The 72,089-nt window shown below is 42.1% G+C and overlaps 3 non-coding genes across 3 annotated transcripts; all 3 read right to left on the bottom strand.

Moving 5' to 3' along the window:
* Nucleotides 1–20,942: 20,942 nt before the first annotated feature.
* On the bottom strand, nt 20,943–21,049 carry LOC120275009. Its single transcript, XR_005541037.1, has one exon. It is a non-coding gene; the product is annotated as a small nucleolar RNA R71 (small nucleolar RNA).
* Nucleotides 21,050–37,850: 16,801 nt separating this feature from the next.
* Nucleotides 37,851–37,957, bottom strand: LOC120275013. The gene has a single exon (XR_005541041.1). It is a non-coding gene; the product is annotated as a small nucleolar RNA R71 (small nucleolar RNA).
* Nucleotides 37,958–58,237: 20,280 nt separating this feature from the next.
* Nucleotides 58,238–58,344, bottom strand: LOC120275003. Its single transcript, XR_005541032.1, has one exon. It is a non-coding gene; the product is annotated as a small nucleolar RNA R71 (small nucleolar RNA).
* Nucleotides 58,345–72,089: the final 13,745 nt, after the last annotated feature.

The raw sequence follows: 72,089 nt of genomic DNA, 5'->3' as shown, positions 1-72,089 counted from the left end.
TTTCGATTTCCACAACTTAACTTACTCTTCATAGAAATACTTTGCTTATCCGGTACCTAATACCTGAATCCTAGGTGGAGCATTGCCCGAATACCCCACTTTTACTGATTGAGATCTCCATCCATTTCACCCTTGCATATTCGTCTCCGGTATTTATTTCTTTGCACTATAGATCACCATACCTTTCCATTTATCATTAGGCTAGAAAGCAGAGAAGATGTTAGTACTAGTAGCCCTGTTCTCTGTGGATTCGACTACCTGACTCACCGGGTATTTTATTACTTCGACACCCGTGCACTTGCGGTTCACACGCATATTCGGACGCGTGTCAAGTTTTCGATGCTGTTGCCGGGGAACAAGATACTAGGAACGCTAGGACTTTGTTGCTCTAGCCATCTATCTTTTTCATTTTATTTTTCTATTCCACACTTTCTTTTTCTTCCATCTTTCTCATCGGTTTTTAGTTTGTTTTCATCATTTTCACTCTATCTTCTTCCACCATTTTATTTTGTTTTATTGTGTCTTATTTACTTTTTCTTGCATGGAACTTGAATGATGATTAATCCAGTTGTAGATTTATATTTTTTGGTTGATGCTCTCACTAGAAAAATTGATCAATTTGTCAATGTTCATCAACAACACAATCCATATCGCATCAACAATCATCCAAATCAAAGGAGCTACCCAAACCTCTTGTGGGATATTGATGGACAACAATGGGAAGCACCTTAAGAAGAATTTCAGATGGATGAGAAGCTTGAAGAAAATGTACTTTGGTTGGAAAGAGTGTTACCGAGATATCCATCAAAAACATTGAGCATCAATTAGGAAAGATCTTGGACATGCTTGCTAAAGAAAAAGAAGAATTTGAACAAGCAAGAGCAAGTATCTCCGGGACATGATGGGGGCCATGAACAACACGGAAGAAATTGGGCAAATTGAGTACATTGGGGAGAAAAATGAAAAGCAAGAAGTTGAAATATCATTTTGAGATTTTTGGATTGTGTGATGAAGATTGTGCTTGTGAGCGAGAAAAAAATTTTTCAAAGGGGATTTGCTAGTGTCATGCTCCTCTCAAGTTGATAATACATTCGAAGAAGCAAACCCTAAGGTTATGGAACAAGCATCTTTCTTTTGGATTGATCAACTCTTATAATGCAAGAGAGAGATTTTGGGAAGGGAAGAAGATGTGGGTCGGAGATCGAAGCCATCCAATGACCCACTTGTGCTAAGCTTGGACAATTCTGAACCCAAATTGTTTCCTTGGAGGCCAAAAGTAAAATGGTTGGACTCTCCAATTAATATTCCACCCCGACAACTAGATCCTTGGTTTAAAGGAAGTAGCTATGCAATATCTAGTCTGGAGGAACACACTCTTTTCAAGCCTCCATAAGGTAAGGTAGATGTACGTCAAGCTTAGTGACGTAAAACAAGCGCTTCTTGGGAGGCAAATCAAGTTTTTAATTGTTTTCTAGCTTAGATTTTTATTTCTACAGTAATAAAATCATGAGTGTCTGCTTTGTTATATTTTTATTGGTGTTGTGTTCTTCATGAAGATTTTTGGTGTTTTAGTTTAAATGTATGTGTGGCATGGTTTAGGATGATATTCATGTTTTTAGTTGGGAAATTGGACTTACCTTCATGTAAATATCTCTATGGATGTGTTTCTGTAGAAATTTTGCAGCCCACGTGGGTGCGTGGAATTTCCACACGCCAGTGTACAGTACCCACGCCCCCATGTGGAGTTTTCACAACCCCATGTGGGGTAAATTGATGAAGAGGACCACTATTCACAATTTTCATTTACACATCCCTTCATCTTTCCCACACACCCACACTCCGAAACATTTTTCCTTGGCCATTAAAAGGTTTAGAAGGGTTTTGCCTGCCATTTAATCATACTTTATTCTTCAATTCACACCGGTGAGCTCTCATTTTTCAAACCTTCTCCATGCCTCCATTTTTCAAAATATATGTGGATATCTTGGTTCTTAGGCATTGTTCTTCATGGAAATCAACTTAATATGCTTGAGAATGCTTTTATAAGAGTTTTGGAGCACCGTTGTGGGTCAACATGGCATTTTTGGCCATGGCCTGGCTCCACGCGGTCGCGTGGTATGCCCACGTGACCGTGTGGGCTGAAAATCATGCCCAGGAAGCACACACGGGCGCGTGGAAAATCCACCCAACCGCGTAGGCATTCCACGCGGGCACGTGGATTTTCCATGCACCCGCGTCGGCTGCTTGCAAGCCAAAAATTGGCCACTCCCCGTGTGGCTTCCTGCAGCTTGCCATTTCATGTAATTTTGCATTTCTTTGGCTGTTTTCTTGTAGGTATGCCACCAAGGACCGAAAAACTTTGATCGTATATGATTAACCTTGGATGGGAACATTCTTTTGACACACCGGCAACACCAAAAGATGATGTTGATGCTTAAGGCGTCCCACTCATGATTCTTTAGTTTTCTTTACTTTTGTTTTCATTTTAAGTTTTTCTTTATTTTATCTTTGAGACATTAGTTAACTTTGTATTTTGTTTTGTTTGTGCGAGTTTGCGCTTCATTTGTTTACTTATAAGAACTCATACATCTTTTCTATTTTGTTGAGCTTCACTGAACCCCTTATCTACATTCAGCTGGCCTTAAGAGTTATGTTGATGGTGTTTTAGTCATAGACATGATCATGTGATATTGTCACATGGTCGTGTGAGCTTCACAACCCATACAACAAACCCATGAGTTAGTCTTCACTAAACGATTAATGAGGAGTTCAAGGGAGTATTGTTTTAATTGCATTCCCACACACATTATGCTTCCATTGTTATTATTTTTATTGTGCTTGCATGCGTACATTGAGGACAATGTACATCTTAAGTGCGGGGGAGGGTTCACCTTAACTGTAACAAAGTACTGTAACCAAACAATGTATCAATTTTACTGTTCACGCGGGCGCGTGGAAAATCCACTTGGGCATGTGGGGGCACGTGAAAGATGCGGTCTAAGGCCTATAAATAGCCATTTTGTTGTATTCTTTCTCATCTTTTGTGCGGCCCTTGATGGTTGAGACGACTAGGGTTTGGAGAGGAGGTCTTTGCGGCTTTGGAGGCACTTCGTCACCAACCTTGATCGATTCCTACTCCGTCATAGCATCAAGGAAGCCACCGGTGAACCTAGCTTCGAAGTGGGTCCTTCAAGACGTCGAAGCTCTCCATCAAGGCCATCAGGTCATATATAAGGGGGTTTATTTCTATGGTTTTAATGTACTTTCATTCATTGATGGTGTGTTTTGTATGTTTCTCCATGGAGAGCTAAAGCCCTAGAGGGTATTTGGGATTGTGAACCCTAGGATTCTCATCTTTTGTGGATTTCCTTAGTGTTTCTATTTAATTCGAGTCTTATTAAGTTTTAATCTTGATTGTCTAATGCTTGCTTGCGTTATTGATCTTTTGGTTATTTCGTTTGCTTGATTTGTTACCTTGGAGACGGAAAGGTCTCCATTAGGGTTAGAATCTCAAGATTGAAGAGGGTTGAGAGGGCGAGTCATGAGATAGTGAGCATCCCCTTTCACCTCCGATTGGTGTATTCTATCTCCGTTCCCTAAGCTCTATGCAACCATTTTTGGTGTGAGGCATGAGATTGAGAGATTTCTCCACCGGGACCTTGTAAGGGGTTAGGATTCTTCACCGGGAATTAGGGTTAGATTAATCTTTAGGAATCGGATACACCTCTTGGAATCCCTAAAGTGCTTTACGGTCATATGTGGTGTGAGGTGTTGAGATTGAGCGATTTCTCCACCGGACCTCGTAGGGGACTAGTATCGGTGATTGGGAGGCAAGATCCAATTATATTTCGATTTCCACAACTTAACTTACTCTTCATAGAAACACTTTGCTTATCCGGTACCTAATACCCGAATCCTAGGAGGAGCATTGCCCGAATAACCCACTTTTACTGATTGAGATCTCCATCCATTTCACCCTTGCATATTCGTCTCTGGTATTCATTTCTTCGCACATTAGATCACCACACCTTTCCATTTATCATTAGGCTAGAAAGCAGAGAAGAAGTTAGTACTAGTAGCCCTGTTTTCCTGTGTATCCGACTACCCGACTCACTGGGTATTTTATTACTTCGACAATCGTGCACTTGTGGTTCACACGCATATTCAGACACGTGTCACAATGCAAGAAAGAGGTTTTTGTAAGGGAAGAAGATGTGGGTAGGAGTTGAAGCCACCTAATGACCCACCTGTGTTAAGCTTGGACAATTCCCAACCAAAATTGTTTCCTTAAAGGCCAAAGGTAAGATGGTTGGACTCTCCAACAAATACTCCACCCAGATAAATAGATTTTTGATTTAAAGGAAGTAGCTATGCAATATCTAGTTGTGAGAAACACACTTTTTTCAGGCCTCCATAAGGTAAGGAAGAGGTATCCCAAGCTTAGTGACGTAAAACAAGCACTTCATGGGTGGCAATGGAAGTTTTTAATTGTTTTTTAGCTTGGATTTTTATTTCTGCAGTAATAAATTCATGAGTGTTGATTGCTTCCCCACAAGTGTACGGGATCGCCAAGTAATACCCTGTGAGTGACACATGGGTCGTATTCCACGGGGCCAAGGAAGTATTATTACTCACTCTTCATCTATTATCTAGCCTATAATTGTTAATAGGAAGAACAAATAAAACAAAATAAACTAACCTAAGCTAATCCTACGGCCAGGGAACTAACACACATAAATAAATAAACAAGGGAGTGTCAAGCAAGAGAATGCAGTGTTTGGATGAAGAATCCCCCTAGGGTTGTCATTAACTCCCAAACTTGGAGTGGGACACGATCGTGGAAGGATTCTAAACACAATTGTGTCCAAAGACAATCATTATCCCTACGGGGAAGCGCACATGTCGACCAACCGAGTAAAACCTCGCAACAATCTTGAAGGAAACAACAAGCATTGATCATTGTGGTCCGGTCATCGATAAAACCAATGAATAGAAGATAAGATGACGAGACACTCAAAATGAACCCCAAAAAAATATAGTCGAGTGCTTATAGGAATGGAAGACTAAAACAATGATTGAACGCTAATCATGAGCGGCAAGAAAACAAGACAAAATTCACAGAAATGAAAAATCGAAGAGAAAGAGAAGGACAGCTGAAGAAATGGGATGAAACAACACGACCGGTGGCTAGGTTTGAAATTGAATTGGTGGAAGCCAAACGGTCCCGACCGAGCATGTGCGGAACATATGTGTATTTAGAGCACAAAGGAGTTAGGCTCTGAATTCGAAGCAAGCACGATCATGCAAAAGACGTGTCTCTCCTCCTAAAAATCTCAGGAAAACTTTTTAAACCCTCAAAGAATGAGACATGATCATGTCAAGCACATGATGATCGTGCTTACCCTCCTAGCACGTTCGTGCGCTTAGCACGAGGTTCCACCTAGAAGTCCCAGGGAAAAAAATGTGAACAATCAGGGAGGTAAATACGAGCATGCACAAATTATGCTTATTGTGCTAAAGCATAAGGCATGCTCGTGCTTGGCCTCTGTTTGCCCAAAAAATTTCTAAAAATTGAAACCAATAAGAATCAGTGTGGCAAGTAGGGGTGTGCTTTGCCTGTGCTTGCCTTGAAATAGTTCAAAACAAAAGTCCTCCTACTCAACACTGATCAAACAAATCTCACAAGATCAATCTGTAAAAGTCTCAATTCTGCAGCAATACAGAAATATAAACCGAGAGTCTAACAACAAGATAAACTGCAGCGGAGGTGGTGATAAAAGAAATCAAATAAAGGGAAAATGACAATAAAAGAAAACACGAACAACAAAAAAAAACACACAATAACTTGGGTTACCTCCCAAGGAGTGCTTGTTTAATGTCATTAGCTTGATGTACATGTTGAGCATTCAGGAAGGCTCGTGACATTGTGGCCTCAGATCACCACCTGGGGTACAAAAACAAGAATATGGCAGTAATGAATTGATTAAACTAGTCTCACCAAAAATCCACGAATTTGAATGATTAGGAGCGGGAAGTATGTTTGTTGGCTTCTTCTTTTTGTTGACCAATTTCTTCCACCAACGAGTTGCTCGGGAGACTTTCTTCGTTGGTGGATCAGGGAGTATGGTTGCTTCCACCCTCACCACATCTAGATGTTGTAAGTCCTCCACTCCTTCTACAATAGTCTCATCATCAGAAGGGTCATCATCAAGTAATTCTAATAACTCGTCGTTCATGAACATGTCCTGCACAACATCAAAAACCAAGTCATCAATAGCATCCACAAAATAACAAGTATCGTAAAAGTCCATCGTGTGGCACATAGAATCATGGAGCTTGAAAATCACTTCATCTTTTTCCACTCAAAGTGCCATGCGACCATTCTTGACATCAATAAGAGCCTTGGATGCAGCCAAAAATGGATTACCCAAATTAATGGCACCTCAACAATGTCATCGATATCCAAGATAATGAAGTCCACTGGAAAAATAAATTTGTCTATCTTCACTAAAGCATCTTCAATGATTCCATGGGGTTGTTTGATGGACCTATCGGCCAATTGTAGTGTCATCGGAGTGGGCTTCAGCTCCCTAAGCCTAAGCTTTTGAAATATTTTATAAGGCATGAGATTTATGCTTGCCCCCAAATTAGCGAGTACCTTTTCATCAATCAACCCACCAGTCGTGCAATGAATGATGAATCCTCTGGGTTCTTTTTCCTTCTAGGGGAGAGAGTTGGTGATCAATGCTGAACACTACTCACTAAATGTCACTGATAACACGTCTTCCAATTTTCTCTTATTTGTGAGAAATTCCTTCAAGAACTTGGCATATCTCGACATTCGAGCAAGAGCTTCAACAAATGGAACATTGATATGCAAGGTCTTGAACATGTCGAGGAATTTCTTGTATTGCTCATCTTGTTGATCTTTTCTCATCTTCGCATGGTAGGGGAGTTTATGTTGATACCCAGGTGGTGCACTCTTCTACTTACCCTGCTCCATTATCTTTTCCATTTGATCAATCTGGGCCTCAAGGTCAACAATATTGGATGGCTCAACTTATTTTTTGTGTTCCCTTTTAACAAAATTTGGGAGCTTCTTCCCACTTCTCAATGATACACCCTTAAGGGATTCCTTTGAATTGATCTCAATGTTATTAGGAAATGACCCCGTAAGCCTCTCTTTAATAAATCTAGACATTTGAGCCATATGGTGCTCCAAATTTCGTATTGTGGCATTAGTGTTCCTAATCATCTCTTCATGATTCGAAAGATGACTCTCTGTACCCTTCATGAATAGACTAAGCAACCCAGTGAGTTCAGCAATTGAATTTGAAGAGGACGAGGATTGTGATGATTGTGTGCTCGGTCGAGGAGTTATATTTTGTTGACCTTGCCATTATCCTGATTGGTTCCATGAAAAATTGGGATGGTTTTTCCACCCTGGATTGTAGGTGTTACTGTATTAAGAGAGCCACTAGTCTCACATGGGGGCGGCCAACTATCTCCAGATGGTCCACTGCCTAAAGAGATTGATAGCATTGCATCTAACCGCTTCGTGATGGCTTTTACCTATGCTGCCAATGTGGTAACCACATCAACTTGGTAAATCCCAACTGCCTTGACTAGTTTTCTTTGCTCGAAACCCCATTGGTAGCCATTGCATCCCATCTCTTCAATTAACATGTATGCCGCACTTGGTTGCTTGTTTCGTAACCATCCCCCAGAGGCTGCATTGAGCATTTGCTTGGTAGATATTGACACGTCCGGATATCCGTGTAAACCGCAAGTGAAAGGGTATCGAAGTAATAATCCCAGATGAGTGGGTATTGTATCCACAGAGAGTAGGGAATAAAGACACTTAATTTGTTTCTTAACTAATGTGGAAGATGAATAGAGATATGTGTTACAAGATTCAATTTTCAAAAGTAAAAACAACGAGAAGAAGAGCACAAGTAAAGGAGAAGGTAAGGCAATCGATAAAGATGGGGTACCTAGATATTGTTCCGCCTAGGACAATCATTTCAAGTGCAAGAAACCTTTATTATGCTTCCTAATTAATGCAATAGTGAGTCATGGAAATCCTTAATTGCATAGTCCCAAATTTAAGGTTAACCATGCCTAACTCTATACATGTCCGGAAGGAGAAATCGAACAATCTCAACACCTCACACTCGTATAAAATTGCAATAAGCTCTAGGGATCACAAATGATAAACCCTATTCCTATGTATAGACCTAATCCTTTGGTCCAATTTAAAGATCCCTAGCCACAGCTAAGCCCTAAATGCTAAAATCACTTCAACACTTCACTCTGTTGCACTCGTAACTAAGCACCAGCGGAAGGTCATCCCTTAGCCCGTTCACGCTACTATGGCCTCAAAGAACTCTTGGAATGTGGAGGTAGGATAGATCACACCGGAGGGGAAAGGGGACGCTCTTCTACCTCTCGACTCACCCTCTCAACCCTCTCCAATCTAGCTTTATTTAACTCTCATGGTGTGTCACTTACTCACAAGACTTACCAAGAAGAACTCTCAACCCTAGTGTCACTCTAGGGGAGTATTCATACAATCAAGCTCACAAGATTGGAACTCACAATAAACATCAATTAATTGAAAACATAACAAAAAAATTCAATGAAACGAATATATCCTAGTGTTTACAAATACCCAAGTACCCATTAGGGGTTTAGCTCTCCATGGAGCTAGATACAATCAATGAAATCGAATGTATAGACAAAGCATCCATAGAAAACCCCCTCGTTAGTCGTGAAGATAGTCTTGTGGTGAGTCCTCTACTGTTTGCAAGGGTCCCTTTGTCCGGCCCAGGATACACCATGCCGGATCGGTGCCGATGAAAGCTCTCCCACTAACCTTCCTCCAAACAGCACGTGATGTTAGAGCCGTAGAACCTCTCCAAAGTCCTAACCAATACCTCTCAGAACCCTAGCTGCAGCCCTCTCTCAAGTTTGGAAAAAGATGGAGAAATGAATGCTAAAATCGGGACTGAAATCGGCTTTTAAAAGGCTGGAATCGGAAATCCACATGCCCGTGTGAGCGCCCCTGTGGATTTTTCACATTGCCGTGTGAAATTTCCACACGCCCGTGTGGATTCTTAGTTTTCCTGTTTTCTCGGCCGGCTGTGAACAGTGTTGGTACAGTATTCTTGCTATAGTTTTCCTAAAGTACCCTACTACAGTATCGGCCCAAAATACTCCCGAATCCATGCTTTCATCGAGGTAATGCAAACGAGCACACGTTTACGCCGTGGATCGCTTTGCTTCTTCAATAACAGACATGTTGGTGGAGATATTGTTCTATATGCACAAGTTGGAATTCTTGATGTGACTGCCCTTGTGCCCCTTCAAATAGTTGTATTAGCTTGACTACGAGGAGGTTGGCACACATTCCCGCATCTCGAACCCGACCTATGTCTTCGCGTTTGAACCTTAGCAAGATTTCCTCCAAGTTGGTGCATTACGATCCACATTGGCTTCTTTCTTTTATATTCGGCCTCACAACCCTACCTGCATGAAAGTAACATTAATACACACATATTAGCTTTAAAACCCGAGAAAAGTAATGCTCAACACAAGGAAACAACACTTCGTATTCTTATCGCACAAGCACTTATTAGATATATTCAGTCCATTATTAAAAATCTGGATTTGCATCCATTCCACAATTCCATGAGATGTGCACTATCTCAGCATTTCAATGTACCATTCCCAAGAATCATACAAGAATTCAGACTCAAACTGTGTAAAGGAAGAAATATCGTTTCTCAACTTAGTGATATTTGCCGGAGGAAAATATTTTGCGATGAAAGTGTCGAGGTTTGCTTCCATGTTGTTATTAACCCTTTCGCAACGAGTTTAGCCACTATTTGGTCATTCCTCACAATGTAAATGTAAAGAGTTGAAGGTGGATGGCCTCCTCAGAGACATTGTTCACCTTAAACGAATTGCAAATATCAAGGAAATTCCTGATGTGCTCATATGGGTTCTCATATTTGGATCCATCGAACTGACACATTTGTTGTACCAATTGAATGCTATTTGGCTTCAATTTGAAATTATTTGTGGCAACTAGAGGTCAAATAATACTAGACCCTATTCCCTCCAAGTACGGTCGGGCATAATCTAAGATATTCTACTGCTCGTTCCTGGCCATATTCTCATCTTACCCTATTTCCGCATTTATCTCCACCACCCGCGTTTCACTCAAGTTGATCTGCCTGATCCTTCTTCAAAAATATCTCTCAATTTCTAGATTAGGATTCACCAATAGAGAAGAGGTACTTCCCCGGGTCATACACTTTTGCCAATGTCCTATAATATAAATCACAATGAGCTCAAAGAAAAGAAAAGAATGGAAGTGGAAAGAAAGCTAAAATACTAAAATGAAAACAAACAAGAAAGCAAACATTCACAAATAAAGACACTATAAACAAACTAAATCACCAGAATCCAAATTTTCCTTTAATTTGCCAGTTAACCGGTAACGCCGCCAAAAACTTGATGTGTTCTCCACAAGTGCACGGGTTGCACACAAGTAATACAGTGGTTCACCGTTAGGGGAAGGGTTGTCAAACCTCAGGGACTTGACATAAGGTACTAATCTATCTTCTGATGTCTAGTTAAGCAGAGATTGAAGTAAAATTGAATTAATGGTTATAATGGTTACCAGGTACATTCTAATGGTTACCAGGTACATTCTAAAATTCAAGTGTATGCCCTAAAGCAATATTGCAGCTATGGTTCTTAAACACACCAAGTTATGCCAAGATAACTAGATTACCAAGGAGGATGTGCACTTCAAGCCATCAAGATATCCAAACACAAGATTAAATAGTAGAAGCTCAAAGAACTCTGTAATTATTAACAATCAAGTTGTCAAAGCATACAAAACCACATAGTTCAACATCCTGGGGCACCGTGGATGGTTAGCACCTCATGGATGGGTACAACTAGAAAGACATAGATGAATGATAAGAGAAAGAAGACATGACACCCTTCTACTCAAGATGAACTTCCTTGTCAAGCTTTGTATGCTCAACCCTACTTTTCTTATGCCTTTGACTCCTCCTTTATCCCCTTAGAGTGTGTGGTGAAGCTTGATCTTCGCCCTCTTCAGTGTCCTCCTAGTGGAGAGTTGAGTCTTCGAACAAAGATGAGGGTAAACCCTAAAACTATAGTAAAAAAGAGCAGTCTTCGAGCTCGACACGGTCTAAGCACAATTGTGCTTAGACCGTATTTCCATGGCAACTTCTGAGTGACTAGGCTATGTGTTCGCTTCTGATTTTCAGTGGGAGGAAGCGTGGTCGTACCTGGCATGTGTTTCCATAAGCATGATCATCCATGGTGCCCCCGGCATGTGCTCATCCCGTTGAGAAGAACAACAATTCCAATGTGAGAGATTCAAGAGAAGGTACACAGCTATGCTTCGACCGTGTTCACCCTGGTGTCATTCCCCTGCAAGCTTCTTCTCTTGGTCTGCACTAGGCTGGGAGATTTAGGGGGGCAAGCACAACTATGCTTTGGCCGTGTTGAGCTTGAACACTTAGCATTTGTTACATTTTCTCTCATTCGATGATCAAATTCACTCCATGTTAAATCGAGCTCCTCAATTCCTGCATCATTCACAAACATACCCAAAATAGCACCGAATATATGCAATGATGTGCTAATAGACAAGGAAAATCATGAATTGAGGGTAAGAAAACATTATATGAGACAAGAAAAAGCATTCATCAACGGGCGTCTACACGGCCATCAACAAACCCATCAACGAAACCCTAGGCTCTAAACCACTTTTTTGTTGTAGATTGCTTTTAGAATGCGTTCTTGGGCTCGTCTAGGCTTTTTCTAGGTCAGTAACAAAAATAGAAATGATTAAATCACACAAAAGGTATCGATTCATCCAAATACACATAAATAATAATAAGCATATACATATGAAACAAGTACATGTAGACGTATATCAAACATACCCACACCTAAGCGTTTGCTTGTCCTTAAGCAAATAAACATTAAGAACACGGGCAAGAAGATAAATGGCTAAATGTATGACCTCATGCTCATAAGTAAAGAACCTCACAAGTACTAGTGAAAGAAATCAACAAGTGAGTTGTAGTCAAGTAAAACAAATAAAGATAGTCCTGCCCCATCTAGAGTGCTCCTATGAGTGTGTAAACTTCCTACCACATTCTTTACACCCAGGATTTCACTAGGGGGTCCATTCATTCCACACACTCTGATAACTGGCATTAGAAATGCTAAGAACACCCTCAATAGTCAGTTAAGAATCCCTTAGCTCCAAAATAAAACTCTAGCCTTCAAGTAACTATGTAACAGGTTCCAGGAGATCAGTAGAGATATTTTATTTTATTTTATGCATACATATATATATATATATATATATATATATATATATATTCTAAATCAGACTACCGTAGACTGTCCAAAAAATCTTTCTACATGATACACATGCTGATTAAGCACAAGCGCCACCCAACTTACTTGATTACATGTCTACATAGATGCATTTGTGCTATATTAGTAGAGGAATACTATCATAGACTACATTTTCTTGTATATATACACTGTATTTCATGTCTCCTGCTATAGAAAACTGCTACAATACTTCACTTAAGGCTAAATAAAAGAAATTAAGGAACCGAATGCTCTTAAAAGAAAATTGAGTGTAATATTTAACAAACTAATGGCAATAACAAGGTGATGGGCTGGCAGGAGTGTATAAGGTAGAAGCTTTTGTGAAAATACATGAAAGTTCACTAGAGATAAAAAAAGAGTTTCATGAAACCATAAGTAAGGATACAACTCACATCTATCATTCTTTCAAGATAGGAAGTTCTTAACTAAGTATCAAAGCTATCGTAGGTAAGTCAAGTATGGAATTGCAAAAATTTTCAAAGTTCACAAAACTCCACCGCCACTTAAAGATGCACATTGTCCTCAATGTATCTAAATCAGTGGCATCCAATAATATAAACAATAATAGCATAGCAAGAAGGTTTCGTGAACTTCCCTGAGTCTTAAAGTGTGAGTCTTGAAATCCATGAGATCGATGTGACCACCAATGATCATGGTAGATGATAGAGAAAGAAGGTATACTTGATGCCCTAATTCCACCCTACAAGGTAGAAAAGGGAGCATCAACTCAAGGCATCCATCAAGCACACATAAAGAAAATACAAAAAAAAACAAACAAACAAAACAAAACAAACAACAAGCAAAACAAAAACAATGAAGCAAGACATAATCCAAGCAAGTCTTTTGTTCAATCAATATCATGATGTCCCAATCAATCTATTGCAAGTATTACTAGGGGTTTGCAAAGATTCTACAAGTGTCCAACAAGTTCAAGGAAAACATCATTCAAAAGTTATTGTAGCACAAAGTTGAAAGAGTTAGAGTTACCCCTTGTTTTTCTAGCATAAAAATTTTTACAAAGATTGCAAATTTCTCAAAATAACCATGAAAACAACAAAAGTCATTTATCAACAAGTTATCATCGATAAAACTTGAAAAACAAAACAAAAGAAGAAGAAAGATGCAAACCTTGAGTTAGGGCATGTGAGAGTGCCCTAGTGGAAAGATGGTGGAAACAATGGTAAACCCCCAAATAAATCACACAAAATAGTCTCTAGAAGTAGTAGAGACATGTAGAGGAATTAAAACAAAGAAAACTAGTGAAAGAATGAGGGAAAACGGAAGTGAAATGAGAGAGTTATGTGCAAAACAATAAAGAAAGTCACCAATTTAAAGGCTGACCGAGGCCTTGACGGCCTTGTTGACGGGCTGGCCAGCCCGTGAAGCAATCTAGAGGTTCCTAACAGGTGCTATTCTTCCTATAAACCTTCTCAGGCTTCATTCACAGGCTTGATAGCCTGTGAACACCCTTGGAAGCATAGAAAAAGTGCTTTTTAACGCACCCAACTCCTCACAAACTTCAAAAAAGAGATATACCATCATTATCAACTCAAGTGAAGCATGAAAAATCATCCAAAAAAGACCTAATCAAAGAATAATTACTAAAAACCCAAAGCTCGCTTGAAATAACACAAAAAACACAAATTCAAACAAGAACACAAACACAAGGAAATCACTAAATAAAGAGGACAAACTCAACATCACAACAACTAAACACTCAACCAAAGCATAAATCAATCATCCAAACACACAAAAGAATTCAAAAAATAAGAGTACGCCATATTCAAATGCTTTGGTTTGCCTCCCAAGAAGTGCTTGTTTAATGTCATTAGGTTTGCGTACCTCTTTATTACCTTAAGGAGGCTTAAAGATGGTGTGTTTATCCCGGCAAGAGGTGGCATAAGAACTACCAGGAAAAATGAAGCATACCTTCTTGTATGATGTCAAAGTGAAGACCATGCATGAGTTACCTTTTGGCCTCCATGGTAAAAGCTTGGGCCGGGAATTGTGCAATTTTAACTAAGGCGAATCCTTGGTTGGTTTAAGCATCCTTCCAAGTATTTCTTTTCCTCCGCAAAAATTCCTTTTGAGTACTCCACCAAATTACTTGGGCCTCCAAGGAATTTGCTTTGGTTGAGAGTTATTTAAGCTCGGCATGGGTGGGTCTTTAGATGGTTTCCACCTCCTACCCACATCATCTTGCTTGGACGGTTACCCATAAGAGTTGTCCTGGGTTTCGTGGGGAACAAGTTTGGTCGAGAACTCCCTCAAGCCTTGCATGGGTGGATCAATTGGTGGCTTTTTAACATCCTATCCACATGTCTCAACCTTTCTTGAATGATCAAAAATAGCCAACAAAATTTGCTTTTTAACTCGCAAGGAAATATTTTTTTGGTTTGGAATTGTCCAAAGCTCGGCATTGGTGGGTTTAAGGATGACCTTAGCTTCTTACCCACATATTAAAATACAATTCCTGGATTTTTTTCTCTGCACTTGAAATTATTGATTGATTTATGGAATGATCAATGATGAGGCAACTAGTTTCTTCACTTGTGGTCGATTAAGCTTCTTCCACTTCCTCATATTTTTCTATGCCCATGATTTCATCCTCCCTCTTTTCTTCTTCAATGGCACCCATAGGTGGGATTTCTACCGCTTGTTCATTGTTCTTTTTGTTATCAGGGGTTTCCCATAGAAGTTCTCCCAACTAATTCCCAAGTCTTTGTATAGATGCTTGAAAAAATTCAACTGTGGCTTTGACTTGTTTCAATCTTATTTTAGTGGCTCTTAGTTCATAGTTAATGGCTTCAAACCTTCCTAAAGTATTTATCATGAACCTTACCAAAACATCCTTAATATTAAATTTTTTTTTTTTAATGGTTGTTCACTATGAATGACTGGAGGACTGGGGGATGATAATGCCAAGGTTCTTGATTCGGGGGGGCCTCCAGGATATGGATTGTAGACATTATGGTCCGGGTTGCTTTGGCTTTCTTTCATGGCAAAAAATTTTCCATCCTTTTCTAAAGTGCATAGACTTGTGCGGCCAACAATCTTTCTTGAAAATCCATGGCCCTTTGTAAACAAACACAACTATAAATAATAAGCTAAAAAAGAATTTAAAGGAAAAAGAAAACAAATAAACAAATATATGTACACAAAATGGAAAGAAACATATAGAAAGACAAAAATTTACAAATGGAAAGAAAAATGACTAGAGCAAAGAGCTAGAAGTTTTCCTAGCATTCTTGGAGATCCCCGGCAACGGTGACAAAAGCATGATGAGATCCACAAGTGCACGGGTCGTCAAGTAATAAACCCTTCATGTAAGCATGAGAGAGTCATATTCCCTAGTGTCCAAAGAGCTGCTATTACTTCCCCCTAGATGACACTATCTAGTTTACCCAATATAAGTTTAAAAGAAACTAGGAAAATTAACAAAAGGAAAAACTATAGATAGTTGAATCGTGACACACCACATAGATATATTAAGGAAGCAATTAACAATGACAAAGCGAGCTCTTTTGCCATATGACTTCAACATATCAATGAAAATGCCATGCAATTCAATGAATGACTAAGTTTCCCACCTGGTTTTGAAGAATTTACTAGAATGAATATGCATTTGGCAAAAGACAAAAATGCCATTCAACATTCAAGAAAAAGACAAAGGTGAGTAAGCTTTGGTGATAATTACTCAAATGGCCCTACATAACCAAAGAAATGACATGAAAACCCTATACCCTCATAACTACCATTGAAGAGCAAATGAAAAGGAGAGTGAGGAGAAAGGTATCACATTCCACCCTTTAAAAAAAAAATTTGTCCTCAAAATTCCAGCTCATGAAAGTCCTTGAAATATTGAGGAAACTTGGTTTCAAACTAACATTAACTCACTGGTTTGTATCTGACCAACATAACCAAGAAGTGTGCTAGAACTCCACATTTTGTTAAAGTAGTAAATATAAACAATACACATTTCTTAACCACAAAGTAGCTTTACAAGGAAAACACACATAGTTAATGAGAATAGATACAAGCACATGCCACAAGAAATACAACCATTTATGATCCACTAGTACACTCCCAAAAGCCATAGCAACTCACAGTCAAATAAGTAGTGTTGCTTTTTAATGCCTTCATCATAACCCTTCTTGGTTCCTTTGTTTCACAGCTGCACCATATAGGAGAATTGCATGAGTGTTATCATAGGATGTTTCCATGTTCACAGGTACTAAATAGCTCCTTTGCAGCATTGACATATGCCTAGGATTAAACTGTTCTTGTACAGGTTCCTTTCCCCGTCTATGAATCCTTCTTTCAATTTTTGGATCACCTTCAACTATTGTCAAAGGGTTACCTCGGGTCATAACCTGGAACTGCAATCAAAGAAAGAAACAAAAATCAAATCTTTGAAAGAATAAGAAAGTGTGAAATATAACAAGTGATGAATAGCTAAAATAGCAAAGTGCAAATTCTTCTAAAACGCCTATTCTTCAGCAACGGCGCCAAAAACTTGGAACACCACTTGCGTGTGTGTACCGTAAATGCACGGGTTATCAAAGTAATAAAATACCCTGGTGAGTGGGTAGTCAAATCCATAGGGAATAGATGGTCAGGAGCAAGTAGTATTGCTATTTAACTAGAGAGAAGACCAATTTATGATATTGATTCAGAATATTAATGTAAATGAAAGTAAAAGAGAAAGGAGAAAAAATGAGGAATAAAGAGAGGTAATCGATGGTAAAATGGCGTACTAGGACAATGCTTACCCTAGGACTATTATTTCAAGTGCAAAACTTATATTATGCATCCTAATTGAAGTGTAATGAGTCGTGGAGATCCAAAGACACACGGTCCTAAACCTAAGGTCAACCATGACTAGCCATCTACACTATGACATGGCGGAAAGGGATACTTTAAACACCTCAAACTATGTGGGACTGCTTGAGGCTCTAGAGATTCCAAGTGATAAACCCTATTCCCTAATTTAGATGTAACCCTTTGGTCCAGATGAAAGATCCCTAATCACAATTAAGCCCTAGCACTAAGGATAACTCAACACTTCATTCTGTAACTAATGCAACTAATCCCCAGTGGAGAAGGTCTCTTAGTACTTTACTATATCATGATTGCAAAGAACTCTTGGAACATGGAGGTAGGATAAATCACATCTAAAGGGGAAAGGTTTATTCCACTGCCTCTCAACTCACCCTCTCAAGCCGCTTCAATCTCGTTAAGCCTAACTGTCACGCCCCAACGCTATCCAGGCACGTGGCAATCACCATAACAACAAGGAGTGGACTCTACAGCGTCCCACCTCCGAGTCACCATAAGGCTCAAATCAACCCTGCTAACACAATTTACTAAAGAAAGATACAAGGTCCATAACACGACCAGCCGGGTTTCACATACAACCAAAAAGTATAGATACAGGAACAATACACAAAACTCAAGTTTAGTGGATCCGTAAAATTTACCTGCACACTGCACTGACCTAAACAAGGGAAAAGGGGTGGTCACTCTACTGCCTACACAACACAACCCACTCCAACTTCGGAGTCCGAGAGAGGAGAAAGGAGAATGGTGAGTAATAGGTGTTATCCAATGAGTGGTGACAACATAGAGATAACAGAGTAAATAAAGTATTTCAAATCATAGTAACCACAACAATAATAACATATAAAAGTAAGTCTAAGTATTCGACAAGTGAACAGGTAACATAATGGTTCATAAATAGTACAAGTAAGTAATATTTTCCAACTCATTGACCGCCGCTCAAAATAAAGGATGGCCTTAACAAATTCCCAAACTAATCATGGCCGCGACTAGCTACGGGACCACTAAGGTGTTTTAAGACTTTTAAAATTCATAATACTGCCTTCCTTGGTGTTGTCCACTGAGATTCCTGTGTGGTGACCCCAGGTTTCTCATATAAAAGACCCCTGTCAATGGCTCCGCGCACCTCTTGACTAGGGTAAGCTCAGGGTTACCACACCGTCTCCCATCAAGCCGGACCATGGAACCCCACACTGTAGTGTCGGAACTAAGTCCACTGTCACCATCAAAAACCGAATGGCACAAAGCAATCTTTCCAATTCCAACCCGAGGAATAAAGCATATGATGTATAAATATAGGAATATACATCAATCTGTATTCTATTTGCATGTAAAAGACATATACATGTAAACATGTTTCTTTCCAAATATATATGTATAAGTATACCGAAATCATTTTGCCATATAACTTCATGCTCAAAATATCCATATATATGTAGCAAATGAAATCTGATTGAACATCAGATTTATGATTTAAAACATATAAAGAAATACCATTATACTCTTATTAAATCTATGCAATTAACAAGTAAACCACTCACTGAACCCGTCGTCTTGCCTCGAGACGTGCTCACTTGTCAGCAGTTTTCTTCCCCTTGGAAGATGCCTCACCACCTTTCACTAGGGTTTTAGGGGAAAACGACATCATTTTGGCCCCAAACGACCCCAAAGTGAAGGAAAATTAATTCCAAAGGCTTCTAGGTAAGAAGGACTCCGATTTAGACCAAAGAAATACCAAAAAAGGGCAAGATTTTATGGTGCTACACTGTTTTTGGAATTGTTGCAGTAAACCGCAAATTTGCTATAGTAAAATTCAAGGATTTTTGAAAATAATTAATTACTGATAAGTGCTTGTGCGATATGAATGCGAAGCGTTCATTCCTTATGTTGAGCATTACTTTTCTCAGGTTTTTACACTAAAATGTGTGGACGACGAGTAGAGGATTTACCACAAGACCATCGACACGACTATCGAGGGGGTTTCTTTATGGATTCATTGCTTTTACATTCTATTTCTTTGATTGTACTTAGCTCCATTGAGAGCTAAACCCCTAGTGGGTACTCCGGTATTGTGAACGCTAGGATGTGTTTGTTTATTTGAACCTCTTTATTATGCTTTCAATAAATTGATGTTTATTGTGAGTTCCAACCTTGAATACTTGATTGTATGAACATTTCCCCCAGAGTGACACTAGGGTTGAGAGTTCTTGTTGGTAACCTTGTGAGTGAGTGACACACCACGAGCTTTAGACAAAGCTAGGTTGGAGAGGGTTGACAGTGTGAGTCGAGAGGTACAGGAGCGTCCCTTTTCCCCTCCGGCGTGATAGATTCTACCTCTGTTCCTCGAGTTCTTTGCGGTCATAATAGAGTGAATGGTCTAAGGTATGAACTTCCGCTGGGACTTAGTTGTGCGTGCAACGTAGTGAAGCATTGAGGTGATCTTAATATCTAGGGCTCAATTGTGGTTAAGGACCTTCGACCTGGACCAAAGGGTTAGGTCTATAATAAGGAAGAGATTTATCACTTGGAATCCCTAGAGCTCATTGCAACTCTATGCGAGTGCGAGGTGTTGAGATTGTTCGATTTCTCCTCCGGGACATGTATAGAGTTAGGCATAGTTGACCTTAGATTTGGGACTATGTAATTAAGGATTTCCATGACTCACTATTGCATTGATTAGGAAGCATAATAGAGGGTTCTTGCACTTGAAACAATTATCCTAGGCGGTGCATTATCCGGGTACCCCATCTTTATCGATTGCCTTACCCCTTCTTTACTTTTACTCTCTTACTTGTTGCTTTTACTGTTGAGAATCGAATCATTGTCACACTCATTATCATTGGTCTTTTACATAGCTAAGAATTGAATTAAGTATTTTTATTCCCTACTCCCTGTGGATTCGATACCCGCTCACCCGGGATTATTACTTCGACAAACCCGTGCACTTGCGGGATATACGCAAGAGGATATTGTCAAGTTTTTGGCGCCATCGCCGGGGAGTAGGCGTTTAGAGATACTTTGCACTTTGTTTTCTTAGCTATTTCACCATATATTTTATTTCATATCTTCTTTTTCTATCATGGTTCTGATTTCTTTTTCTTTCTTTTTGGTTGCAGCTACAGGTTATGACCCAAGGGAATCCCTCAATATTGATCGAAGGGGATCCTGAGCTTGAACGTACACTTAGAAGAAAAGGGAAAGAGCCTGTGCAGGAACAGTCTAATCCAGCTGATTTGGAAGCAGAAGAATCTGAAAACATGGCAGAACAGAATGAGCAACAACGAACATTATCTGATTATGCCAGACCTTCAGTGTTGGGAACACAATCGAGTATTGTGCGTCCCCCAATTACAGCTCAGAACTTTGAGCTGAAGCCGACATTCATCCACATGTTGCAGTAATCCATACAGTTTAACGGTTTGGCCGATGAGGATCCAAACAGTCACATAGAGAGCTTTCTTGAGGTGTGCGATATGCTGAACATAAATGGGGTGATGGATGATGCCATCAAATTGAGAGCCTTCCCATTTTCCCGAAAGGGGAGAGTAAGGCAGTGGCTACACTTGTTACCTAGAGCGTTAATTACCACGTGGGAGGAGATGATGGAAGCTTTTCTAACCCGTTATTTCCCTCCCGAAAAATCAGCAAAGCTTAGGAACAAGATCTCATCCTTTGTTCAGTTAGAATTGGAGTCTCTATTTGAGACATGGGAAAGGTTCAAGGAGCTCCTGAGGAAGTGTCCCCAACATGATTCCCGGAGTGGATGATTGTTCAAACCTTTTACAATAGTTTGAACTCGAGTACAAGGCAACTCTTGGATGCGGCATCAGGAGGTACCTTAGGTAGCAAGACCCCCGATGAGGCCAGTCAGTTGATTGAAGAAATGGGGTTAAACAGATACCAATGGAATGCTAGGGAGAAGAAAAAGGTGGCCGGTCTTCATGAAATAGATGCGGTAACTTCATTCGCAGCCCAAGTGGAAAATTTGAGTAAGAAGTTAGATCTTCTAACTTCAAACAGAGTGGCGGCCGTGACTAATTGCACCGGGTGTGGTGAAGGACATGCTCCCTCCGATTGCCCAATCTCTATTGGTGATGTTTCTTCAGTGGAAAATGTTGATTTTGTAGGTAATGACATGAGACCTCAAGGAAACCCATATAGCAATACCTACAATCCGGGTTGGAAGAATCATCCCAATTTTACATGGAGTAACCAGGGTCCACAAAAGGCCATGGGGCCACCAGGTTTCTAACAACAACAACAACAAGCCCCTCAAGTGGAAAACAGAGTCTCAGGTTTGGAAACCGGAATGAGTGACCTAGAGAAGCACTTGACTAGATTCATATAATCTGCAAATACAAGGTTTGAATCAGTTGAGTCTACACTTCGCAACCACACCGCCTCTTTGCATAACCTTGAAAATCAAGTGGGGCAAATTGCGAAGTCTCTCTCTGAAAGGCCACATGGAAGCTTACAAAGGAATACAGAGATCAACCCTATAGAGCATGCGAAGGCGATCACTTTGAGAAGTGGTCGTGAGGTTGAAGGTAGGCTTCCGAGTGAAATGCCAAAAGAACACACACCCGAGGTTATAGAGGTGGAAGAGGGGATGAGCAAAGAGAAAGAGGTGGTATCCCCACCTTTCAAGCCAAGAATCCCTTATCCCTCTAGATTGAAAAATGACCAAGGGGATGAACAATATAAGAAGTTCCTGAGTTTGTTCAAGCAACTCCACATCAATATTCCTTTTGTTGAGACATTGGCCCAAATGCCTAAGTATGCAAAGTTCTTGAAAGACTTGTTGACCAACAAAAGTAAGTTGGAGGAGAGTGCTTCAGTGATTTTAGATGCTTCATGCTCGGCGGTATTGCAAAAAAACATGCTGAACAAGAAAAAAGACCCGGGAAGCTTCATCATTCAGTGTAATATTGGCAATCTTGGGGAGAAAATGGCATTGGCGGACTCAGGGGCAAGTATCAACGTCATGCCATACACCTTCTTTCAAAAAGCTAGGCTTGGGCGAGCCTAGGCCTACTCGGATGACTTTGCAACTAGCGGGACGAGCGAGTGCGACATCCAGGAGGCATCATTGAAGGCGTGCTGTCCAAGGTGGACAAGTACATTTTTTTCCGGTTGACTTTGTAGTGCTAGATGTTGATGAGGATGCAGATGTACCTTTGTTACTTGGGAGACCATTCTTACGGACTTCCAAAGCATTGATTGACATGGACGGTGGAGAGCTCACCTTGAGAGTTGGAGATGACAAGCTCACATACCGCCTTGTTGAGGCCATGCGGCATTCTCTCGATTTCGATGATACTTTATATTTTTCTAGACACTCACGATGAGATTGTTGATGAATACATACGAGGGAGATGTTCAATCCGGATCCGTATGTAGGTTTGTTCAACCAAGAGGAGGGACATGAAGATGTAATGATGCTTGGATCGATGGAAGAAGTACCATCTACCCCGGAGATATTGAAGAAGGTGCTCCGGAAAATGAAGAAGGCTAGGAGACACCACCGGAAACACTCCAAGGCTATTGGAGACGTACATGAATCGAAGAAGTGGGATGTATCATTGTTAGCTGGTCTGAAACCCGATAATACATCCTCTACTCTCAAGAGACTTTGCACATCATGCTTTCAAGTCATGGGTAAGAGGGCAACCTTCATTCATGAACCCCCGTGAGGTAAGACAAGGTACGTTAAGCTTAGTGACGTTAAACAAGCACTTCTTGGGAGGCAACCCAAGTGTTTACTGTTTTCTTAGCTTTTAGTTTAGTTTGTTTGCATGAATAATTTGTCAAGTGTTGGTGTCTTAATTTCTTAGATGCTTGTGCTGAGATTTCCTTGCGAACTTTGAATTTTAATCGTGTGTATTCATGTAGAATTGGCGAAGTTTGGTCGTTTGAGCTCTATTCCATATTTTTTCACTGGTAAAATTTGCATAATAGGGCAGGCTCTGAGTGTGTAAACATGTTCAAAAATTTTTTACAGAGCCTGCAGATTTTTCTAAGTCATCTAGAGAAAACACACGGGTGTGTGGAATTTACGCACGCCAGTGGAGTTGCACTGCGAGCTCATCCAGAGAAGGCACAGGGGCGTGTGGCTACCCCTGTGAACGACCATGCGATTAGCACATGGCCATGGGTAATTTCCGCACGGACGTGTGAAGTCCTGCAGGGTTTGGCGAATTTTCCCGAGAGCACACAAGGGCGTGGACTTGCCCCTGTGGGCGACCTTGTGAACCATGCACAGGCGTGGGTAATTTCCACACGCCCGTGTTAAACTCTGCAGAGGAGTTCTCTCCATCTTGAGAAAACATAGGGTCGTGCAGCTGCCCCTGTGAATTGGGCATGTGAATGCCCACGCCCGTGTGGAATTCCCGAACGGGTGTGTATAACACTTGGTACATTTCTTGGATGTCCAGAGATGCCACAGGGTCGTGCGTCTTCCCCTATGGGTCAGATGCACTGGTGTGGGTATTTTCCACATGCCCGTGTGATAGAGTCAGAGTCGAATGAGTGTTTCCCCAAGAGCGCACAGGGGCGTGCATGCACCCCTATGGCTCTTTTGTAATGAAGCGCACGTGTGTGGGTAATTACCACATGCCCGTGTGGATGCACAGAACATCAAGGGTCGCGAGTCCTTTTTAAAGAAGATTAGTTTCTCTTCCCCCTTCATGACCTCTATTCATTTGAAAACACTCGTCATTTTCTCATCTTATCTCGTCGGTAAGCTCTATTCCTCGTTTTCTTTGCCAATTCATGTTTTCCATCAATTAATCTTGTTAATAATGCTTCATTTCTTCAATTAGAAGGAGGATTGATGCTTAGAATGAAGTTAGAAGTATTTTTAAGTTGTATTGTTGAATTTTTGGAGTGCGGCCGTGCTGTTTTCACGCCCCGTGGATCCACACGGGCGTGCGGAAATTCCACACGACTGTGTTTCTTTCTACAGTATTATTTTGTCAACTTCTTTGATCGATTCGTTTCAAATTTTGCAGATTATGGCACCTCGATTGAAGAAGCAAGCTGATAAGAGACCTCGTGAGTCATCCCCTGAGCCTGAGGGCATGAGGTTTGCGATTCCAGAGCATCAGGTTCGCTATGAGCGCCTGTAAAGACTTTGCTTTGGACAAACTCGATTCCTGGACACGACTATACTGCGAGAACTACAGCAGGGAGATGAGTTCATTGATGAGGTAGAGGATCACATTTCAGCAGGTGGTTGGTGGCAGTTATTGAAGATTAGAGAACCCGCCATCCGAGAGTTTGCACTGGAGGTATTATCATCATTCGAATTTGACAGATCTTACACAAGCTTCGACAGTTTGGATACCATTCAGTTCAGAGTATTTGGACACCACCATACCTTGAGCGTCACTCAGTTTTCGGTGCGACTTGGCTTGTATGAGGAGGCATTCACGGATACGGAGGAGTACGCTTAGTTACCGACTGATTATCCTGGCAGAGAGCTTACAGAGTGTTAAGTGGTTAGGGTCATTATGAGCCAGGGGTGTCCAAGGCCACATGCCTTTCCCAACCTGCTTACAGATATTTACATGCCATCATGAGTAGGTCGGTGAATGACCGTGATGATAGCACTGGTGTTTTGTGCCGACATGAATTATTGTATCTATACTCGATGGTGCAGCGCGTACCGATTCACTTAGGGCACATCATGGCAGAGTACATCAGACATCAGGGGCACTATGCTAGACTAGGAACGATCTTCTCGGGACCCTACATTACGAGATTAGTGCTACGCATGGGTCTCTTGGATTAAATTCGCGGGGCCGAGAAGACGAGTATACCTGCTCCCCTGAGCCTAGAGACGATGAGGTTGATGGCTATGGTCCGCAGGGTTAGGACAGGGTTTTTTGCGTTAGTGCTACCAGCTCCAGAGATAGCCGAGGATGAGGGTGATGAAGCCGGGGCATCTCAACCAGCTCTCGAGCCTCAGCCAGCCCTGATGGAGATCGAGGTACCTCCAGTAGTAGAGGAGCCACCCCCGTGCGTATATTTTCACCATCTCGAGCTTATGATCACTTTGAGTGGCTCAAGAGCGCTTTGGGGGTGATACGCAGGCCACTCAGTACACAGAGTTCATGGCACTTTTCGACGTATTACAATAGATCTTAGAGCGTGATGTCGCCTCATCATTTGTCTTACGGCCGAGGACTCCTCAGGCCCCATCAATTTCTCCGGCACCCTCATCCCCTACCCCGGCACCGGTGGACCCACCATGTGCATCTTCACCAGCAGCAGCAACAACACTGGAACCCGAGCACGACACTGACATTTGATTTTGTTTTTTTCCCGCATTTTCTTTATGTTGCATTTTTATTTTAGACTTGTTCACTCAGAAAGGATTCTCCTTCTGAGTTTATTTTCATTTTGCATCTCGAGTTGTATTCATTGTTTATCTTTTATATATACTCGAGATATTTTGGTTTTATTGAGCTTCACTGAACCCCCTCATGTATGTGTGCAGATGGTCTTGTCTCCTTGGGAATTGAGACTCAGTCATGGGCACGACGAAGGTGCCGAGGCACTTGGCCGTGTGAGCTTCACAACTCGTCGCAACACTACTCCCATGGAATTAGCTTCATCAAATGCAACACTAGGAGTCAGGGGAGTATTGCTTTGATTGCTTGTCCCACATTTGCTTTTGAATGAAATATATTTTGAGTGAGCTTGCATGTGTACATTGGGGGTAATGTACAATTTAAGTGTGAGGGGGAGTTTCATAGTGCACACATCTTTTCTATTGTTCTTGATTGTTATATGCTCACATCTTAGTTGCAAGCATTGTATTCTTGAGTTTAGGAGAATTTCTAACATTGAATGTTTTCATGCTCTAGTTCTTTATTGAGTTTCTAGGAATTTTTGCCCGATTTACACTTAGTGCACTACTCATTCTTTAAACTCTTTTGGAAACTCAAGTTCGATGTTAAAGGGTCTAGTTATAGTTGCTTCTTGTTTTAAATTTAAAAAAAAAATTGTTTTATTGTTTATTTGTGCTTGTTGTGTGGAAAGAGCTACCACGTATGAAGTATGAAGCTACTCTCATAAGTCGGATACTAGTTATGCCCTCATGAGAGAAAGAGCTATCTCATAGGATGAGTGAAAGCTACCACTCCGGTAGAAAGAGCTACTGCCTCGAAAGTGTGAAAGCCACCTTAGCGGCCGCTTTGGAAATGGCTACCTTAGAGGATGTGTGAAGCTACTACCATCTTTGAAATTGTTATCACTTTTGTAGATAAATAAGTCTCTTGTACTTAGAACTTTGAGAAGTATACTTTTGGTTGACTTGAATGAGTTCACACACGTACACGACTTCTGGTTTTTTTGTCCTTTTTTATTCAAGTTTTTAGCTAGAGCATTGATTTTTATATTTAATGTTGAAATTTCCCTCACTTGTAGAATGCTCTCTTTGTATACTTTGGTGAACCTAAGGCCAACCACTTTCAATATTTTCTTCATTGATGCACAGAATGTTTAATTTTTGCTTGAGGACAAGCAAAAGCTTATGTGTGGGGGAGTTTGATAAGTGCTTGTGCGATATGAAGGCGAAGCGTTCATTCCTTACGTTGAGCATTACTTTTCTCGGGTTTTTACACTAATATGTGTGTTTTTATGTTACTTTCATGCAAGTAGGGTTGTGAGGCCGAGTATGAAGGAAAAAAGCCAATGTGGATCGTAATGCACCGATTTTGGAGGAAATCATGCTAAGGTTCAAACGCGAAGACATAGGTCGGGTGTGAGATGCTAGAATGTGTGCCAACCTCCTCGTATTCTAGTTGGCACATCCATTTGGAGGAGCACAAGGGCAGTCACACTCGAGCACTCCTCGTAGCAGCACTGTTCACAGCCGGCCGAGAAAACAGGATTTCAGAGGATCCACACGGGCGTGTGGAAATTATCCACGCCCGTGTGGAAATTCCCAACGGACGCGTGAAGCATCCACGCCTGTGTAGTCGCCCGATTCCAAGCCTATTTAAAGCCGAATCAGCCCCGATTTTAGTATTCTTTTCTCCATCTTTTCCCCAACTTGAGAGAGGGCTTCGGCTAGGGTTTCGAGAGGTATTGGCCAAGGTTTTCGAGAGGTTCAATGGCTCTGGCATCGTCATTCCATAGGAAGAAGGTTGGTAGGAAAGCTTCCGTCAAGGCATATCCTATACCGAACGAGGAAATCCTTGGACGACGAGTAGAGGACTTTCCACAAGACCATCGACATGACTATCGAGGGGGTTTCTTTATGGATTCATTGCTTTTACATTCTATTTCTTTGATTGTACTTAGCTCCATGGAGAGCTAAACCCCTAGTGGGTACTCGTGTTTTGTGAACCCTAGGATGTATTTGTTTCTTTGAACCTTTTTATTATGCTTTCAATAAATTGATGTTTATTGTGAGTTCCAACCTTGAATGCTTTGATTGTATGAATATTTCCCCTAGAGTGATACTAGGGTTGAGAGTTCTTGTTGGTAACCTTGTGAGTGAGTGACACACCATGAGCGTTAGACAAAGTTAGGTTAGAGAGGGTTGAGAGGGTGAGTCGAGAGGTACAGGAGCATCCCCTTTTCTCTCCGGTGTGATAGATTTTACCTCCGTTCCTCGAGTTCTTTGCGTTCATAATGGAGTGAATGGTCTAAGGGATGAACTTCCGCTGGGGCTTAGTTGCACATGCAACGGAGTGAAGCGTTCAGGTGATCTTAGTATCTAGGGCTCAATTGTGGTTAGGGACCTTCCACCTGGACCAAAGGGTTAGGTCTATCATAAGGAAGAGATTTATCACTTGGAATCCCTTGAGCTTATTACAACTCTATGCGAGTGCGAGATGTTGAGATTGTTCGATTTCTCCTCCGGGACATGTATAGAGTTAGGCATAGTTGACCTTAGATTTGGCACTATGTAATTAAGGATATCCACGACTCACCATTGCATTGATTAGGAAGCATAATAGAGAGTTCTTGCACTTGAAACAATTATCCTAGGCGGAGCATTATCCGGGTACCCCATCTTTATCTATTGCCTTACGCCCTTCTTTACTTTTGCTCTCTTACTTGTTGCTTTTACTGTTGAGAATTGAATCATTGTCACACTCATTATCATTGATCTTTTTCATAGCTAAGAATCAAATTAAGTATTTTTATTCCCTACTCTATGAGGATTCGATACCCACTCACCAAGGATTATTACTTCGACAAACCCGTGCACTTGCGGGATATACGCAAGGGGATCTTGTCAACAAGCCCCAATCCTGACAACACCAAAGTGGGATGAGCCATTCAAAGTAATGTGTGATGCTAGTGATTATGCAGTGGGAGCGGTCTTGGGTCAGAGGAGAAGCAAGCAATTTCAACCGATCCATTATGCTAGCAAGACTCTCACAAGTGCACAAGAGAATTACACCACTACTGAAAAGGAATTATTAGCAGTAGTGTTTGGTTTTGATAAATTCTGACCATATCTCATCCTATCTAATGTCACAGTGTTCACAGATCACTCTGCACTCCGTTGTCTCATGAACAAGGCAGATGCGAAACTGATATTGATTCGGTGGATATTGTTATTGCAAGAATTTGATATGAAAATAAAAGATAAAAAGGGGACAGAGAATGTGGTTGCAGATCATCTGTCGAGATTAGAAGATTGTGATGGATAAGAACCGGCAAACAAGGAAATTAATGATTTCTTTCCTGAAGAGCATCTGTATGCGGTATAGGTATCAAAATCGAAAGATGTTCCATGGTTCGCAGATTTTGTGAATTATCTATCAGGAAGGGTATTGAAGCAGGGTTTAAGCTTTCAACAGAAGGAGAAATTTTTCAGTGGCCCTAAGAATTTTTTCTGGGAAGATCCTTACTTGTTCCATATTTGTGCAGATCAGGTGGTGCGAAGGTGTGTTTCTAGGGAGGAGGGTTGGAACATCATTGCGCATTGTCACTCAGGCCCAGTGGGAGGGCATTATGCTTCAAGTCGAACTGCAGAGAAGGTTTTAGATGCTGGGTTCTATTGGCCAACCTTATTCCAAGATGTTCATCAATTGGTTTTACGATGTGATAGTTTTCATTGGGCTGGAAATTTATCACGAAGGGATGAGATGCCTCAAAATCCCATACAGTTTTGCGAGGTATTTGATGTATGGGGGATTGATTTTATGGTACCATTTCCGAAGTCCAATGGAAATCAATACATTCTAGTAGAAGTTGATTATGTTTCCAAGTGGGTAGAAGCCCAAACTCTTCTAACTAATGATGCAAGAACTGTGGTGAAGTTTTTGAAGAAGCTATTCACTCGCTTTGGAACTCTAAGAATTATCATCAGCGATCGGGGAACCCATTTTTGTAATACACAATTGGCGAAAGTGTCAAAGCTTTATGGAATTCATCATCGTCTTACTACTCCTTACCATCCGCAAACAAGTGGGCAAGTGGAGGTTACAAACAGAGAGCTCAAGAGAATATTAACCAAATCAGTGGAACAAGGGAAACAAGATTGGTCCGAAAGGTTGGATGACACACTTTGGGCTCATAGAACAGCATACAAAACCCCAATATGGACCACTCCCTATAATTTAGTGTATGGAAAATCTTGTCATTTACCGGTGGAATTAGAGCACAAAGCATATTGGGCAATCAAAGTGATGAATTTTGACTTGCGCAAATCTGGAGAACAACGAATATTGCATCTCAATGAGTTAGACGAATGGAGGATGAAGGCATATGAGAATGCAAGGATGTACAAAGAAAGAATTTGGAAGTGGCATTACAAGCATATTAAGATTCCAAAGGACTTCAAAGCAGGCGATCAGGTGTTACTATTCAACTCTCGTCTACGTTTATTTCCGTGGAAACTAAAATCAAGATGGTCGAGTCCGTATAGCATAACCGAAGTTTCACCCCACGGATCCATTGAGATTAACCATCCGGAGAAAGGCACATGCAAGGTGAATGGACATAGGCTGAAACCATACTATGGCGGAGAGATTTGCAGTGACAATAGAGAAGTATTTTTCTTTCATGAACCCCCGTGAGATAAGAAAAGATACGTCAAGCTTAGTAACGTAAAACAAGCACTTCTTGGGAGGTAACCCAAGTGTTTACCATTTTCTTAGCTTTTAATTTAGTTTGTTTGCATGAATAATTTGTTAAGTGTTGGTTTCTTAATTTCTTAGATGCTTGTGTTGAGATTTCCTTGTGCACTTTGAATTTTAATCATGTGTTTTCATGTGGAATTGGCCAAGTTTGGTCGTTTGAGCTCTATTCCATGTTTTTCACTGGTAAAAATTGCATAATAGAGCAGGATCTGAGTGTGTAAACATGTTCAGAAATCTTCTGTAGAGCTTGCAGATTTTTCTAAGTCATCCAGAGAAAACACACGGCCGTGTGGAATTTCCGCACGCCCATGGAATTGCATTGCGAGCTCATCCAGAGAAGGCACAGGGGCGTGCGGCTGCCCTGTGAATGACCATGCGACTGTCCCACGCCCGTGGGTAATTTCCGCACGGGCGTGTGAATTCCTGCAGAGTTGGGCGGATTATCCCAAGAGCACACAGGGGCGTGGGCTCACCCCTGTGGGCGACCGTGTGAACTACGCACGGGCGTGGGTAATTTCCACATGTCCGTGCGAAACTCTGCAGAGGAGTTCTCTTCATCCCGAGAAGACACAGGGGCGTGCGGCTGTCCCTGTGAGGTGGGCATGTGAATATCCACGCCCGTGCGGAATTTCCGAACGGGCGTGTATAAACTTTGGTATTTTTCTCGGATATCCAGAGAAGCCCCAGGGGGCGTGCGGCTGCCCCTGTGGGTCGGCCGCACGAGCGTGGGTATTTTCCACACGCCCGTGCGAGAGCAGTCAGAGTCGGAGTGTTTTCCCGAGAGCGCATAGGGACGTGCGTGCACCCCTGTGGCTCTCATGTAATGAAGCGCACGGGCGTGGGTATTTTCCGCACGCCCGTGTGGATGCAAAGAAATCCAAGAGACGCGATTTTTTCCTTAAAAACCTTGTGATCCGTCTCATTCTTAATCTCCAGTCGCCTGAAAACTACTTCTGATAATCTTTTCGACTGCTCATCGTCGTTTTGGGCGATTTTGCTTCACATATCTTACCGATTTTCAAAGTTTTCACATTTATTTCTTCGGTAACCTTTTTATCCTCTTTTCTTTGCCAACTCTTGTTTTTCACAAATTAAATATCTTTAATTGCGAAATTTCATTTTTACAATGCATGGTGTATGTTTAGAAAGCGTCTGGATGCGGTTCTAAGTTGACTTTTTGAGAGTTGTTGTGCACTTGTGCGGGACTTTCACGCCCTACAGATCCACACGGGCGTGGGTAATTTCCACAAGCCCGTGTGGAATTCTGGAGTATACTGCTGCTGAGTTGCTTTGATCATTTTCTTCTTTTGTACGACAGATATGGCACCTCGCGTGAAAAAGAGCGAAGTAAAGCATCTCAGAGTCACCCCACCCGAGCCACTACACTTGGATTTCTCAAATCCCGAGCATCAGACTCGATTTGAGAGACTTTCAGCACTCAGTTTTTGTCAAACTTGTTTCACGGATTTGCAAGTGCTGAGAGATATTCTGCGAGGTGACGAGCTGGCTAATGAAATTGATGAGATGCTAGCAGTAGGAAGCTGGAGGAGGCTACTGACGATCAGTGAGCCAGCTTACCGCACATTGACGCTCGAGGTTTTAGCGTCTTTTGAGTTTTGGTTGATGCATGGGAGATTTGACACTATGGATGCTATACAGTTTCGGCCATTCGGACATCCATTTTCCATGAGTGTTACTGAGTTTTCGATTCGGATGGGCCTGTACGATATTGCTTATACAGGTACAGTGGAGTATGGACGATTACCTGCGGATTTTCCGGTATCAGTGACTCCACATCTTGCGTTTAGGATTTCGTGTGGACATGGGGAGTATAAACCGGGGTTGTCGAAGGCCACTAGCCTATCCCGGTCGAGCTACAGGTATTTACCCACAGTTATCAGCAGGTCGGTGTCAGGTCGAGCTGATAACACATCTGCTCTGACCAAGCAAGATCTTCTCTTTTTATACTCCATGGCCCGCAATGTGCCGATTCACTTGGGGTGCATATTAGCAGATATTCTGAGGTACCAGGGTTAGTCTGTGAGAGTGTGTTTATTATTTGTTGGCCCCTACATTACCAGGCTCATTTTGGGAATGGGTTTGGGGAATGCTTTATGTGGTGCTGAGAGAATAGTTGCGCCTACCCCTCTTGCGTTTGATATGATCAGGATGATGGGGTTGGTATGGAGATGTGGGCCAGGGGTCTATATTCTTACTACAGCTACCTTAGAGACCTCTAGGAGCGAAGGAGTTACTGCGGAGGGTTCCCCGCAGATTCCCAGACCTCCCGCAGCACAGGATCCTCGAGCTTATGACCGTATTGAGAGGCTTGATAGCGTTGTGAGAGAGATTCAGAGTGAGATACTAGAGCTCCACGCTATATAGTCAACTCAGTATATAGATCTTATAGCCCGGTTTGACTTTCTACGAGATCTATTGAGATCCAGACCCTCAGTTCCTCCGGCACCCTCATCCCCTACCCCGGCACCGGTGGACCCACCATGTGCATCTTCCCCACCAGCAGCAGCAGCAGCTGAGACCGAGGGCGACACCGACATTTGATTTTTAATTCTTTTTTTTTTATGCATTTTATTTTAGACTTGTTCAATCAGAAAGGATTCTCCTTCTGAGTTTATTTTCATTTTGCATCTCTAGTTGTATTCATTGTCTATCCTTTATATATACTCGAGATATTTTGTTTTTATTGAGCTTCACTGAACCCCCTCGTGTATGCATGCAAATGGTCTTGTCTTCTTGGGAATTGAGACTTAGTCATGGGCAAGGCCAAGGTGCTTAGGTACTTAGTCGTGTGAGCTTTACACCCCGTCAGAACACTATCCCCATGGAATTAGCTTCATCAAACGCAACACTAGGAGTCAGGGGAGTATTGTTTTGATTGCTTCTCCCACATTTGCTTTTGAACGATATATATTTTGAGTGAGCTTGCATGTGTACATTGGGGACAATGTACAACTTAAGTGGGGGGAGGGGGGGAGTTTCATAGTGCAAACATTCTTTTCTATTGTTCTTGATTGATATATGCTCACATAGCCAATGGTGGTTCACCTTAGTTGCAAGGATTGTATTCTTGAGTTTAGGAGAATTTCTAACATTGAATGTTTTCATGCTCTAGTTTTGCTTGAATATCTAGGAATTTTTGCCCGATTTATACTTGTTACACTACTCACTTATTAGACTCTTTTGGAAACTCAAGTTTGATGTTAAAGGGACTAGTTATAGTTATTTCTTGTGTTGAATTCAAAACAAAAAAGTTTAGTTTTATTGGTTATTGTGCTTGTGGGTGGAAAAAGCTACCACCTATGAAGTATGAAGCTACTCTCATAAGTTAGATACTAGTTATGCCCTAATGAGAGAAAGAGCTATCTCATAGGATGAGTGAAAGCTACCACTCCGGTGGAAAGAGCTACCACCTCGAAAGTGTGAAAGCCACCTTAGCTGCCGCTTTGGAAACGGCTACCTTAGAGGATGTGTGAAGCTACTACCATCTTTGAAATTGTTATCACTTTTGTAGATAAATAAGTCCCTTGTACTTAGAACTTTGAGGAGTATATCTTGGGTTGTTTTGAGTGAGTTCACACACGTACACGATTTCGGGTTTGTTGTCCTTTTTTATTCAAGTTTTTTGCTAGAGCATTGATTTTTATATTTAATGTTGAAATTTCCCTTACTTGTAGAATGCTCTCTTTGTATACTTTGGTGAACCTAAGGCCAACCACTTTCAATATTTTTCTTCATTGATGCACGTAATGTTTAATTTTTTTGCTTGAGGACAAGCAAAAAGCTTAAGTGTGGGGGAGTTTGATAAGTGCTTGTGTGATATGAATGCAAGCGTTCATTCCTTATGTTGAGCATTACTTTTTCTCAGGTTTTTACACTAATATGTGTGTTTTTATGTTACTTTCATGCAGGTAGGGTTGTGAGGCCGAGTATGAAGGAAAGAAGCCAATGTGGAGCACAATGCACTGATTATTGGAGGAAATCTTGCTAAGGTTCAAACGCGAAGACATAGGTCGGGTGTGAGATGCTAGAGTGTGTGGCAACCTCCTCGTATTCTAGTTGGCACATCCATTTGGAGGGGCACAAAGGCAGTCACACCCGTGTAGTCGCCCAATTCAAGACCTATTTAAAGCCGAATCAGCCCCGATTTTAGTATTCTTTTCTCCATCTTTTCCCCAACTTGAGAAAGGGCTTCGGCTAGGGTTTTGAGTGGTATTGGCCAAGGTTTTGGAAGGTTCTACTGCTCCGACATCGTCATTCCTTAGGAAGAAGGTTGGTAGGGGAGCTTCCGTCGAAGCGTATCCTATACCGGACGAGGGAATCCTTGGACGACGAGTAGAGGACTTTCCACAAGACCATCGACATGACTATTGAGGGGGTTTCTTTATGGATTCATTGCTTTTACATTCTATTTCTTTGATTGTACTTAGCTCCATGGAGAGCTAAACCCCTAGTGGATACTTGGGTATTTGTGAACCCTAGGATGTAATCGTTTCATTCAATCTCTTTATTATGCTTTCAATTAATTGATGCTTATTGTGAGTTCTAACCTTGAATGCTTGACTGTATGAACATTTACCCTAGATTGACACTAGGGTTGAGAGTTCTCGTTGGTAACCTTGTGAGTGAGTGACACACCACGAGCGTTAGACAAAGCTAGGTTGGAGAGGGTTGAGAGGGTGAGTCGAGAGGTACAGAAGCGTCCCCTTTCCCCTCCGACGTGATAGATTCTACCTCCGTTCCTCGAGTTCTTTGCAGCCATAATAGGGTGAATGGTCTAAGGGATGAACTTCCGCTGGGGCTTAGTTGCGCGTGCAACAGAGTGAAGCGTTGATGTGATCTTAAGGCTTAATCATAGTTAGGGACCTTCCACCTGGACCAAAGGGTTAGGTCTATAATTAGGAAGATATTTATCACCTGGAATCCCTAGAGCTCATGGCAACTCTATGCGAGTGCGTGGTTGAGAGCTTTTCTAATTTCTCCTTCGGGACAACAAAGGTAGTGATAAGTGCTTGTGTGATATGAATGCGAAGCATTCTTTCCTTATGTTGAGCATTACTTTTCTCGGGTTTTACACTAATATGTGTGTCTAGAGTGTGTGCCAACCTTCTCGTATTTAAGTTAGCACAACCACTTGGAGGGGCACAAGGGCAGTCACACTCAAGCATTATGACTTATGCACATAGAACAAGATCTCCACCAACTTGTCCGTCATTAAACAAGCAAAGAGACCCACGACATGAACGTGTGCCCGTTTGCATCACCTCGATGAAAGTATGGGCTCGAGAAGTATTTTAGGCCAGGTACTGTAGCAGGACACTACAGCGGAAGTACTGTAGCAGCACTATTTATAGTCGCCGAGAAAACAGGAATTCAGAGAATCTACACGGGTGTGTGGAAATTATACACGCCCGTGTGGAAATTCCACATGGACGTTTGTAAAATCCAAAGGCCCGTGTGGTCGCCCGATTCCAGTCCAATTTAAAGCCGATTCAGCCCCGATTTCAGTATTCTTTTCTCCATCTTTCACCAACTTGAGAGAGGGTTTCGGCTAGGGTTTTGAGAGGTATTGGCTAAGGTTTTGGAGAGGTTCTATGGCTCCGACATCGTCATTCCTGAGGAAGAAGGTTGGTAGTTGAGCTTCCATCGAGGCGTATCCTATACCGGACAAGGGAATCCATGGACGACGAGTAGAGGACTTTCTACAAGACCATCGACATGACTATCGAAGGGTTTTCTCTATGGATTCATTGCTTTTACATTCTATTTCTTTGATTGTACTTAGCTCAATGGAGAGCTAAACCCCTAGTGGGTACTTGGGTATTTGTGAACCCTATGATGTATTTGTTTCATTGAATCTCTTTATTATGCTTTCAATTAATTGATGATTGTTGTGAGTTCCAACCTTGAATGTTTGATTGTATGAACATTTCGCCTAGAGTGACACTAGGGTTGAGAGTCCTTGTTAGTAACCTTGTGAGTGAGTGACACACCACGAGCGTTAGACAAAGCTAGGTTGGAGAGGGTTGAGAGGGTGATTCGAGAGGTACAGGAGCGTCCCCTTTCCCCTCCGACGTGATAGATTCTACCTCTGTTTCTCGAGTTCTTTGCGGCCATAATAGAGTGAATGGTCTAAGGGATGACCCTCCGCTGGGGCTTAGTTGCGTGTGCAACGGAGTGAAGTGTTGAGGTAATCTTAGTATCTAGGGCTTAATCGTGGTTAGGGACCTTCCACCTGGACCAAAGTGTTAGATCTATAATTAGGAAGAGATTTATCACTTGGAATCCCTAGAGCTCATTGCAACTCTATTCGACTGCGAGGTTGAGAGGTTATCTAATCTCTCCTCCGGGACATATATAGAGTTAGGCATAGTTGACCTTAGATTTGGGACTATGTATTTAAGGATTTCCACGACTCACCATTGCATTGATTAGGAAGCATAATAGAGGGTTCTTGCACTTGAAACGATTGACCTAGACGGAGTATTATCCGAGTACCCCATCTTTATCGATTGCCTTACCTCCTCCTTTACTCGTGCTTTCTTACTTGTTGTTTTTATTTTTGAGAATTGAATCATTGTCACACTTATCACTACTGATCTTTCACATATCTAAGAAGCGGATTAAGTGTTTTTATCCCTACTCCCTGTGGATTCTATATCCGCTCATCCATGATTATTACTTCGACAAACCTGTGCACTTGCGGGATATACGCAAGGGGACCTTGTCAAGTTTTTGGGGCCGTTGCCGGGGAGTAGGCGTTTAGAGATACTTTGCACTTTGTTTTTCTTAGCTATTTCACCATACATTCTATTTCATATCTTCTTATTCTATCATCGTTCTGATTTCTTTTTCTTTCTTTTTGGGTGTAGCTCCAGGTTATGACCCGAGGGAATCCCTCAATATTGATTGAAGGAGATCTTGAGCTTGAACGTACACTTAGAAGAAAAGGGAAAGAGCCTGTGCAAGAAGAGTCTAATTTAGCTGATTTGGAAGTGGAAGGATCTGAAAACATGGCAGAATAGAACGAGCAACAGCGGACATTATCTGATTATACCAGACCTTCAGTGTTGGGGACACAATCGAGCATTGTGCATCCCCCGATTACAGCTCAGAACTTTGAGCTGAAGCCGGCATTCATCCACATGTTGCAGCAATCCGCACAATTCAACGGTTTGACCGATGAGGATCCAAACAGTCATATAGAGAATTTTCTCGAGGTGTGTGATATGCTGAAAATAAACGGAGTGACGGATGATGCCTTGATGAGAGCTGACGGATGATGCAATCAAGTTGAGAGCCTTCCCAGTTTCCCTAAAGGGGATAGCGAAGCAGTGGCTACACTCATTACCTAGAGCATCAATTACCACATGGGAGCAGATGGTAGAAACTTTTCTTGCCAGTTATTTCCCTCCCAGAAAATCTACAAAACTTGGGAATGAGATCTCATCCACTATTCAGTTAAAATTGGAGTCTCTATTCGAGACATGTGAAAGGTTCAAGGAGATCCTGAGAAAGTGCCCGCAACACGGATTTCCGGAGTGGATGATTGTTCAGACCTTTTATAATGGTTTGAACCCGAGTACAAGGTAACCCTTGGATGCGGCAGCATGAGGTACCTTAGGTAGCAAGACCCCCGATGAGGCCCGTCAGTTAATTAAAGAAATGGGGTTAAATAGCTACCAATAGAATGCTAGAGAGAAGAAAAAAATGACCGGTCTCCATGAAATAGATGCGGTAACTTCATTGGCGGCTCAAGTGGAAAATTTGAGTAAGAAGTTAGATCTTCTGACTTCAAACAGAGTGGCCACCATGACTAATTGCACCGGGTGTGGTGGAGGACATGCTCTCTCCGATTGCCCGATCTCTATCGGTGATGTTTCTTCGGTGGCAAATGTTGATTTTGAATGTAATGGCATGAGCCCTCAAGGAAACCCATATAGCAATACCTACAATCCAGGTTGGAAGAATCATCCCAATTTCTCATGGAGTAATCAGGGTCCACAAAAGGCCATGGGGCCACCGGGTTTCCAACAACAACAACAAGCCCATCAGGAGGACAACAGAGTCTCAGGTTTGGAAACCCAAATGAATGACTTAGAGAAGCACTTGACTAGATTTCTCCAATCTGCAAATACAAGGTTTGAATCAGTCAAGGATACACTTCGCAACCACACCACCTCTTTGCATAACCTTAAAAATCAGGTGGGGCAAATTGCGAAGTCTCTCTCTAAAAGGCCACATGGAAGCTTGCCGAGCAATACAGAGACCAACCCTAGAGAGCACGTGAAGGTGATCACTTTGAGGAGTGGTCGTGAGGTTGAAGGTAAGCTTCCGAGTAAGAAGCCAAAAGAACACGCACCCAAGGTTATAGTGGTAGAAGAGGGAACAAGCAAAGAGAAAGAGGTGGCACCCCCACCTTTCAAACCAAGAATCCCTTATCTCTGTAGATTGAAAAATGACCAAGGGGATGAACAGTACAAGAAGTTCCTGAGTTTGTTCAAGTAATTCCACATCAATATTCCTTTTGTTGAGGTAATGGCCCAAATGCCTAACTATGAGAAGTTCTAGAAAGACTTGTTGACTAACAAAAGGAAGTTGGAGGAAAGTGCTTCAGTGATTTTAGATGCTTCATGCTCGGCGGTATTGCAAAAGAACATGCCGAACAAGAAGAAAGACCCGGCGAGGAAATGGCATTGGCGGGACTCAGGGGTCAGTATCAACGTTATGCCATACACCTTCTTTCAAAAGCTAGGCTTGGACGAGCCTAGGCCTACCTGGATGACTTTGCAACTAGCGGACCGAACAGTGCGACATCCGAGAGGCATCATTGAAGACGTGCTTGTCAAGGTTGACAAGTACATTTTTTCGGTTGACTTTGTAGTGCTAGAAGTCAATGAGGATGAGGATGTACCTTTGATGCTTGGGAGACCGTTCTTGCGGACTTCCAAGGCATTGATCGACATGGACTGCGGAGAGCTAACTTTGAGGGTTGGAGATGATAAGCTCACATACCGCCTTGCTGAAGCCATGTGGCATTCTCTTGATTTCGTTGATACTTATACTTCCTAGACACTACTTATGAGATTGTTGATGAATACATGTAGGAAATGTTCAATCCGGACCCATACGAGGGTTTGTTCGACCAAGAGGAGGATTATGAAGAAGTAATAATGTTTGGTTCGACGGAAGAAGTACCATCTACCCCGGGGATCTTGAAGAAGGTACTCTGAAAAATGAAGAGGGCTAGGAGACGCCACCGGAAACACTCCAAGGCTATTGGAGACGTCCGTAAACCAAAGGAGTTGGATGAACCATCGCTAGGTGGCCCGAAGCCCGATAATTCACCTTCTATCCTCAAGACACTTTGCACATCATGCTTTCAAGTCATGAGTAAGAGGGTAACCTTCATCTATGAACCCCCGTGAGGTAAGACAAGGTACGTCAAGCTTAGTGACGTTAAACAAGCGCTTCTTTTGAGGTAACCCAAGTGTTTACTGTTTTCTTATCTTCTAGTTTAGTTTCTTTGCATGAATAATTTGTTAAGTGTTGGTATGTTGATTTTTAGATGCTTGTGCTTAGATTTTCTTGTGGGCTTTGAGTATTCATCTCATGTTTTCATGTGGAATTGGCGAAGTTATGTCATTTGAGCTTTATTCCATGTTTTTCGCTGGTAAAATGATAATTGCTTGTGCGATACGAATGCGAAGCGTTCATTCCTTATGTTGAGCATTACTTTTCTCAGGTTTTTACACTAATATGTGTGTTTTTTATGTTACTTTTATGCAGGTAGGGTTGTGAGGCCGAGTATGAAGGAAATAGGCCAATATGGATAACAATGCACCGATTTTGGAGGAAATCTTGCTAAGGTTCAAACGCGATGACATAGGTCGATGGGAGATGGTAGAGTGTGTGGCAACCTCCTCGTATTCGAGTTGGCACATCCATTTGGAGGGGCACAAAGGCTGTCACACTCGAGCATCCCGACTTATGCACATAGATCAAGAGTTTCACCAATGTGTACACCATTGAAGAAGCAAGTGATCCACGACGTGAACGTGTGACCGTTTGCATTACCCCAATGAAAGTATAGAATTGGGAAGCTATTCAGGTCGCATACTGTAGCAGAGTATTGTAGCAACATTGTAGTCTGTACTGTAGCAGCACTGTTCACAGCCGGCCGAAAAACCAGAGAAACAGAGAATCCACACGAGCGCGTGAAAATTATCCACGCCGGTGTGGAAATTCCGCACGGGCGCGTAGAGCATCCACGCCCGTGTAGTCCCCCGATTAGAGCCTATTTAAAGCCGATTCAGCCCCGATTTTGGTATTCTTTTCTCCATCTTTTCCCCAACTTGAGAGAGGGCTTCGGCTAGGGTTTCGAGGGGTATTGGCCAAGGTTTTGGAGAGGTTCTATGGCTCCGACATCGTCAATCCTTAGGAAGAAGGTTGGTAGGGGAGCTTCCGTCGAAGCGTATCCTATACCGGACGAGGGAATCCTTGGACGACGAGTAGAGGACTTTCCACAAGACCATCGACACGACTATCGAGGGGGTTTCTTTATGGATTCATTGCTTTTACATTCTATTTCTTTGATTGTACTTAGCTCCATGGAGAGCTAAACCCCTAGTGGGTACTCGTGTATTGTGAACCCTAGGATGTATTTGTTTCTTTGAACCTCTTTATTATCCTTTCAATAAATTGATGTTTATTGTGAGTTCCAACCTTGAATGCTTGATTGTATGAACATTTCCCCTAGAGTGACACTAGGGTTGAGAGTTCTTGTTGGTAACCTTGTGAGTGAGTGAATTTCCTCGAGTTCTTTGCGGTCATAATAGAGTGAATGGTCTAAGGGATGAATTTCCGCTGGGGCTTAGTTGCGCGTGCAATGGAGTGAAGCATTGAGGTGATCTTAGTATCTAGGGCTCAATTGTGGTTAGGGACCTTCCACCTGGACCAAAGGGTTATGTCTATATTAAGGAAGAGATTTATCACTTGGAATCCCTGGAGCTCATTGCAACTCTATGCGAGTGCGAGATGCTGAGATTGTTCGATTTCTCCTCCAGGACATGTATAGAGTTAGGCATAGTTGACCTTAGATTTGGGACTATGTAATTAAGGATGTCTACGACTCACCATTGCATTGATTAGGAAGCATAATAGAGGGTTCTTGCACTTGAAACAATTATTCTAGGCGGAGCATTATCCGAGTACCCCATCTTTATCGATTGCCTTACCTCCTCCTTTACTCGTGCTCTCTTACTTGTTGATTTTTACTTTTGAGAATTGAATCATTATCACACTCATTATCATTGATCTTTTACATAGCTAAGAATCGAATTAAGTATTTTTATTCCCTACTCCCTGTGGATTCTATACCGGCTCACCCGGGATTATTACTTCAACAAACCCGTGCACTTAAGGGATATACGCAAGGGGATCTTGTCAAGTTTTTGGCACCGTTGCTGGGGAGAAGGAGTTTAGAGATACTTTGCACTTTGTTTTCTTAGCTATTTCACCATACATTCTGTTTCATATCTTCTCATTCTATCATTGTTCTGACGTTTCCTTATTATTATTTTTTTTTATAGGAAATGATTAACATGTTTGAATCATTTGGCACTATCACGAGAATGGTTGAACACGTGGAGCAGAAAGTTCAAACGATTGAATGGCATGACATGTTGTGTCCTTCTCACCATGAGCAGTGTACAACTCAACAACCAGTAGAAGAATCGGTTGAAGAGTACATCGCCAGGATTCAAGGGCAAAAGAGTGAATTAGATAATGTGATAAAGCAGTTTGAGGAATCCACGTCGGCGTCAATGAGTGACCAGTTGGAGGAAAGTGTAGAAAGAATACTTGCTCGGTTTGATTCTTCCTATCAAGATCGAGGCGGGGAACTCTTTTCGATTGGGGTTGCTATTTCAAAAAGTAGAACTATGTGGAATGGACACGTTGATATCTGTTGCAGATTGTAAAGAGATAGGTACTCAGTTAGAAGAGGAGGAGAATAACTGCAAACATGAGGCAAATGTTTTCGAGGAGATTGATGAAATGAAAGAGGGCGGCTTGCACCCATCAATTGTTGAACCACCAGAACTTGAGCTTAAAACTCTTCCAACACATTTGGAATATGCATTCTTAATGAAGGACTCTAAACTCCCTGTGATTGTAGCTTCAAAATTGTCTGCGGAGCAGAAGGATAAGCTTGTTAGCATGTTGAAAAAGCACAAATCAGCTATTGCATGTAAGATCTTCGATATTAGGGGTATAAACCCATCATTCTGCACTCATAAGATCCTAATAGAGGATGACTACAAATCTGTGATCCAACCTCAGTGAAGATTGAACCCGAATATGAAAGAAGTTGTTAAGGCGGAAGTAATAAAACTTTTGGATGCAGGAATCATCTATCCCATATTAGATAGCAAGTGGGTGAGCCCAACCCAAGTTGTCCCGAAAAAGGGAGGAATGACTGTGGTGAAGAATGAAAAGAATGAGTTAATCCCCACTAGGACAGTTACTGGTTGGCGAGTTTGCATTGACTATAGGAGACTGAATGACGTCACTCGGAAAGATCACTTTCCTTTGCCATTTATTGACCAAATGTTGTTGGAACGACTAGCGGAACATCAATTCTACTGTTTCCTTGATGGCTTGTCGGGATACTTTCAAATTCCAATAGCCCCAGAAGATCAGGAGAAAATCACATTTACCTGCCCTTATGGTACCTTTTCTTATAGAAGAAGGCCTTTCGGGTTGTGTAATGCCCCTGCAACATTTCAGCGCTTCATGATGGCCATTTTCGATGACTTTCTCGAAGATATTATGGAAGTTTTCATGGATGATTTTTCAGTGTTCGGGGAGTCTTTCGATTCTTGCTTATACAATTTGGAAAGAGTATTAGTGAGATGTGAAGAGATGAATCTCGTCCTTAACTGGGAGAAGTGTCACTTTATGGTGCAAGAAGGCATTGTCCTTGGACATAAGATTTCCCAGGCAGGTATGGAGGTGGATAAGGCATAGATTGAGATAATTGACAAGCTTCCTCCACCTACGAATGTAAAGGGGATCCGCAATTTCTTGTGTCATGCAGGTTTTTACAAAAGGTTTATTAAGGACTTTTCGAAAATCTCCCAACCGTTGACCAAACTTCTGGAGAAGGATACCCCTTTTGACTTCGGAAACGACTGTCTGATTGCATTCAATGTGTTGAAAGAGAAGTTAGTGCAAGCACCAATCCTGACAACACCGAAGTGGGATGAGCCGTTCGAAGTAATGTGTGATGCTAGTGATTATGCAGTGGGAGCGGTTTTGGGTCAGAGAAGAAATAAGCAATTTCAACCGATCTATTATGCTAGCAAAACTCTCACAAGTGCACAAGAGAATTACACCACTACTGAAAAGGAATTATTAGCAGTAGTGTATGCTTTTGATAAATTCAGACCATATCTCATCCTATCTAATGTCACCATGTTCACAGATCATTCTGCACTCCGTTATCTCATGAACAAGGCAGATGCGAAGGCGAGATTAATTCGGTGGATATTGTTGTTGCAAGAATTCGATATGGAAATCAAAGATAAAAAGGGGACAGAGAATGCGGTTGCCGACCATCTGTCGAGACTAGAAGGTTGTGAGGGGCAAGAACCGATAAACAAGGAAATTAATGAGTTTTTCCCTGAAGAGCACTTGTATGTGGTACAGGAATTAGAATCGAAAGATGTTCCATGGTTCACAGATTTTGTGAATTATCTATCAGGACGGGTACTGAAGCGGGGTCTAAGCTTTCAAAAGAAGGAGAAATTTTTCAGTGACCTTAAGAACTTTTTCTGCGAAGATCCTTAATTGTTCCGTATTTGTGCAGATCAGGTGGTTCGAAGATGCGTTTCTAGAGAGGAAGGTTGGAACATCATTGCGCATTGTCACTAAGGCCCAGTGGGGGGGATTATGCTTCAAGTCAAACTGCAGAGAAGGTTTTAGCCGCTGGGTTCTATTGGCCAACCTTATTCCAAGATGTTCATCAGTTTGTTTTACGATGTGATAGTTGTCAAAGGACTAGAAATTTATCGCTGAAGGGGACGAGATACCTCAAAAATCCCATGCACTCATGAGGTATTTGATGTTTGGGAAATTGATTTTATGGGACCATTTCCAAAGTCCAATGGAAATCAATACATTCTGGTGGCAGTTGACTATGTTTCCAAGTGGGTGGAAGCCCAAGCTCTTCCAACTAATGATGCACGAACTGTGGTGAAGTTTTTAAAGAAGCTATTTACCCGCTTTGGAACTCCAAGGATCATTATCAGCGATCGGGGAACCCATTTCTGTAATACACAACTGGCGAAAGTGTTAAAACGCTATGGGGTTCATCATCGTCTAGCTACTCCTTATCATCCGCAAACAAGTGGGCAAGTGGAGGTCACAAATAGAGAGCTCAAGAAAATATTAACCAAATCAGTGGAACAAGGGAAACGAGATTGGTCTGAAAGATTTAATGACACACTTTGGGCTCATAGAACAGCATATAAAACTCCAATAGGAACAACTCCCTATAATTTAGTGTATGGAAAATCTTGTCATTTACTGGTGGAATTAGAGCACAAAGCATATTGGGCAATTAAAGTGATGAATTTTGATTTGCGCAAATCAGGAGAGCAACGAATGTTACATCTCAACGAGTTAGACGAATGGAGGATGAAGGCATATGAGAATGCAAGGATATACAAGGAGAGAATTCGGAAGTGGCATGACAAGCATATTAAGATGCCAAAGGACTTCAAAGCAGGTGATCGAGTGTTACTTTTTAACTCTTGTCTACGTTTATTTCCGGGGAAACTCAAATCAAGGTGGTATGGTCCGTATATCATAACCGAAGTTTCACCCCATGGAGCCATTGAGATTAACCATCCGGAGAAGGGTACATTCAAAGTGAATGGACATAGGCTAAAACCATACTATGGCTGAGAGATTTGCAGTGACAATAGAGAAGTATTCTTCCTCCATGAACCCCCATGAGGTAAGGTAAGGTACGTCAAGCTTAGTGACGTTAAACAAGTGCTTCTTGGGAGGCAACCCAAGTGTTTACTGTTTTCTTAGCTTTTAGTTTAGTTGTTTGCATTAATTATTTGTTATGTGTTGGTGTTTTAATCTATTAGATGTTTGTGCTGAGATTTCCTTGTGAACTTTGAGTTTTTTTTAATCATGTGTTTTCATGTAGAATTGGCGAAGTTTGGTCGTGTGAGCTTTATTTCAAGTTTTCCACTGGTAAAATTTGCATAATAGGGCAGGCTCTGAGTGTGTAAACATGTTCAGAAATATTCTGCAGAGCCTGCAGATTTTTCTAAGTCATCCACAGAAAACACACGGGCGTGTGGGATTTCCACACGCCCGTGGGTGTATACTGCGAGCTCATCCGGAGAAGGCACAGGGGCGTGCGGCTATCCCTGTGAACGACCATGCGACTGTCACACGCCTGTGGGTAATTTCCGCACGAGCGTGTGAATTCCTACAGAGTTGGGCAGATTTTCCCGAGAGCACACAGGGGCGTGGACTCGCCCCTGTTAGCAACCTTGTGAACCACGCACGGGCGTGGGTAATTTCCGCACGCCCATGTGAAACCCTACAGAGGAGTTCTCTCCATCCCGAAAAAACACAGGGGCGTGCAGTTGCCCCTGTGAATTGGGCATGTGAATGTCCACGCCCGTGGGGATTTTTCATACGGGAGTGTATAACACTTGGTATTTTTCTCGGATGACCAGAGAAATCACAGGGGCTTGCGTTTTCTCCTCTGGGTCGGATGCACGGGCGTGGGTATTTTCCACACGCTCGTGCACGAGCGGTCAGAGTCAAAGGTGTGCTTTCCCGAGAGAGCACAGGGACGTGTGTACGCCCCTGTGGTGCTCTTGAAATGAGGTGCACGGGCGTGGGGAATTTCCACACCCCCGTGTGGATGCACAGAATTCCAAGAGACACTATTTTTTCCTTAAAACCCTTGTGATCCGTCTCATTCTTCATCTCCAGTCGCCAGAGAACGAATTCTTATCATCTGTTCGATCGTTCATCGTTATTTTGGGAGGATTTTGCTTCACATATCATACCAATTTTCAAAGTTTTCAAAGTTTTCACAATATTTCTTCGGTAACGTTTTCATCCTCTTTTCTTCGCCAACTCTTGTTTTTCACAGATTAAATATCTTTGATTGCGAATTTCCATGCATAGTATATGTTTAGGAAGAGTTTAGAATTGGTTTTAAAACAAATTTTGAGAGTTGTTGTGCACCCGTGCAGGAGCTTCAACGCCCTGCAGATCCACACGGGCGTGGGTAATTTCCATAAGCTTGTGTGGAATTCTATAGTATATTGCTTTTGAAATTCTTTGATTGTTTTCTTCTTTTGTACTATAGATATGGCCCCTCGCATGAAGAAAAATGAAGTGAAGCGTCTCAGACTCACACCACCTGAGCCATTACACATGGAATTCTCAAACCCCGAGCATCAAGCTCGATTCGAGAGACTTTCAGCACTCGGGTTTTGGCAGACTTGTTTCGTACATTTGCAAGTGCTGAAAGCTATTCAGTAGGGTGATGAGGTGACTAATGAAATTGAGGAGATGCTAGCGGTGGGAAGCTGGAGGAGGCTGCTGATGATCAGTGAGCCAGCTTACCGCGCATTGACGCTAGAGGTTTTAGCGTCTTTTGAGTTTCATTTAATGCACGGGAGATTTGATACCACGGAGGCAATACAGTTTCGAGCATTCGGACATTTATTCTCCATGAGTGTCACTGAGTTCGCGATTCGGACGAGGCTCGTGCGATGTCGCTATACGTGCATGCGGTGAGTATGGACGATACCGCAGATTTTTCCAGATGTCGCTGACTCCATATCATGCGTATAGGATTTTGTGTGGCCACGGGGAATATGAACCGGGGTTGTCGAAGGCCTCTAGTTTATCTCGGTTCAGCTACAGATATTTGCACGCAGTTATCGCCAGTGTCCGTGATGATCTAGCGGGATAACACAAACTGCTTTGACCAAGCTGGATTTGCTCGTTATGTACTCCATGGCCCCCAATGTACCACTTCACTTGGGATGCATACTGGCGGATATTCTGCAGTACCAGGGTCATTTGACGATTGTGAGTTTATTATTTGCTGGCCCCTATATCACTAGACTTATTTTGGGAATGGGTTTGGGAGACGTCTTACGTGGTGCTGAGAGGACAGTTGTGCCTAGCCCTCTTGCGTTTGATACTATCAGGATGATGGGATTAGTACGGAGGTTTGGGCCAGGAGTCTATATTCTTGCTACTGACTGACGCAGAGACCACCGATGAGCTGAGGAGAATCATGGGAGTGTCCATCAGATTCCCACACCTTCTGTAGCACCGGGTACTCGAGCTTATGATCATATTGAGAGGCTGGAGACCGATGTGAGAGCCGATTCGGATCGAGGTAGCGGAGCTCGGGGCTATGCGATCGGGCTCGATACAGATCTTATGGCCCGGTTTGACTTTCTACGAGATCTACTGAGACCCAGACCTTCAGTTCCTCTAGCACCTCCATCCTCTACACCGGCACCGGTAGACCCACTATATGCTTCACCAGTGAGCATGGAGACAGGGAGCTCCCGAGAGCAGACCCGACACTTGACTTTTCCTTTACTTTCTTGCATTTTATTTTTTTATTTTTTTATTTTTTTATTTTTTTGTTTTAGACTTTGTTCACTCGTAAAGGATTCTCCTTCCGAGTTTATTTTCATTTTGCATCATCGAGTTGTATTTATTGCTTTTATCTTTTATATACACTCGATTTATTTTTCGTCTTTATTGAGCTTCACCCGAACCCCCTCGTGTATGCGTGCAGATGGTCTTGTCTTCTTGGGAATTGAGACTTAGTCATGCGCACGGCCAAGGTACTGAGGTACTTGGCCGTGTGAGCTTCACAACCTGTTGGAACCCTACTCCCAACAGACTAGCTTCATCAAACGTCACACTAGGAGTTAGGGGAGTATTGTTTTGATTGCTTCTCCAACATTTGCTTTTGAATGATTTATATTTGGAGTGAGCTTGAATTTGTACATTGGGGACAATGTACAACTTAAGTATGGGGGGAGGAAGTTTCATAGTGCACACATCTTTTCTATTGTTCTTGATTGATATATGCTCATATAGCCAATGGAGGCTCACCTTAGTTGCAATGATTGTATTCTTGAGTTTAGGAGAATTTCTAACATTGAATGTTTTCATGCTCTAGTTCTTACTTGAATTTCTAGGAATTTTTGCCTGATTTATACTTAGTGCACTACTTCCTCTTTGAACTCTATTGGAAACTCATGTTCGATGTTAAAGGGACTAGTTAGGTTTATTTTCTTGTGCTAAATTCTCAAAAAAAAAAATATGGAAAATGAAAAGAAAGAACAAAATAGTTTTATTGTTTATTTGTGCTTGTTGGGTGGAAAGAGCTACCACCTATATAGTATGAAGCTACTCTCATAAGTCGGATACTAGCTATGCCCTAATGAGAGAAAGAGCTATCTCATACGATGAGTGAAAGCTACCACTCCGGTATAAAGAGTGACCACCTCGAAAGTGTGAAAGCCACCTTAGCGGCCGTTTTGGAAAGGGTTACCTTAGAGGATGTGTGAAGCTACTACCATCTTTGAAATTGTTGTCACTTTTGTAGATAAATAAGTCCCTTTTACTTAGAACTTTGAGGAGTATACCTTGTGTTGTTTTTGAGTGAGTTCACACACGTACACGATTTCGGGTTTTGTTTCCTTTTCAATTCAAGTTTTTAGCTAGAGCATTGATTTTTCGTATTTAGTGTTGAAATTTCCCTTACTTGTAGAATGCTCTCTTTGTATACTTTGGTGAACCTAAGGCCAAGCACTTCCAACATTTTCTTCATTGATGCACATAGTGTTTTTAATTTTTGCTTGAGGACAAGCAAAAGCTTAAGTGTGGGGGAGTTTGATAAGTGCTTGTGCGATACGAATGCGAAACGTTCATTCCTTATGTTGAGCATTACTTTTCTCGGGTTTTTACACTAATATGTGTGTTTTTTATGTTACTTTTATGCAGGTAGGGTTGTGAGACCGAGTATGAAGGAAATAGGCCAATGTGGAGCACAATGCACCGATTTTGGAGGAAATCTTGCTAAGGTTCAAACGCGAAGACATAGATCGATGGGAGATGGTAGAGTGTGTGCCAACCTCCTCGTATTCGAGTTGGCACATCCATTTGGAGTGGCACAAAGGCAGTCACACTCGAGCATTCCGACTTATGCACATAGATCAAGAGTTTCACCAACGTGTACACCATTGAAGAAGCAAGTGATCCACGACGTGAACGTGTGCCCATTTGTGTTACCCCGATGAAAGTATGGAATTGGGAAGCTATTCAGGTCGCATACTGTAGCAGAACATTGTAGCAACATTGTAGATGCGTCTTGTAGCGACCTTTGTTCATAGCCGGCCGAGAAACCCGGAGAAGCAGAGAATCCACGCAGGGCGTGTGGAAATTATCCACGCCCGTGTGAAAAATTCCGCGCGGGCGTGGAGCATCCACGACCGTGTAGTCGCCCGATTCGACAATATTTAAAAGCCGATTCAGGCCCCGATTTTTGGTATTCTTTTCTCCATCTTTTTCCCCAACTTGAGAGAGGGCTTGACTAGGGGTTTCAAAGGGGTATTGGCCAAGGTTTTGGAGAGGTTCTACGGCTCCGTCATCGTCATTCCTTAGGAAGAAGGTTGGTAGGGGAGCTTCCGTCGAGGCGTATCCTATACCGGACGAGGGAATCCTAGGATGTATTTGTTTCTTTGAACCTCTTTATTATGCTTCCAATAAATTGATGTTTATTGTGAGTTCCAACCTTGAATGCTTGATTGTATGAACATTTCCCCTAGAGTGACACTAGGGTTGAGAGTTCTTGTTGGTAACTTTGTGAGTGAGTGACACACCACGAGCGTTAGACAATGCTAGGTTGGAGAGGGTTTAGAGGGTGAGTCGAGAGGTACAGGAGTGTCCTCTTTCCCCTCCGGAGTGATAGATTCTACCTCCTTTTTTTGAGTTCATTGCAGTCATAATAGAGTGAATGGTCTAAGGGATAAACTTCCACTGGGGCTTAGTTGCGCGTGCAACGGAGTGAAGCATTGAGGTGATCTTAGTATGTAGGGCTCAATTGTGGTTAGGGATCTTCCACCTGGACCAAAGGGTTAGGTCTATATTAAGGAAGAGATTTATCACTTGTAATCCCTGGAGCTCATCGCAACTCTATGCGAGTACGAGGTGCTGAGATTGTTCGATTTCTCCTCCGGGACATGTATAGAGTTAGGCATAGTTGACCTTAGATTTGGGACTATGTAATTAAGGATGTCCACGACTCAGCATTGCATTGATTAGGAAGCATAATAGAGGGTTCTTGCACTTGAAACAATTATCCTAGGCGGAGCATTATCCGAGTACCCCATCTTTATCGATTGCCTTACCTCCTCCTTTACTCGTGCTCTCTTACTTGTTGATTTTACTTTTGAGAATTGAATCATTATCACACTCATTATCATTGATCTTTTACATAGCTAAGAATCGAATTAAGTATTTTTATTCCCTACTCCCTGTGGATTCGATACCTGCTCACCCGGGATAATTACTTTGACAAACCCGTGAACTTGCGGGATATACGCAAGGGGATCTTGTCATAAAACTTGCATACTAGGGCAGGCTCTGAGTGTGTAAACATGTTCAGAAACTTTCCGTAGAGCCTGCAGGTTTTTCTAAGGTATCCAGTGAAGACGCACAGGCATGTGGAATTTCTGCACGCCCGTGGATTTGTATTGCAAGCCCATCCAGAGAAGGCACAGGGACGTGCGGCTACCCCTATGAACGACCATGCGAATATCGCACACCCGTTGGTAATTTCCGCACGGGAGTGTGAATTCTTGCAGAGTTTGGCCGATTATCCCGAGAGCAAACAGGGGCGTGAACTCGCCCTTGTGGGCGACCTTGTGACAAGTGCACGGGCCTGGCTAATTTCCGCACGTCCATGTGAAACTCTGCAGAGGAGCCCTCTTCATCCCAAGAAGACACAGGGGCATGTGGGTGCCCTTGAGAGTTTTGCATGTGAATGTCCACGCTCGTGCGGAATTTCTGCCCGGGCATGTGGAACGCTTAGCGATTTTTCTCGGATGTCAGAGAAGCCACAGGGGCGTGCGGCTACCCCTGTGCGTTGGGCGCACGGGCGTGGGTATTTTCTGCACGCCCGTGCGAGAGCGTTCAGAGACAGTGCGAGTTTCTCTCGAGAGCGTACAGGGGCGTGTATCTTCCCATGCGGAGCTCTCTTGATAAGGTGCACGGGCGTGCGTATTTTCCGCACGCCCGAGCAATTGTGCAGAATTCCAAGAGGCCTCGAGTCTTCCTATAAAAATCCTTGCATGCTCTCTTCCTTTTCATCTTCAACCGCCTGAAAACCGTTTCTGATCATATTACCGACCTCTCATCGTTGTTTTGGAGGATTTTTCTTTGCATATCGTACCGATTTTCAGAGTTTCCGCATTTATTTCATCGGTAACCTTTTTATCCTCTTTTCTTCCCCAACTATTGTTTTTCACAGATTAAACATATGTAAGTGCGAATTTTCATTTTTACAATGCACGGTGCATGTTTAGAAAGCATCTAAACGTGGTTTTAAGTTAAATTCTTGAGAATTGTTGTGCACCCATGCGGGTTTTTCACGCATGCAAACCCTCAGGACGCGTGGGTAATTTCCACAAGCCCATGTGGAATTCTGCAGTATACTGCTTTTGAGCTTCTTTGATCATTTTCCTCTTTTTGTACTACAAGTATGGCACCTCACGTGAAGAAGAACGAAGTAAAGCATCTCAGAGTCACCCCACCCGAGCCAATACACATGGAATTCTCAAATCCCGAGCATCAAACTCGATTTGAGAGACTTTCAGTACTTTGTTTTGGTCAGATTTGTTTTGTGTATTTGCAAGTGCTGAGAGATATTCAGCGGGGTGATGAGCTAGCTGATGAGATCGATGATATGTTAGCAGTAGGAAGCTGGAGGAGGTTACTGACGATTCGTGAGCTGGCTTACCGCGCATTGACGCTCGAGGTTTTAGCATCTTTTGAGTTGAGGTATGGGAGAATTGACACTATGGATGCTATACAGTTTCGAGCATTCGGACATCCATTTTCCATGAGTGTCACTGCGTTTTCTATTCGGATGGCCTGTACGATGTCGCATATACTAGTACAGAGGAGTATGGACGTTTACCTGTGGATTTCCCAGTACCAGTGACTCCAGACTATGTGTATAGGGTCCTATGTGGACATGGGTAGATTGAACTGGGAATTTTGAAGGCCACCAGCCTATCCCGGTTGAGCTATAGGTATTTGCACGTGGTCCTCAGCAGGTCTGTGTCAGGTCGAGGCAATAATACAGCTGCTCTGATCAGGCAGGACTTATTCTTTTTATACTCCATGGCCCGCAATGTGCCGATTCACTTGGGGTGCATAGTAGCGGATGTTCTGAGGTACCAGGGTCAGTCTGCGAGAGTGAGATTATTATTTGCTGGCCCTTACATTACCAGACTCATCTTGGGGATGGGTTTGGTAGATGCTTTACGTGGTGTTGAGAGGACAGTTGTCAGGATGATGGGGTTGGTAAGGAGATGTGGGCTAGGGGTCTATATTATTGCTTCAGCTACACCAGAGACCGCTGGGAGAGGAGGGGATACAGTGGAGAATTCCGGATAGGTTCCCAGATCCCGTGCAGCATGGGGGCCTCGAGCTTATGATCATATTGAGAAGCTTGAGAGCGATGTGAGAGAGATTCGGACCGAGATAGCGGAGCTCCGCACGATACAGTCAGCTCAGTATACAGATCTTATGGCCCGTTTTGACTTCCTACGAGATTTATTAAGATCCAGACCCTCGGCATCTCTTGCACCCCCATCTCCTATACCAACACCGGTGGACCCACGTTATGTTTCCCTACCACCAGCAGTAGCAGAGGAGCTGACAAAGTGAGACACCGACATTTGACTTTATTTTTCTGCATTTTCTTTATTTTGCATTTTATTTTAGACTTGTTCACTCAGAAAGGACTCTCCTTCTGAGTTTATTTTCATTTTGCATCTCGAGTTTTATTGAGCTTTACTGAACCCCCTTATGTATGCGTGCAGATGGTCTTGTCATCATGGGAATTGAGACTCTATCATGGGCACGGCCAAGTTGTCTCGGCACTTGGCCGTGTGAGCTTCACAACCATTCGGAACATTACTCCCAAGGACTTAGCTCCATCAAACGCGACACTAGGAGTCAGGGGAGTATTATTTTGATTGCTTCTACAACATGTATTCTTCATTGATATACATTATGAGTGAGCTTGCATGTGTACATTGGGGACAATGTACAACTTAAGTGTGGGGGGGGGGAGTTTCATAGTGCATATATCTTTTATATTAGTTTTGATTGTTATACATGCTCACATAGCCAATGGCGGTTCACCTTAGTTGCAATGATTGTATTCTTGAGTTTAGGAGAATTTTTAACATTGAATGTTTTCATGCTCTAGTTCTTGCTTGAATTTCTAGGAATTTTTACCCGATTTACACTCAGTGCACTGCTCACTCTTTAAACTCTATTGGAAATTCATGTTCGATGTTAAAGGGACTAGTTATAGTTGTTTCTTGTGTTAAATTTTGGAAAAAAAAAATGAATGATGAAAAGAAGGAACAAAATAGTTTTCTTGTTTGTTTTGCATTTTGGGCGGAAAGAGCTACCACCTATGTAGTATGAAGCTACTCTCATAAGTCGGATACTAGCTATGCCCTAATGAGAGAAAGAGCTATCCCATAGGATGAGTCTACCACTCCGGTAGAAAGAGCTACCACCTCGAAAGTGTGAAAGCCACCTTAGCGGCCGCTTTGGAAACGGCTACCTTAGAGGATGTGTGAAGCTACTACCATCTTTGAAATTGTTGTCACTTTTATAGATAAATAAGTCCCTTGTACTTAGAACTTTGAGGAGTATACCTTGGGTTGTTTTGAGTGAGTTCACACATGTACACGATTTCAGGTTTGTTTTCCTTTTTTATTCAAGTTTTTAGCTAGAGCTTTGATTTTTTTATTTAATGTTGAAATTTCCTTTACTTGTAGAATTCTCTCTCTGTACACTTTGGTGAACCTAAGGCCAACCCCTTCCAATATTTTTTTCATCTATGCAAAGAATGTTTAATTTTTGCTTGAGGACAAGCAAAAGCTTAAGTGTGGGGGAGTTTGATAAGTGCTTGTGTGATATGAATGCGAAGTATTCTTTCCTTATGTTGAGCATTACTTTTCTCGGGTTTTTACACTAATATGTGTGTTTTTATGTTACTTTCGTGCAGGTAGGGTTGTGAGGCCGAGTATGAAGGAAAGAAACCAATGTGGATCATAATGTACCGATTTTGCAGGAATCTTGCATACGTTGGGTGTGAGATGCTAGAGTGTGTGCCAACCTCCTCGTATTTGAGTTAGCACAACCACTTGGAGGGGCACAAGGGCAGTCACACTCAAGCATTCCGACTTATGCACATATAACAAGATCTCCACCAACTTGTCCATCATTAAAGAAGCAAAGCGATCCACGATGAAAACGTGTGCCCGTTTGCGTCACCTCAATGAAAGTATGGACTCGGGAAGTATTTTAGGCCAGGTACTATAGCAGAACAATGTAGTGAAAGTACTGTAGCAGCATTGTTCATAGCCGACCTAGAAAACAGGAATTCAGAGAATCCACACGGGCGTGTGGAAATTATACACGCCCGTGTGGAAATTCCACATGGGCGTGTGTAAAATCCACAGGCCCGTGTGGTCACCCGATTCCAGCCCTAATTAAAGATGATTCAGCCCCGATTTCAGCATTCTTTTCTCCATCTTTTCCCCAACTTGAGAGAGGGTTTCGGCTAGGGTTTTGAGAGGTTCTATGGCTCCGACATCGTCATTCTTGAGGAAGAAGGTTAGTAGGGGAGCTTCCATCGAGGCGTATCCTATATCGGACAAGGGAATCCTTGGACGATGAGTAGAGGACTTTCCACAAGACCATCGAGCGGGTTTCTCTATGGATTCATTGCTTTTACATTCTATTTCTTTAATTGTACTTAGCTCCATGGAGAGCTAAACCCCTAGTGGGTACTCGTGTATTGTGAACCCTAGGATGTGTTTGTTTCTTTGAATCTCTTTATTATGCTTTCAATTAATTGATGTTTGTTGTGAGTTCCAACCTTGAATGCTTGATTGTATGAATATTTCCCCTAGAGTAACACTAGGGTTGAGAGTTCTTGTTGGTAACCTTGTGAGTGATTGACACACCACGAGCGTTAGACAAAGCAAGGTTGGAGAGGGTTGAGAGGGTGAGTCGAGAGGTACATGAGCGTCCCCTTTCCCCTCCGACGTGATAGATTCTACCTCCTTTCCTCGAGTTCTTTGCGGCCATAATAGAGTGAATGGTCTAAGGGATGACCCTCCGCTGGGGCTTAGTTGCGCGTGCAACGGAGTGAAGCGTTGAGGTAATCTTAGTATCTAGGGCTTAATTGTGGTTAGGGATCTTCCACCTTGACCAAAGGGTTAGGTCTATAATTAGGAAGAGATTTATCACTTGGAATCCCTAGAGCTCATTCCAACTCTATTCGAGTGCGAGGTTGAGAGGTTATCTAATCTCTCCTCCGGGACATGTATAGAGTTAGGCATAGTTGACCTTAGATTTGGGACTATGTATTTAAGGATTTCCACGACTCACCATTGCATTGATTAGGAAGCATAATAGAGGGTTCTTGCACTTGAAATGATTGTCCTAGGCGGAGCATTATCCGAGTACCCCATCTTTATCGATTGCCTTACCTCCTCCTTTACTCGTGTTTTCTTACTTGTTGTTTTTACTTTTGAGAATTGAATCATTGTCACACTTATCACTACTGATCTTTCACATAGCTAAGAAGCGGATTAAGTGTTTTTATTCCCTACTCCCTATGGATTCGATACCCGCTCATCTGGGATTATTACTTCGATAAACCCGTGCACTTGCGGGATATACGCAAGGGGACCTTGTCAGGCAGTCACACTCATGTATTCTGACTTGTGCAACATTGTTAAGAGCTTTGTCAATGTGGGTTCATTGAAGACTTGATGTGATCTACCGCATGGATGTGTGCCCAATCATGTGGCCTCGATGAAGAAAATGAATTCGAGAGTATTCCGGCGAAGTACTATAGCAGTTTTGTTGTAGTAAAATCACTGTAGCAATTACTGTTCACAAAGCACAAGGAAAAAATTCCTAGAAATCCACATGACCATGTGGAAATTCCACACGCCCTTGTGGATGCCCGTTTTCAGCCATATAAATACCGCTTTAAGAGTTTCTTTTGGGGATCTTCTTCTATCTTTTGCCTTACTTTTGGTGATAGTGCGGCTAAGGTTTGGAAAAGCTTTTGCTGGTCTTTAGGAGTGGTTCTACAGCATTCGACATCGAGTTCATTTGGAGGAGAACTATTGAGGGAGCTTTCGCCGGCATTGATTCAGCGAGGTGTGCTCTAGGTTTGATAAGGGAACCTTTGGAGAAGATGAGGCGGCTCCTCAAGATCATCGACACGAATGATATGAGGGTTTCTCTATAGATTGCTTGCATTTACTTTTAACTTCATTGTTGATTTTGTATTTCTCCATGGAGAGCTAAACCCATAGTGGGTGGTTGGAGTTGAGAGTATTCCTTTCCACAGGGGTATAGTGTAGAGAGCTAGTCATAATTAACCTTAGGTTTTAAACCTTGTGTCTTTGGATTACCACAACTCATTAAACTTCAATTAGGAGGCATAATAGTAGTCTTGCACTGGAAATAATAGTCGTAGGATGAGCATTGTCAGAGTACCCCATTTTACCGTTGATTACCTCTCTTTCCTATTCTTGCTTGTTATCTCTTCTCTTTACTTTTATTTGCATTGATACTTTGGATCAACATCACAAATTGGTTTTCACTATAGTTAAGTAGCAATACTTGTGTTTCTGAGCAACTATTCCCTGTGAATTCGACTACCCACTCACCAGGGTATTTTATTACTTCGACGACCCGTGCACTTACTGCGCACACACGCAAGGGGTATGTCAAGTTTTTGGCATCATTGCCGGGGAATAGGCATTTTGAAAGCATTTACACTTTGTTATTTTAGCTATTCATCACTTGTTCTATTTTCCACTTTCTTATTTTTCCATCATTCTGATTTGTTTTTCATTCTGTGATTGCAGCTCCAGGTTATGACCCTAGGTAACCCTTCGACATTGGTTTAAGGTGATCCAGAAATTGGAAGAAGAACTCACAAACGGGGAAAAGAACTTGTACAAGAACAGACAAATCAAGTTGAGATAGAAGTTGAAGTGTCTGATAATATGGATGAACAACATGAGCAGAAAAGGATACTGTCAGATTATACAATATCCGCAGTTCTTGGTACACAATCTAGCATTATGAGACCACTGATTATAGCTCAGAGTTTTGAGCTCAAGCCAGGCTTCATCTAGATGTTATAGCAGTCAAAAAAGTTTAATGGTTTGGTAGAAGAGGATCCGAACAGCCACATCGAGAATTTCTTAGAGATGTGTGACATGCTCAAGATGAATGGAGTTACAGATGATGCTATTCAGTTGAGGGCCTTCCCATTTTCCTTGAAGGGGAGAGCAAAGCAATGGTTACATTCATTACCTAGAGCATCGATCACTACTTGGGAGGAGATGGTAGAAGCTTTCCTTGACCGATATTTTCCTCTTGGTAAATCTGCAAAGCTCAGGAATGAAATATCCTCTTTTGTGCAAACATAATTGGAGTCTCTTTTTGAAAAATGGGATAGGTTCATGGATTTCCTGCGGAAATGTCCTCAACATGGGTTCCCCGAATGGATGATTATCCATACTTTCTTCATTGGTTTGAACCCGGTTTGAACCCAAGCACGAAGCAATTACTTAATGTTGTAGCATGAGGTACCTTAGGCAGTAAACCCCTCGAAGAAGGCCAACAACTCATTGAAGAGATGGCTATGAACAGTTATCAATAGAACACATGAGACAAGAAGAAAGTATCCGAACTTCATCAGATTGATGCGGTCACATCATTGCCACCCAGGTTGAGTCCTTGAACAAGAAGTTAGACATTCTAACTTCTCCTAGATTAGTGGTAGCGATGAGTTGCACTAGGTGCAGGGGAGGACATGCTTCATCTGATTACCAGATTTCTATTGGTGATATAAGTTCAGTGGAGCAGGTGGATTTTATAGGAAATGCAATGAGGAGTCAAGGAAATCCGTATAGCAATACCTACATCCGGGGTGGAGGAGCCACCCAAACCTTTCTTGGAGTAATCAGGGGCAACAGAAGGCCATGGCACCACTGGGTTTCCAAAAACAACAACAACATGGCCCGAATATGGAGAATAGAATTTCAAGGTTGGAGAACCGGATGACAGATTTGGAGAAGGCTTTGACCAAGTTCATTAAATCTTCAGACACGAGATTTCAGTAGGTTGACGCCATACTTGGCAACCATACCGGATCATTGCATAATTTGGAAAACCAAGTGGGACAAATTACAAAGTCACTCTCGGAAAGACCTCAAGGGAGTTTGCCAAGCAACACGGAGAAAAATCTGAGAGAGCATGTGAAGGCCATCACTTTAATGAGTGGTCGTGAGGTTGAGAGTAGGCCCCTTATTGAGAAGACAATGGTTGAGTCACCCAAGGAAGTGGAGGTGGAGGAAAGAGCTAAAGAGAAAGAGGTGGAACCCTCACCTTACAAGCCAAGAATTCTTTACCCCTCAAGATTGAAGAATGATCAAAATGATGAATAATACAAGAAGTTTTTGGGTCTATTCAAGCAGTTGCACATCAACATCCCATTTGTGAAGGCGTTGTCTCAAATGCCTCGTTATGCAAAGTTTCTCAAAGACCTCTTGACCAATAAGAGGAAGTTGAAGGAGAGTGCATCTATGATCTTAGATGCTTCGTGCTTGGCGGTGTTGCAAAACAATATGCCAAACAAGAAGAAAGACCCTGATAGCTTCATCATTCAATGCAACATTAGTAACTTGTGTGAAGAAAAGGCATTAGCGGATTCTGGGGCTAGCATCAATATCATGCCTTATACATTCTTTCAGAAGCTAGGTTTGGGAGAGCCTAGGCCCACTCGGATGACACTTCAATTGGCTGATAGATCAGTTAGACCTCCAAGGGGCATCATTGAGGATGTGCTTGTGAAAGTTGATAAGTACATCTTTCCTGCGGACTTTGTTGTGTTAGATGTTGATGAGAACGTCGAGGTTCCATTGATACTTGGAAGACCATTCTTGCGCAGTTCCAAGGCTCTCATTGACATGGATAGTGGGGAATTGCCACTAAGAGTTGGAGATGATAAGTTGACATACCACCTCGCCGAAGCCATGTGATATTCTCTTGATTTTGATGATACTTTGTACTTTCTTAACACCATTGATGAGTTAATTGATGATTATGTGCAGGAAATGTTGTGTTCAGACCCACTAGAGGGATAGCTAGATCAAGAAGTGGAGAATAAAGAAATTTTCACTTGGTCTAGAGGACAGGGTGCAACCTACCCCGAGAGTCATGAAGAGGATGATCCAAAAGCTCAAAAGGTCAAGGAGATATCACAAGAGGCGACCCAATGCTAGTGGGGATGAGCATTCACGAAGTAAGGGTGACGAACTCTTGAGTCCTAACAAGCTCGATAACTCCCCCTCTACCTTGTAAAAATTGTGTTCATCATGCTTTCAAGTTGTAGGTATGAGGGCAACTTTCATTCATGAATCTCTGTGAGGTAAGATCAGGTAAGTCAAGCTTAGTGACATTAAACAAGTATTTCTTGGGAGGCAACCCAAGTCTTTATTGTTTTTTTTTCTGGGTGTAGTTTAGTTTTTGCATGAATAAAAGCTTTAGTGTTGGTGTCTTGATTTTTACATGTTATTGCTGTATTTTTCTCGTGGATCGTTGGTATTTTAGTGTGGTTCATTGTGATTAGCAAAGTTTTAGGTCATTTGAGTGTGTTTTCATGATTCTCTCGATAGTTTTTCGCTGTTTCTGCAATCTATGTACATGGATGAATGTTGCAAAATTGTTTTTTCAGAGTTTGTAATTTCTCTAAGTCATCCAGTGTAGACACACAGTCGGTGGAATTTCCACACGGGTGTGTGTTTCCATTCAGTGCTCAACTTCTCCATCCCAAGAGAACACAAGGGCGTGTGAATGCCCCTGTGAGCGACCTTGTGACGGTCACATGCCCGTGGAGAATTTCCACATGGGCGTGTGGATCTCTACAGAGTGTCAAGTCTCCATCCCAAGAAGACACAGGGGTATGTGAGTGCCCCTGTGGATGACCCTGTGGGAGGTGCACGGGCGTAGGTAATTTTCACATGCCCGTGTGAAACTCTGCAGAGACAACTTTTCCATCACAAGAAGACACAGGGGCGTGTGAGTGCCCCTGTGAGTTCGTCTGTGAACATCCACATGCCCATGTGGAATTTCTACAGCGGCGTGTGGAACACTTAGAAATTTTTCTCTGGAGAACAGAGAAGCCACAGGGGCATGTGGGTGCCCCTGTAGGTCGGGCACATGGGTGTGGGTAATTTCCACACACCAATGTGGATGTATTCATAGGCAAACAGAGCCATCCTGAGAGCACACAGGGGCATGTGGATGCCCCTGTGAAGCTCTCTTGTATAGTACACTGCCCTGTGAAATTTCCACACGCCCGTGTGGATGTACAGAACACAAAGAGCGGTGACTTTTCTTTAAAGCCCACTCGTGTCACTTTGTTTTAAAGCTCCCAAATGGTCAAAGAACGCTTCTCTTCATCTTCCCAACCCTCTCTCTATCTATTTAAGGGATTTTTAGGTTGTTTGTTGGCCGTTTTCGAAGCTTTTAGTTCTCACTTCATCGGTAAGCTTTGCCTTTCTATTTTCTTCGCCAATTCTCCTTTGTTTTGCTCATTGTGGTCATTTTCGCATAGATTACATGTTAAAGATGTTGGTGAATGTTTATAGAATATATTCCAAAGCTTTCGTGATGTATTGTGAATTTCTACATGACTGTGAGGATTCCTGCAGAATGAGTTTTTAATTTTAATTTGATCATTTTTTCTTCAATTCTTACAGGAATGGTTCCTAGATCAAAGAAGTTGGCCGGCAAGCGTCCCCACGAACCCTCTCTAGAGCAATTGGAGTTTGTGATCCCAGAACATCAAGCTCAGTTCGAGCGCTTGTCGAAGCTCAAGTTTGGACAGTCGAGGTTTGCAGACTTAAGTACATTGAGAGAGATACAACTTGGGGACGAGATGGCTGATAAGGTGGATGAGCTTCTCTCAATTGGTAGTTACCGCAAATTATTGTATATTCGAAGTTGGCCATCCGTATGTTAATAGTGGAGGTGCTCGCTTTATTTGAGTTCTACAGATCTTATAGTAGCTTTGTAAGCATCAATGCCATCTAGTTCAAAGCATTTGGTCTGTATCACAACATGAGTATGACACAGTTCTCCATGTGGCTCGGTCTGTACGATGAAGATTATATTGATACAAAGGAGTATAAGCAGCTACCTACCGATTACCCGGGCAGTTTGACTCCTTAGAATGCTTACAGGATGCAGTGTGGTCAGGGACAGTACGAGCCGGGGATTTCCCAAGTGGCATGCCTCTCCCGGCCATCTTATAGAAATGTCGACGCTGTTCTCAATAGATCAGTGAATGGCTGTGGTGATAGTATAAGGGTTCTGAGCAGACAAGAGCTGCTATACTTATACTCTATAGTACAGAGTGAGCCACTTCACCTGGGACACATCATGGCATAGTATGTACGTTACCAGGGGCACTATGCTAGGGTAGGAGTGCTTTTCTTGGGCCCGTACATTACTAGACTCATCATGGGGATGGATCTCTTAGATGCGATTAGAGGATTGTGCCATCTTCCCTCGGCTTTGAAACCATGAGACGGATGAGCATGGTTAGGAGGTACAGAGACGGCGTCTATGTTATGATCATGCCCCCACCAGAGACGACGGAGGGTGAGGGTGACAATGCAGAGGATTCTCAACCTCCTCTTCAGCTACAGCTAGAGCAGATGGAGACAGAGACACCCCCTGCAGAACAGGAGCCACCACCATTGCAGGTCTTTTCTCCTTCTTGAGCCCATGATCACTTTTAGAGGCTCGAGAGTGCTGTAAGGGTACTATAGAGCGACTTGGCTGAGGTTCGCACGACACAGGCTGTGAACCACTCCGAGGTGATGGCGCGTCTTGACACATTACAATAGTTACTCGAGTGAGACGTGACCTCACGTTTGTTATGAGACCCCGAGCTCCACCGACACCTCCAACATCACTAGCAGTACCATCACTACCACCAGCAGCACCAGTTTCATCACCTGTAGTAGCAGCAGCCAAGCCAATAGAGCAGGACACCAACGCCTAAGGCGTCTTTATCTTTATCTTTATGTTTCGTTGTATCTATGTTTTGTTATTTTATTTTTGTATTTTATTTTGGACATGTATTACTAAGAAAGGACTTTCCTTTTGAGTTTATCTTTCTGCTTTTCAGCTATTCCACGTTGTATTTCATTTCCATATCTTTATAGACTCGATTTTATTTTATTTTTGTTAAGCTTTACTGAACCTCCCTTGTGTATAAGTGCAGATGGTCTTGTGAGTCTTGAATTTGAGGAATAGTCATTGGCACGGTTAATGTGGTATTCACATGGCAGTTGGAATACAACTCTCAATGAATATAGCTCCATCAAACATATTACTAGGAGTTCAGGGGAGTATTGTTTCAATTTCCCATATCCACATTCATGTTTTTCTTGTATTATTTTTTATTGTGCTTCTATGCGTATATTGAGGGCAATGTACATCTTAAGTGTGGGGGGGAGTTCACATTACCCATGTTCCATACTTATGCATTCATCATTCATGCTTATGTAGCCAATGGCGGTTCACCTTAGTTGCAATGGTTGTATTCTTAAGTTTAGGAAAATTTCTAACATTGAATACTATCATGCTCTAGTTTTAGTTGAATTTTTAGGAATTTTTGCTAGATTATCACCTTGTTGCACTCCTCATTCATGAAACTTTGTGGAAACTCAAGTTCGATGTTTAAGGGACTATTTTAGCATGTTTCTTGTTTTAATTTCTTTGAAAAAAAAAAAGTATATGTTTGTTTCGTATGTGCATTGGGGGTGGAAATAGCTACCACTTATGAAGTATGAAGCTATTCTCATAAGTCGGATACTAGTTATGCCCTAATAAAAAAAAGAGCTATCTCGTAGGATGAGTGAAAGCTACTACCTTAGTAGAAAGTGCTACCACCTTGAAAGTGTGAAAGCTACCTTGGCGGCCACCTAGGAAAGGGGATAAATGCTTGTGTATTAGTAATACAAAGTATTCTTTTCTTACGATGAGCATTACTTTTATCAGATTTTAGCGCTAATACAGGTGTATTTGTGAACTTTCGTGCATGAAGGGTTGTGAGGCCAAATATGAAAGAAAGAAGCCAAAATAGATTGCGATTGTACTTTGTTGATGAAATCTTGGAGTAAACAATGTGAAGACACAAGTTATGATCGAAGATACGTGAATGTGTGCCAACCTCCATGCGCTCAAGCAATTACATTGTTTGGAGGGGCACAAAGGCAGTCATATTTACGTATTCTGACTTGTGCAATGTTAGCAAGATCTTCACCAATATGGCATTTTATTGAAGAAGCGATGCGATCTACGGCATAAACGTGTGCCCGTTTATGTTGCCTCAATGAAAAGTGTGGATTCGAGAGTATTTTGGCAGAGTACTATAGCAGGTACTGTAAGAAATCATTGTAGTAATTTACTGTAGCAGTTACTGTTCACAATCAGCAGAAAACCAGATTTCCAGTAATCCACCCGGGCGTGTGGAAATTCCATACCCCCGATTCCAGCCCTTTATAAATCCGTGACTTGTACCGATTTAGGGATCCATCTTTTATCCTTCTCTCTATCTTTTCTCCAACTTTTGGGAGGCCTACGGCTAGGGTTTAGAGGGGCTTAGTCAAGGGTTTTGGAGTGGTTCTACGGCTTCGACACCGTGTTTCTTTTGGAAGATAGTTATTGGGGGAGCTTTCGTCAGCACCGATCCAGCGAGGTGTGCCCTAGGCTTGACAAGAGGACCTTTGGAGAAGACAAGGCTACTCCACAAGACCATCGACACGAATACCGAGGGGGATTTCTTATGGATTACATGTTTTTATTTTCAATTTCATTATTAATTGTATCTTGCTCCATGGAGAACTAAACCCCTTAGTGGGTACTTGGACTTGTAAACCCAATGATGTTATTGTTTTATTGACCTTTTATTATGTTTTCCTTAAATGAAGTCTTTAATTAAGTTCCAATCTTGAGTGCTTGTTGAATGATTTCTCCCTTAGAGTGACACTAGGGTTGAGAGTCCATCTTGGTAACCTTTGTAGATGAGTGACACACCATGAGGGTTAGATATTGCTAGATTGGAGAGGATTGAGAGGGTGAGTCGAGAGGTAGTGGAGCGTCCCCTTTCTCCTCCGATGTGATTTATCCTACCTCCATGTTCCTCGAGTTTTTTGCGGTCACAATAGAGTGAAGTACTAAGAGAGGAACTCCGCTGGTGCTTAGTTGCACGAGCAACAGAGTGAAGCATTGAAGTAATCCTTAGTATCTACGGCTTAATTGTGACTAGGAGTCTTTCGCCTGGACCAAAGGGTTAGATCTACATATAGGAATAGGGTTTATCACTTGGAATCCCTAGAGCTTCTTGCAACTATACACAGTGTGAGGTGTTGAGACTGAGCGATTTCTCCCCCAGGGCATAGTGTAGAGTTAGTCACGGTTAACCTTAGGCTTGGGACCGTGTATTTTAGGATTTTTGTGACTCATTAAGCATTAGTTAGGAGACATAATAGTTGGTCTTTCACTTGAATCAATAACCATAGGGGGAGCAATGTCCGAGTGCCCCACTTTCTATCGTTTGCCTTTCCTCTCAGTTTATTGTGCCTCTCTTTCTTATTTTCTTTAGTCATGTTCACATTGATTTTATCCACACTATTATTGTTTCATCTTCACTTAGTTAAGTAGCAATTGTTGTGTTTCTGTTCACTACTCCCTGTGGATACGATAACCCTCTCATCTGGGATTTATTAATTCGACAAACCTGTGCACTTGCAGGTCACACGCAAGGGCGTTGTCAAAAGGGCTACCTTAGAGGATGTGTGAAACTGCTACCTTTTCATTTTGTATTTAAATAAGTCCCTCTTAATAAGAGCTTTGAGAAGTATACGTTGGGTTGACTTGAGTGAGTTTACACACACTTATGGAATATCGGGTTGTTGTCCTTTTTGGTTCAAGTTTTTAGCTAGACTAATGATTTCTCTTATTCGGTGTTAGAATTTTTCCTTACTTGTTGACAACACCCTTTTTCATGTGAACCGCAAGTGTATGAGTTTGTCGAAGTAATAATACCCTAGTGAGTGGGTAGTCGTATCCATAGGGAATAGTGATCAGAAACAAAAAGATTGCTATTTAACTAGAAGGAAGATGAATCGATAGTGGTGTGAACAAAATCGATGAAAATAGAAATAGGGAAAAAAGAATGAGGCGCAAATAAAAGATAGGAGAGGCAATCAACAGAAATTGCGGCACCCGAACATTGCTCACCCTAGAACTATTGTTTCAAGTGTAAGACCAACCATTGTGCTTCTCAACTGATGCTTAATTAGTCGTGGAAATCCTAAAACACTTGGTCCCAAACCTAAGGTCAACCGTGACTAGCCTGACACTATACCCCGGTGGAGAAATCACTCAGTCTCAACGCCTCATACTGTGTAAGGTTGCTTAAAGCTCTACGGACTGCAAGTGATGAACCCTATTCCCTAATATAGATCTAACCTTTTGGTTCAGGCGAATGACCCCTAGTCACAATTAAGCCCCAATTACTAAGGATTACTTCAATGCTTCACTCTGTTGCTTGCGCAACTAAGCCCCAGTGGAGTTCGTCTCTTAGCACTTTGCTATATTGCGACCGTAAAGAACTCATGGAATGTGGAGGTAGGATAAATCACACCGGAAGGAAAAGGGGGCGTTCCGCTACCTCTCGACTCACCCTCTCAACCCTCTCTAATCTAGCATTGTCTGACCCTCATGGTGTGTGACTCATCCACAAAGGTTACCAAGATGGATTCTCAACCCTAGTGTCACTCTAAGGGAAAATCAACTCAACAAGCATTCAAGATTGGAACTCAAGTAGTTCGTGAACTCACTCACTGATGCACTTCTCCCTATCGATGTCGAACCAGAGGCAGAGCATAAGAAGATTCCAACATCTTTCCATCGGGGTCGAGATTCGAAACTACCCTGTTGAAGAATGAGCCAACGACTCATAGGCAGTGGCTTGGTTAAGGGAACCCATCAATTAAAGAAACCATTATAAAAGGTCAAAGAAATAATATCATAATAAGGTTTACATATCCGAGTACGCACTAGGGGTTTAGCTCTCCATAGAGCAAAATACAATCAATAATGGAATCGAGAGTAAAGATATGCAATCCATGAATAAAACCCCCTTGGTGTCCGTGTTAATGGTCTTGTGGAGTAGCCGCGTCTTCTCCAACGGTTCCCTTGTCAAGCTTAAGGCACACCTTGCCAAATCGATGCCGACAAAAGCTCCCCTAATAACTATCTTCCAAAGGAACGCGGTGTTGAAGGCCATAGAACCACTCCAAAAACCTAGCCAACACCTCTCTAAACCCTAGCCACGAGCGCCTCCAAAGATGGTGAAGAAATGGGCAAAAGATGGGGAAAACGATTCTTAAAATGTGCTGAAGTCGCGACGTAAATAGGTTGGAAACGGGCATCCACACGAGCGTGTGGAATTGTGAATCTCCAGAAATTGATTTTTCAGTGGCATGTGAACAGTAACTGCTACATTAATTTGATACAGTGATTTACTACATTAACCTGCTACAGTACTCCGCCAAAATACTCCCGAATCCACATTTTCATCGAGGCCACATGAACGGGCACACATCCATGCGATAGATCACATTGCATCTTCAATAAATCACATTTAACGACAATCTTGCCAGCATTGCACAAGTCGGAACACATGAGTGTGACTGCCTTTGTGCCCCTTTAATTTTCATGTTCGCTTGAGCACAGCGAAGGTTGGCACACACTCATATGTCTTTGAGCACAACTTGTGTCTTCAAGTTTGTTCACTCCAAGATTTCATCAACAAAGTGCATTCACGATCTACTTTGCCTTCTTTCTTCCACACTTGTCTCCACAACCCTACATGCACAAAAGAACACGAATATACATGTATAAGCAATAAAATTCGATAAAAGTAATGCTCATTGTAATAAAAGAATACTTTGTATTACTATTACACAAGAACTTATCACTTGTAGAATGGCTCTTTTACATGCGTTAGTGAACCTAAGGCTGAACACTTCCAATTTTCCTTCTTATATGCTTGGATGTTTTATTTTTTCTTGAGGATAAGCAAAACCTCAAGTGTGGAGGAGTTTGATAAGTACTTGTGTATAAGTAATGCGAAGTATTCTTTTCTTACATTGAGCATTACTTTTATCAGATTTTATTGCTCATTCGTGTGTATTTGTGTTCTATTATGCATTTAGGGTTATGGAGACAAGTTTTGAAGAAAGGAAATAAAAATAGATCGCGGACATAATTGTTGATGAAGTTCTTGGATCGAACAAGGGTGAAAGCACAAGTTGTGCTTGAAGACATATGGCTGTGTGCCAACCTCCATTATGCTCAAGAGAATACACAAAATGAAGGGGCACAAAGGCAGTCACACTCATATATTCCAACTTGTGCAACATTGTTAAGAGCTTCATCAATGTGGTTTTATTGAAGATACGATGTGATCTACCGCATGGATGTGTGTCAAATCATGCGGCCACGATGAAAAAAGTGAATTCGGGAGTAATCCGGTGAACTACTATAGCAGTTTGATGTAGTAAAATCACTTTAGTACTTACTGTTTACAGCGAATAGTGAAAGAATTCCTAGAAATCCACACGGCCGTGTGGAAATTCCACACGCCCGTGTGGATGACTGATTCTAGCCCTATAAATACCGCTTTGAGAATTTCTTTTGGGGATCTTCTTCCTAACTTTTGCCCAACTTTTGGGGAAAGTATGGCTAGGGTTTGGAGAGGCTTTTCCTGGGTTTTAGGAGTGGTTCTACGGCATTCGACGAGATGTGCCCTAGGTTTAAGAAGGGAACCTTCGGAGAAGACGAGGTAGCTCCTCAAGACCATCGACATGGACGACAAGGGGGGTTTCTCTATGGATTGCTCGTATTTACTTTTGACTTCATTGTTGATTTTGTATTACTCCATGGAGAGCTAAACCCCTAGTGGGTGGGTGCTTGGACTTGTAAACCCTAGGATGATTTTGTTTCATTAACTTTTATTATGCTGTCTTTAATTGATGTTTTAATTGAGTTTTAATCTTGTGTGCTTATTGATTTTATTTTCCCTTAGAGTTATACTAGGGTTGAGAATCTATCTAGGTAATCTTATGAAAGGATGACAACTTCATTAGGGTTAGACTTAGCGAGATTGAAGAGGGTTTAGAGGGTGAGTCGAGAAGTAGCGGAACGTCCCCTTTCCCTTCCAACATGATTTATCCTACCTCCACGTTCCAAGAGTTCTTTGCTGTCATGAGAGAGTGAAGTGCTAAGAGACAAAATCTACTGGGGCTTAGTTGCGTGAGCAATTGAGGTAAGTGGGTTGAGAGGGCGAGTCAAGAGGTAGCGGAACGTCCCCTTTCCTTTCCAACATGATTTATCCTACCTCCATGTTCCAAGAGTTCTTTACTGTCATGATAGAGTGAAGTGCTAAGAGACAAAATCCACTGGGGCTTAGTTGCGCGAGCAATTGAGTGAAGTGTTGAAGTAATCCTTAGTTCTGGTACTTAATCGTGACTAGGGGTCTTTCGTCTAGACCAAAGGATTAGATCTATATTAGGAAATAGGGTTTATCACTTGGGATCCATAGAGCTTCAAGAAATCCCACACAGTGTGAGGTGTTGAGAGTATTCCTTTCCACCGGGCATAGTATAGAAGGCTAGTCACAGTTGACCTTAGGTTTAGGACCATGTGTCTTTAGATTGCCACGACTCATTAAACTTCAATTAGGGGGAATAATAGTAGTCTTGCACTTGAAACAATAGTCGTAGGATGAGCATTGTCTGAATACCACATCTTACTGTCGATTACCTCTCTTTCCTATTCTTGCTTGTTATTTCTTCTCTTTACTTTTATTTGTATTGATAATTTGGATCAACATCACAAATTTGTTTTCACTATAATTAAGTAGCAATACTTGTGTCTCCGAGCAACTATTCCCTGTGGATTCGACTACCCACTCACCGGGGTATTTTATTACTTCGATGACCTATGCACTTGCGGTTCACACATGCAAGGGGTGTGTCATTACCCCAGCATAGCAGAGACAAGCATGAGCTGAATGGAAAGCATATTCATTATAAAGAGTTACCAGACTCTTGGGAATATTTTTAATCTTATTCTTATCATCACATGTATCTCCGAAATCACATATTTCTCCACAATTTTATTTTTATTATATATATAAATCATATTCATCGCCATGTGCATGATGGGCCCTTTTTGAATTTTTTTTTTTATTTAACAAATGATGCACATGAGTATATGCCGTTACAAGACTCATGCATGAAAATAGATGTATATATTACTAAATGGTTCCCTTCCCCATTATCGATCTTCGAACACTGCTTCTTGAATGTCAGTAAATGTCCTCATCTTGATGCTGATCTGTTCATTCTCTAGGTACGTCATTTATATCCCATGACAGCTTGTCTTCCTCCAAATCAACTATTGAACAATTATCTCTAGCCTTCTGTCCACCAAAAATGACAACTTCAAGAATGAGTGTGGCAAAGGATGATCAATACTCATATTTATCTTCGGTAATATCCCCAAGAATTTCATGTCGTATACAGAATTTCAAATATTGAGCAAGCCAATACCTCTCAAGAATCACCTCTTCCATCTCATCATTTTTTTTAGTAGTTGTCTTGAGAGATCTAATCTCATAATCACCTTCATGAATATGCTCAGCTTTTGATGCTGCTTCATTACTTGCTTTCTTAGTCACAGATCTAAATATTAAGATCTCTTCGTTCATAGCTTGACGGGTTTGCGCAATAGTATTCGAAGCATTATGTCTTTCAAGTAGTTTAACTCTTGCCTCTACTTCTTCATCTGTCCCCTCGGCAATTCTAAGCTTTTTCAATAATGTTTTCATTCTCTTCTTGCGGCACATTGATCTCATCTTAAAGAGTAGAAGATGAACATGGAGGGGCAATTTCTCGTGTATTCAAGGTCCCTGAATCAACAGACATCCTTTTTTCTCTTTTGATTACTCAAGATGCACACTTAAGGTAATATAGCAGAGAGGGTCCTCGATAATAGCTTGAGAGGAGGTATGGACGTGGTAGATGTCTTAACCACCATGGATGGCTAAGCAGCAAATGTGGAAAGCGCACTGGACGTTTGCTTGACAAGGTATCGACCTAAGACAGCATGGGAAGGGGATCGTTGGGAGCACCCGGAGGGTTGCACTGTGTTCAAGAACGGGGATAAGGTCATCGTCATCCTTATCGATGTTGCTTCTGCCATCGCTTACTTGCTGGTGCGCTATGACTTTGGTGAGCCACGTGGGTATCGAAGTTCTGTTAGCTTCAGGAAATGGCAACACTACCGCCCGAGGCAGTACGCTAGCAGCGGTGTATTGGGGACGTCATTAGAAATAAAATGGCAGCGAGCGGCATAGCAATAATGATGGCAGGCTATGGCGACGATAATGACGACGACGGCAAGAGTCATCTTTTTCTTCTTCTTCACTTACTGCTCTCTTCGGCGGCGATTAACGTCTATGTAACTCTTAGTCTTCGACGACGATGAGGGAGGAACGGGGACGGTGACTTCAATATTTTCTCAATGAGGGGCAGAGGGCCTTCCTCCTCCATCTCACAGAGACGTAGCTACAGCAGCAATGGCAACGGCGGCGACAAGAGGCAGCAGCCTTTCTTCTTTTATATATGTATGTTTGATAGGGAGAAAAAATAATGAAAGGAACTCCTTCTTCTTTCTTCTCTTCATTTCCTTTGCTGGCCTCCCTTCGCCTCTCCTTAGTCTTTCTCTCGTTGGTCTTCTTCCTCCCTTTCTTCACAAGTTCCTTCTCCTTTTATAATCTCTTAACCGATCTCTCCACGTGATGCCGGTTGTATTATCGTGGGATGTTCTCTTCGACGGCGATCAATGTCTACATAACTCTCGGTCTTCGACAACGATGAGGGAGGAACAGGGACGGTGGCTTCAATATTTTCTCAATGGGGGATAGAGAACCTCCCTCCTCCATCTCACAGAGCAGCAATGGTGTCGGTGGCAACAAGTAGCAGCAGCCTTCCTTCTTTTATATATATGTATGTTTGATAGGGAGAAAAAAAAATGAAAGGAACTCCTTCTTCTTCTTTCTTCTCTTCATTTCCTTTGCTGGCCTCCATT

This window comes from Dioscorea cayenensis, chromosome 13 (assembly GCF_009730915.1).
Source record: "Dioscorea cayenensis subsp. rotundata cultivar TDr96_F1 chromosome 13, TDr96_F1_v2_PseudoChromosome.rev07_lg8_w22 25.fasta, whole genome shotgun sequence".
Taxonomy (NCBI): domain Eukaryota; kingdom Viridiplantae; phylum Streptophyta; class Magnoliopsida; order Dioscoreales; family Dioscoreaceae; genus Dioscorea; species Dioscorea cayenensis.
This window is presented reverse-complemented; position numbering and strand designations above follow the sequence as displayed.